This window comes from Lactuca virosa, chromosome 8 (assembly GCF_052849685.1).
Source record: "Lactuca virosa cultivar CGN04683 chromosome 8, Lactuca_virosa_CGN04683_v6, whole genome shotgun sequence".
In the NCBI taxonomy this organism is placed as follows: Eukaryota; Viridiplantae; Streptophyta; class Magnoliopsida; order Asterales; family Asteraceae; genus Lactuca; species Lactuca virosa.
The window spans coordinates 139,823,642-139,895,730 of NC_136433.1; the positions used below are offsets into that span (position 1 = coordinate 139,823,642).

General features: G+C 37.4%; 2 protein-coding genes across 2 annotated transcripts; both read right to left on the reverse strand.

The window, feature by feature from the left end:
- Positions 1-21,321: 21,321 nt before the first annotated feature.
- Positions 21,322-39,991, reverse strand: LOC145130888 (uncharacterized). The gene is made up of 26 exons (XM_079065642.1): positions 39,986-39,991; positions 39,613-39,852; positions 39,267-39,326; positions 39,066-39,158; positions 38,702-38,930; positions 38,461-38,567; positions 38,208-38,261; positions 38,004-38,104; positions 37,364-37,458; positions 37,218-37,238; positions 37,014-37,109; positions 36,817-36,937; positions 27,055-27,177; positions 26,743-26,930; positions 26,251-26,486; positions 26,064-26,165; positions 25,769-25,945; positions 25,501-25,689; positions 24,160-24,401; positions 23,896-24,042; positions 23,391-23,619; positions 23,092-23,214; positions 22,887-23,006; positions 22,065-22,241; positions 21,927-21,986; positions 21,322-21,837 (listed from the first exon to the last, which is right to left on the reverse strand). The coding sequence occupies exons 1-26, from the start codon at positions 39,989-39,991 to the stop codon at positions 21,763-21,765; spliced, it is 3,411 nt and encodes a 1,136-aa protein (XP_078921768.1). The 3' UTR covers positions 21,322-21,762.
- A 9,810-nt stretch (positions 39,992-49,801) lies between these two features.
- On the reverse strand, positions 49,802-52,340 carry LOC145130011 (serine/threonine-protein kinase STY13-like). Its single transcript, XM_079064860.1, has 3 exons — positions 52,092-52,340; positions 50,502-51,500; positions 49,802-50,406 (listed from the first exon to the last, which is right to left on the reverse strand). Exons 2-3 carry the CDS (start codon positions 51,401-51,403, stop codon positions 50,067-50,069), a joined length of 1,242 nt encoding a protein of 413 aa, XP_078920986.1. The 5' UTR covers positions 51,404-51,500; positions 52,092-52,340; the 3' UTR covers positions 49,802-50,066.
- Between the last annotated feature and the right edge of the window lie 19,749 nt (positions 52,341-72,089).

Consider the following 72,089-nt stretch of genomic DNA (forward strand, 5'->3'; position numbering starts at 1 on the left):
AACGATCCTATATCTGAAGCATATGGGACTCCATAAATAATGTCTTCACATAAAGGCATGATATCTTATCAGTCTCTTGCTATAATATTTCCATATATTGAATTTTCTATCTTGAATCATTTCAACACGATATTCATATATGTCCAAGGCTAAGTTTTATTAAAACTGCAATCTAAACTTTTAGATCTGAAATGAAGTATGAATGCCCTCTCCCCTAAAAATTCCTATAGCGAAACAATTCCCAAACTTTGCAATTTAAATTTTTCAAAGCTTTGTATCCTACAAACTATATTTCGAACTTGCAACACTTAGCATAACAGTTATGCTCCCACTAGCATAATAATTATGCTCCCACAAGCTTTGACATGTATCCAAAAAATCAACTGGACATCTAGAAATCAATACTTTTTGACTTTCTTACTAAAGTGCAGATTTCTGATACGTAATGCTTTAATAAGTCTTCAGGAGACTTCTTAAGCTCATACACCTTTCATTATGTAGTGTATGTATGTGTGTGTTTAAACCCTTTTAGAACTTATAGTTATAAGTCCCGAACGTTCAAATTATTTCTTGCCATTTCTCACAATTTGAACTATGAAAAGGGATGACGTAATCATATTGAGAATTTGAGAATGCAATTAACACAACCACTAACCAAAATGATATTTATTAAATCTCAAAAATCTACTAGCGAAAGTATTTCCTCATAATCATTTTCATGAATTTGAGCGAAACCTTTTTCCACCTAGATTTTATGGTGTATGTGTTCCCATCCATGTGAATCTATCATTACCAACCTACAATCGTAAGATAAGGTTGATGACAAATCCAAAATCAAATCTAGTTTTCCTTTCATGGACTGAACTTTGCTTATTCTTAATTTCTTGCCTTCTGGTAGCACAAGGGCCTACCAGTTCTTCCATGTTGCTAAGAAACTCATCCATATTGATCAACATACTTTCACTTATCAACGTGCTCTGCCTGTTACAGTCAAATGAGAACCATAGAACTCATAAGCATTGCCAATTTAATTGGAAGATGCACAGAAACAAGAATGTGTCAACTTAACACGATAGGTCATCGACCTCAGGTCGTGTGCTAGTGATAACTAAAAGTTTTATTCTTAATTGACTCCTAAAACTCTTCAAGATCAATAAGACTCCCACTTAATTCTTGACATATAAGTTTCTTTCTTCAAGGAACATTCCTTGAAGAACTAAAACAAATATTCAAAAGTTAGTGTGAATTCCCATCAACACTTTATGTAATTGGTTTTAGTTTATCCTTTGTTTTAACCAAAACATCACAAATACCAATTCCAAATGTGCTAGAGTAAGAAAACATTATTACTCCATATTTCATGAGGTGTTATAAACCTAATTAGTACGAAACAAACTTCAAGATACGATTTATAGTTACTAGAGTATCACTAAAATTTTAATTGAATACGAAGTATGACTCATCTCATGATTGAACCATTTCAAAAATATCCGAAGTATGACTCATCTCTTATTAGAGGATCAACTTGTGACATAGTACCATAATCATTAAGACGATCACAAAACACGATAATAAAGTACTCTCATTTCCTCTCAGATTGGAGAAAACTTTATCTTTCTGCCTAACAGATTCTCTTATTCCTTCTGCTACTCTTTGAACCTTTTCAAAGTGTCATAATTATGCTTAATCTTATAAACACAACCATGTTTATTGAAGCATCAGTAAACCATGATGAATAAAGTTATCATCCTTTGTGGCGGATCTGAATAGTCCACATTAATGTGTACTAGATCCTTTAGTCCTTTACTTGACTCACATAAACATGTGATCAACGAATTAGTCATAATCTTCCAATGATCAAGATTCTCATACATCACACTATTCAAATTGCATGACTCCAAGTTTCTGTCCAACTGAAACTTGGGTGATGAGAATTCCTTTTCACTTGGTTAATTATGACAATACCACAAACGACATAATTAAGAATCAAATCCACTTTTAAAATTTCTAATAATAGAAATATAACCACCAATTTACATAAATGCCATTTCAAGGAAATATAAAGTAAATAAATCAAAATTTCACTTTCATTGATAAAAAGCGGAAAAAATTGTCCTTACAATGCAAACATATGAAAACTATGTTTCTAGATATTTCCTAAGCAATCTATTAATCTATCATAACTACTAAACAACAGCTTCCAAAATCTAATCATCAAACCATGCGACCGAAATCCATCTCTCACGATCAGATTCAACTTACTCTTCTTAAGCTTCCTTCTTTCTCTTAGATCCTTCAAAACATCAAAATGTGACTACCACATCATGTATTAAGAATCTATGAATAGGAACTTAATAATGGATTTAGATAGTAGATGTACCTGAAGTAGAGTCACACGACTTGACTTTACTATCTTTAAGATCTTTCAGGTAGTTTGCGCAGCTTCGCATCCAATCCCCCCTTCAATTGGCAATAAAAACATATGGACCTTTCAGGAATAACACATGGGACTATCTCAGAACTAGCCTTTCTCTTTACCATATGGTCAAATGGTGTGACCTTGGCCGATCCCTTTCCATTGGGAAGAGAAACCTTTTCTGGACTACCAATGTTGCCATTGTCAATGTCCATGGAAATTTTGGAGACAGATCCTTCAAACATTTTTGCTTGACTTGTGCTCTTAAGCATTTCTACTTCAGCAGCAATCAACATATATGTTAGATCAATTAGGGTCACGTTGTGGTCCCTCATATAGTAGTATTTAATGAACTGACTATATGACTCAGTAAGCAAAAATAGAACCAAGTCAATGACTAGCTCCCTTGGGAAAACGACACCCAACATCCCCAATCTGTCCATGTGTGATTTCATTTTTAGAACATGCGCACACACAACCATTCCATATTGATGTTTGCATGACAACATGACTTGAGTAACTTCGTCTTTTTTAGCTTGAAGGAAACATGACTTGGGGAGAGTCACTAGAGGAGGTGGAGGAAGAGTTGGAGAAGCATGATTTCCAGTTCCACCATTGCTTGAAGAAGGGAACATTCTTTAACCTTGATCAACATGTGGAAGATCATCTTCAGATAGAGAAGGAAAATCATTTCCAGAAGGACAAAGAAGACCATTATTGTCTGAACTTGACATCTATAATAGGAGAAAAGAGAATTCAAGTTAGTTGATTTTAATCCTTAATTATTAACCCAAAAATTTAAATTAAGGCTAGGATCCATATTTTCGATTCGAACTTTGAAGAGGGATGCTGTAATCAAATTCGAATCTATTTTAGGTAGGTAAAACATTTACCAATTTCAATCTTATGAAACTCCTAGATCTTTTGAGATTCATTGAACTATTCAATGACATGTTTAATCTCGATTATGCACTCACTTTGTGACTGGGATGCCGAGGATCACAAACGAGATGTGAATAACCATGCAAATTAGTTTGCTACTGTAACAACGTAAATTTTCAAACCAAATTTTTCAAATTTAAAACACATTTTTCTCAATTCAAAACATCTCAAGTGTCATAATATCAAATTATCAAAACACATATCCAAAAACTGTATGTATAGCAAATCCAGGATCTTCTCAAAACATGACTCGAATCTCTGATGTGTGTACAATCAAGCCGGCGCCTTCCCGTGATCCTGAGAAGTACCTGAAACACATAACACATAACATGGTAAGCATATAGCTTAGTGAGTTCCCCAAAGTACCACTCATATCTCATCAGCCTCTCATGGCTATACTCAGGTAAGACCCTCTGGTCAAATGTCTCTTAGTGGGACCCTCTGGTCCCACAACTCAGATGGACCCTCCGATCCCTCAACCCAGCAACTCAATATAATACACAACATACATATCACAAAGACAAATAGCAGGATATCTCAATACACAGTATATGCACATAAGACCCTCTGGTCACACATAGGTTACCACTAAAGGTAAGTATAGTGAGAAGACTCACCTCGTAAGAACTCGAATAATCTCGAACTCGAATCACCGGTCTAGCCTCCGCCTAACACAACGATAATAATCCCTAATTAATAAGGCTCTCACCGTAGCTAAACTAACCCTTCTACAAACTCTAAGAAGGGCAAAAGACCATTTTACCCCTCTAATGCCTTAATAGTCCACAAATTTACCAAGCCCTAAAAGTCAACCAAAAGTCAATGGCAGGGAGTACGTTGCGCGTACCAACTCTCTAAGCTAGACGTACTCGGCTGCCATGCAGGCATCGGGGATGCTCGACCCCTACGCTGGGCGTACTGGAATTACGCCCAGCGTACGTTCCAGTTTCACCCTCCTCACTCATTTGGTCTTAATCAGTTAAGACCTTGGCTCATGTTACAGATCTGGACTCCTTAATCCATAAAGTTCGTGACTTTAAGCCTTTGCACGACTGGAAAGGTCACAAAAACACTCACTCTCTTTTCTCAACAAGCTCATAGCTCTTGCATGGCTTTATACCAACGACCAAGATTGGATTTTTATGTCATTACACCACAAAATACACTCAATGGGGGTGGATCATAGTCTCTGGAGTACAATATCACATAAAGTCTCCATCTTTTGGGACCAAACCCTAAAATACCCTAATATGATGCAAAACCAAAAGAATGAAAAAGCTTTGAGCTTTATAACTCAAAGTGAAGCTCCACACTCAGATAAGCTCAGATCCAAGGCCTGAAATCCCACTCCTTCTTCTTCAAGAATCCTTCTTCACTCCAAAGAAACTCAAGAATGCTCTCAAGGCTCTTAAATGCACTCACAAGCTCTAAGAATGAAAACTAGGGTTTAGGAGGGTTGGTGTTTGAGAATGGTGGCCAGGAATGAGGCCAGAATATCCTTTAAATAGGGGACTCACCCTAAATTAGGGTTTTCACTATGGGCCTAGTACGCCCAGCGTACCCTCTGGTACGCCCAGCGTACTAGGTGGCTTCCGCGTCAAATGCACGCATATGATTACGCTGAGTGTACACTCACGTACGCCCCGCGTACTCATCCACCACCTTTTCTCATAAAGGGACTAAAATGGCCAATTACTCAAATGATCAAGGGTTACGAAGTATACCTAGACTCGGGATGTTACAATTCTCCCCCACTAGGATCAGACTTCGCCCTCGAAGTCATGCTCTGAAAATAACTCGGGATATTGCTCTCGCATCTCTGACTCCCGCTCCCAAGTCAACTCGGACCCCTTCTAATGTTGCCACTAGACCTGAACCAGGGGCACATCCTTGTTCCTCAGAACCTTCACCTTCCAATCCAAAATAGAAATCGGTTTCTCAATATAATTTAGGCTCGCATCCACCTGAATGTCCTCTAATGGTACCACTGTCGTCTCATCGGCTACACACTTCCTCAACTGGGACACATGGAAGGTGTTATGAATCTGACTCAACTCTGCAGGTAGTTCCAACCGGTAAGCTACCTTTCCCACTTTGGCGGTCACCCTGAAAGGACCAATGTATCGGGTCCCCAGCTTGCCCCGTTTCCTGAACTGGACAACCCCCTTCCATGGGGATACCTTCAGTAGGACAAAATCTCCAACCTGGAACTCTAGCTCGGATCGTCTCCGATCTGCATAACTCTTCTGAAGACTCTGGGCCGTCAGTAATCGTTGTCTGACTTGCTGAATCTGCTCGGTCGTCTTGAGCACTATCTCAGTGCTTCCCATCACTCTCTGCCCCACCTCTCCCCAAAAGATGGGAGTTCGACATCTCCTTCCATAAAGAAGCTCGAAAGGAGGCACGCCAATACTGGAATGATGGCTGTTATTTTATGAAAACTCAGCGAAGGGCAAATAAGTGTCCCAACTTCTACCGAAGTCCATAACACATGCACGCAGCATGTCCTCGAGCGTCTGAATCGTCCGCTCACTCTGTCCATCTGTCTGAGGGTGGTAAGTTGTACTGAAGTGCAGTCGGGTACCCAGATCCTCAAGAAACTTCTTCCAGAACGTGGAAGTAAAATGCACATCCCGATCTGACACTATCGATGTCGGTACCCCATGTCATGCCACCACCTCTCGTACGTAGATCTCGGTCAACCTTTCTGCAGAAGAGCTCTCACTGATTGTAAGGAAGTAAGCACTCTTAGTCAACCGGTCTACAATCACCCAAATTGCGTCCACCCCACGTGCAGTTCTTGGTAACTTGGTGATAAAGTCCCTGGAAATCTGTTCCCACTTCCGCTGGGGAACCTCTAGCGGCTGCAGCTTGCCATAAGGACGCTGGTGCTCGGCCTTAACCCAGCGATAGGTCAAGCACCTCTCAACTACCCATGCCACATCTCTCTTCATACAGGGCCACCAATAATCTCTTTTCAGATCCAAATACATCTTCGTGGCTCCCGGGTGGATCGAGAATCTCGATCTATGTGTCTCCTCCAACAATACACGGCGAGCTCCACCTGTATAGGGCACCCAAATCCGTCCATGGAAAGTCATAAGACCACGATTGTCCATCACAAACTCAGAAACCTGCCCAATCACACGCTCTCTCTTGCGGTTCTCCGGTTTCACCGCCTCTCGGATGGTATCTAAGACCGGAGTCATCGCTGTCATCCTCATACACACATCCCGGATCAGAGCGCTCTCGGCTTTACGACTCAAGCCGTCGGCTACCACATTAGCCTTGCTAGGGTGATATAAGATCTCGCAGTCGTAGTCCTTCACTACATCCAACCATCTCCTCTACCTCATGTTCAGATTGGGCTGATCCATCAAGTACTTCAGACTCTTGTGGTCCATGTATATGGTGCATCGGACACCATACAGATAGTGGCGCCAAATCTTGAGGGCGAACACCACCGCCCCCAACTCCAGATTGTGGGTGGGATACCTCGTCTCATGAGGATTCAGCTGCCTCGATGCATATGCTATCACGTGCCCCCTCTCCATCAACACCGCGCCAATCCCAACTATAAAAGCATCACAATAAACCACAAAATCCTCCACTCCCTCGGGAAGGGCTAGCATCGGGGCTTCGCACAACCTCTGGCGAAGAGTCTCAAATGAGGCCTGTTGCTCGGGACCCCAAATAAAGGCAACACCCTTCCGAGTCAACCTGGTGAGAGGAACGGCAATCTTGGAGAAATCTCTGATGAACCTCCGATAATAGCCGGCTAAACCCAGAAAACTCCTGATCTCGGACGGCGATCTCGGTACCTCCCAACTCATAACTGCCTCAATCTTAGCTGGGTCAACCAATATCCCATTCTGATTAACGAGATGTCCCAGGACCTGGACCTCTCGTAACCAGATATCACACTTGGAGAATTTGGCATATAGCCTCTCCGATCTAAAAACTCCCAAAACCTCTCTAAGATGCTCCTCGTGCTGCTCCCTGGACCTCAAGTACACAAGAATATCTTCGATGAACACGATCACCGATCGATCCAACATGGGCCTGCACACCCGGTTAATGAGGTCCATGAATGTCGCCGGTGAGTTGGTGAGCCCGAAGGGCATCACCACAAACTCGTAGTGCCCATAATGAGTTCTAAAAGCCGTCTTCGGAATATCCTCCTCGCAAACCCTCCTCTGATGATATCTAGATCTCAAATCAATCTTGGTGAACCAAGATGCCCCCTGCAGCTGATCGAACAAATCGTCGATCCTCGGAAGTGGATAACGGTTTTTGACCGTCAACTTGTTCAGCTCTCGGTAATCAATGCACATCCGGTGTGAACCATCCTTTTTCTTGACAAAAAGGATCGGAGCTCCCCATGGTGAGCTACTCGGTCTGATGAACCCTTTCCCCAGCAGCTCCTGTAGCTGTGAGGATAACTCCTGCATCTCTAGCGGCGCAATGCGATAGGGTGCCTTAGCAATAGGCGCCGCACCCAGAATCAAATCAATTCGGAACTCCACCTGCCTCTCGGGAGTCACACCCAGAAAATCCTCGGGGAATACATCCAGAAACTCGCACACTATCGGAACCTCAGAGATAGAACTCGGGCTCCCTGCAGCAGCCCGCATATCCATCACGTGTGCCAGAAAACCCATACAACCCTGTTGTAAACTCTGTCTCGCTCTGACAGCAGAGCAGAAAGCTTATCCAGATCTAGTACCCTCGCCGTACACCGTAAGTACTCCCCCACTAGGGTCTCGTATAGTCATTAACTATCGCTCGCAGTCAATCACAGCTCCAAATCGACTCAATCAGTCCATGCCCACTATGACACAGACATCACCCATAGCGATCGGTACCAGTTCTATCGGAAATTTAACACCAAAAATCTCTAGAATACACTCACGGATCACGTCAGTAGCAAAAACCGCAAGCTCGTCGTCTATAGAAACCCTCAGAGGTCGACTCAACGCCTCACGTCGGATACTGATGTGACGACTAAAAGCTACAGACACAAAAGATCGACTCGCAACCGAGTCAAATAACACCACAGCAGGTACAGAACTCACAAGAAAAGTACCTATACACAACACAATATAAGCACAAAATATTTCAAAAGTATAATAATAAGAATACATACCGGCCACGACATCAGGTGCTGCGCGGACCTCCTCCGCTGTCAGCTGAAAGGCTCTTCCATGAACCCTCGGTGTCTCGACCTTCGCTGGCCGACTCTCAGTAGCACGCAAAGAAGCAGGTGCAGATCCCTGGGCTGATCCCTGCACGAGCTGAGGGCACTCGGCCTTCCGGTGGCCGGTCTGGTTGCAATGGAAGCAAACATAGAACCCCCTGGGGCAATCCTTCGCCATGTGCCCCTCCTTGCCACATTTGTAGCAAATCCCCGCACGGCACGCACCCTCGTGGCTCTTTCCGCACTTGCCACAAATGCAGCCCTTCTGACCCCCAGCTCTGGTATCAGCGGGCTTAGCCCGCTTCGTCGCCGGCTGCGACTGTACTGGTCTCTGGTCCCTACCCCGGGACTCCTCCTTCTCCCTGGTCTACAGCTCAAGCTCAATCTCCCTCCTCCTCGTATTGGCCTGAAGCTCGGCCAATGTCTTGTATGACGAGTTCGCCACGAACTCTCGTATATCCCTCCTCAGTATGCTCAAATATCGGCTCACACGTACCTGCTCAGTGGACACGTGCTCAGGGCAAAACATCGCCCTCTCGTGAAACATCCTCGAAATCTCAGTCACTGACTCTATCTTTTGCTTGAGAGACAGAAACTCCTATGCCAAACGTTCCCTCTCTACCAGGGGAACATACTCATCTCGGAACATCTGAACAAACCTCTCCCATGTCACTGCAGCATGATCTGTAGAGGTAAAGCTGGCTGTCACAAACTTCCACCAGTCCTTCGCTCCCAAGCGAAGCTGGTTCGGCGCAAACTGAACTCTCAATTCATTTGGGAATGAACATGTGTAAAACACCCCTCGATATCAGAGATCCATCTCATCGCAGCAATCGGATCCTGAGTCCCATCAAACTCTGTTGGCTTCGTGTTGCTAAACTCCCGGAACAACAACGAGTCACCTCCCTGTGGCCTAGCAGCGGCGACAGCTGCAGTGGCGGCAGCAGCAGCAGCCTCAGTGACAGCAGCATATCGCTCATCAAACGTAGCAATCAGGGTGGTCTTAATAGACCCAAACATCTCGGGAATCTCTGCTCGGATAGTTGCGGCCACCTCCTCATGAATCATCCTCCGAATCTCATCATCACTAGTCCCACTGCCTCTAGGGTTGTGGCGTGTCCCCACCACGATGCCTCTGAAACACAACACAAAATCATCAGAGACTCGCTCGAGCATACTCACACTCGATCCCTCATCCCTACTTGTTCCTTAGTTTCCTAAGGATTCTTACTTGGGTCGCATACATATTTTTTTGTTTTCAGTAGTACGGGCCCAATACTACCTTCCACACCCGACCTATAGTCACCCCAAGTCCTCCTAGGATTCTAATTCCCAAGTACTCTATCTCTCTTGAATATCAGACTACTCTCGTCTCAGAATTCTCTCTCCAAGTGTTCCTGCTCACTACTCTCATTAGCACCTACTCATAGCACATAACAGGTATCAACGACTCCTAAGCTAAGGCATCACAAATCAGGCAACCCTAGCCCTAATATATGAAATATCTAGCTCATTCTCTAGCATGCATCACTATCATTTCATAATTATCTCATAACACATTAAGTAAGGATGCTTTGGGAAATCACCGTTCCGGCTCTGGCTGATTGTACACACTGCTCCATCTCGATTTCTCTTTAACCTCTTTCTCTTTTTAGAAAAATTCAATTCTTTTGAAAATCTTTCTCAAATCCTCAGTTTGAGTCCAGACATACCCGAAGGTGCATCCGAATCCCTTAAACCAAGGCTCTGATACTAACTTGTAACAACGTAAATTTTCAAACCAAATTTTTAAAATTTAAAACACATTTTTCTCAATTCAAAACATCTTAAGTGTCATAATATCAAATTATCAAAACACATATCCAAAAACTGTATGTATAGCAAATCCAGGATCCTCTCAAAACATGACTCAAATCTCTGATGTGTGTACAATCAAGTCGGCGCCTTCCCGTGATCCTAAGAAGTACCTGAAACACATAACACATAACACGGTAAGCATATAGCTTAGTGAGTTCCCCTAAATACCACTCATATCTCATCAGCCTCTCATGGCTATACTCAGATAAGACCCTGTGGTCAAATGTGTCTCAGTGGGACCCTCTAGTCCCACAACTCAAATGGACCCTCTGGTCCCTCAACTCAGCAACTCAATATAATACACAGGATACATATCACAAAGACAAATATCAGGATATCTCAATACACATTATATGCACATAAGACCCTCTGGTCACACATAGGTTACCACTAAAGGTAAGTATAGTGAGAAGACTCGCCTCGTAAGAACTCGGATAATCTCGAACTCGAAACACCGGTCTAGCCTCCGCCTAACACAACGATAATAATCCCTATTTAATAAGGCTCTCACTGCAGCTAAACTAACCCTTCTACAAACTCTCAAAAAGGCAAAAGACCATTTTACCCCTCTATGGCCTTAATAGTCCACAAATTTACCAAACCCTAAAAGTCAACCAAAAGTCAACGGCAGGGAGTACGCTGCGCGTACCAACTTTCTACGCTGGGCGTACTCGGCTGCCATGTAGGCATCGGGGATGCTCGACCCCTACGCTGCACGTACTGGGATTACGCCCAACGTACGTCCCAGTTTCACCCTACTCACTCATTTGGTCTTAATCAGTTAAGACCTTGGCTCATATCACAGATCTGGACTCCCTATTAGCTCTTACTCCATAAAGTCAGTGACTTTAAGCCTTTGCATGGCTGGAAAGGTCACAACACACAAAAACACTCACTCTCTTTTCTCAACAAGCTCATAGCTCTTGCATGGCTTTATACCAACGACCAAGATTGGATTTTTATGTCATTACACCACAAAATACACTCAAAGGGGGTGGATCATAGTCTCTGGAGTACAATATCACATAAAGTCTCCATCTTTTGGGACCAAACCCTAAAATACCCTAATATGATGCAAAACCAAAAGAATGAAAAAGCTTTGAGCTTTATACCTCAAAGTGAAGCTCCACACTCAGATAAGCTCAGATCCAAGGCCTGAAATCTCACTCCTTCTTCTTCAAGACTCCTTCTTCACTCCAAAGAAACTCAAGAATGCTCTCAAGGCTCTCAAATGCACTCACAAGCTCTAAGAACAAAAACTAGGGTTTAGGAGGGTTGGTGTCTGAGAATGGTGGCCAGGAATGAGGCCATCATATCCTTTAAATAGGGGACTCACCCTAAATTAGGGTTTTCACTCTAGGCCTAGTACGCCCAGCGTACCCTCTGGTATGCCCAGCGTACTAGGTGGCTTCCGCGTCAAATGCACGCATATGAGTACGCTGAGCGTACACTCGCGTACGCCCCGCGTACTCATCCACCACCTTTTCTCATAAAGGGACTAAAATGGCCAATTACTCAAATGATCAAGGGTTACGAAGTATACCTGGACTCGGGATGTTACAGGTACTCCCGGTGTCATTTATCATTTAATCAATGTGTCGGTTAGCCACACACACTCCATTAATCAACGATAATTTACGAGACACCCATTGTCACCCTTTATTAGTCCATATTAGTGTGTCGGCTAACCACACACGCTCCACTAATGACTTATATAAAGTGCAATGTGAAATTTCATTGATTAGCATCAAATTCACATTTTTCCTAAAGTAACTAAGATTGTGAATTTAAAAAAAAATTATTTAGTTACTTTATAATTTCATTATACTTCTTAATGAGAATTAATTGTCCTATTAAACCCGTTCGACTAACGACCCTCCACCAATCAAGGGAGCGCTGGGTAAGAGTGGATACCCAATGGCGGTCATTTTATATGCCACTTCCTTAAACTCTCCTTATAGACCAACTTCGTAAATGGGGCGTACTAGCGGTTCAACTGACTTGTCTTATATATATATATATATATATATATATATATATATATATATATATATATATATATATATATATATATATATATATATATATATATATATATATATATATATATATATATATATATATATATATATATAGAGAGAGAGAGAGAGAGAGAGAGAGAGTCAAGATCAAATAAGAAGGAAAATTTTGGTAGGAAGGTAAAAAGTTTTTTTTCCTACATATTTTTTTAGCGAACAAACAAAATGAATCATTAGATGATTCATAAGAAAAAATTCCCAAAAAAACATCTTCATGATTCATTTTTAAGTAAATTAAGAAAAATTTCACTTTATGACAATTTTATTGAATAACAACAAAATCATTATATAAATGAATCATCAATATGTTTTTTTGAGAATTATTTTTTGTGAATCATGTTATTTTTGATTCATCTAGTGATTCATTTGTTTTGTTCGTGAAAAAAATATGTAGAAAAAAACTTTTTACCTTCCTACCAAAAAAAATTTCTTGCCGGATCTCTCTCTCTCTCTCTCTCTCTCTCTCTGTATATATATATATATATATATATATATATATATATATATATATATATATATATATATATATATATATATATATATATATATGATGTGCATAAACTAGACATGGATCTCTTTTGTTGTTGCATGTGATGATTTGTTTAAATGCAATGTTTTAAAAACCGGTTTGAACCGGTTGTTCGAACTGGGAACCAGTCAAGTGAGCGGTTCAACTAGTATTAGTTTTTTGCCTAATTTTGATCTGGAACGAACCGGCCGGTTTTTAGCTAGTATCAGTTTTTAGCTAGTATCAATTTTGATCTGGGATCTCTTTTGTTGTTGCATGTGATGATTTGTTTAAATGCAATGTTTTAAAAACCGGTTTGAACATGCTGGTCGAACTGGGATCAGTCAGGTGAGCGGTTCAACTAGTATCAGTTTTATGCCTAATTTTGATCTGGAACGAACCGTCCGGTTTTTAGCCAGTTGAACTAGTTAAATTGAATAAAAACACACAAAAATGAAGTGTTTTGTGTAACAAACTTTGGTGGTCTTTTCACATCTACTTAGACTTTTCTTAAATTGAATGAAAATACATTGGAAATGTTTTGATTCTTTGTGAAACGTGTGTATTCATCTAAAAGTATATTTTGTTTTGGAATTATACTTTATTTCTTTTTGTTTTACGTGTATTGATATAAAACGTACGGTTATATGTTTTCGTAATGTATTTGGAATGATCTACAACTTATTTTTATGTGCATTTTTAATGTTTGAACTTGATTTGTGTGTATTCTTAATGTTTGAATTTATATCGTCGGAAATAAGAAAAAAAAAAGTGAAAAATTTAGAAGCCCAGTTGAACCGACGGTCGAACCAATTGAACCAGAAACCGGTCACTATACCCGTTTAATTAAAAAACCGGTTTTTAAAACATTGGTTAAATGGTTGTAATAATTTATTTATTCATACGATATGTAATAATTATATAGATTGATTTTCATTTTGTTTATTTTTGTAAGTAATAGATTAGTTTTAGAAATAATTTATTTTTATAAAAATGTAAGAAGATGAAGATGAAGACCATTGTGGAAAATTAAATGTCAACCCATGATTTTATAAAAATTTTCTCAACTTTTATAAAATTATGTTGTTTTAGAGCTTGGATTTGTCAAAGCAAGTGGAATGATATATTGCAACAAGTTGAAGATTTAAAGGTTCCTTATGTCCCTGTAGAAATGGACTTGCTATTTTTTTGATGACTCATAAAAATGTCACTAGACTTGGTTGGTTTATGCACATATGTTTTTGCATGTGTGTGTTATTTAATTTTGTTGTTATAATTCTGTTATGGTTGATAAATTAGTTTTCAAATGATAAATAATATTTGAACATAAATAACATCACAAAGGAGTTTACATTTTAATGAAATTTACCTTTTAACATAAGATGGTAAAAATAGTTTTACAAATAAAACAATCTTTATTATTAAAACTATCTAACGGTAGCAAACCGTAAATTTCATCGAAAAAAATAACATAGAGTAAATTACATGAATGGTCCCTATGGTTTGGGGTACTTTGTGCGTTTGGTCCCCAACTTATTTTTTTAACTCGGAAGGTCCTTACTGTTTGTTTTTGTTACGCGCTTGGTCCATACTATTTGTTTTTGTTACGCACTTGGTCCATGTCTTACCTAAAAAGACTATTATTTAAATAAGAAAAAATGGTGGGGTAGGTAAGGTAAGGTGAGGGGTGGGGTTGGGGTGTGTTTATTTAAATAAATTAAAAAATCAAGGGCAAAATAGTCTTTTAGGTAAGACATGGACCAAGCGCGTAACAAAAACAAACAGTAGGGACCTTCCGAGTTAAAATAATAAGTAGGGACCAAACGCGCAAATTACCGTAAACCATAGGGACCATTCGTGTAATTTACTCAATAGTATAAGTTTAAAATTGAGATTATATAAACTTATCAAACTCCAAACCATATTTTATAAAATGAAGTTTTATTAAAAGATTTAAAATTTTTCTAAAGCTCTCAAACGGTAAAACTTAATACTAGTAATTAAATTTAAATTTTGATCGCGCCAATTATATAAAACGTGTTTTAAAAAAGCACAGTGTTAAAATTTGATTTTATATAAAATGTGATTCTTAAAAGTATACCATGACTTATTGGATGCATGTAATTATCATGATTTAATATGTTTTTTTTAAACTAGAATTATAAAAACATCAAAGACCCCTTAAAATCTCAAATCTATGCAATCCGCATTGAAAAACACTCGCACGTCACTTGTATGGTTCTTGTGGAATAAAGGGTCACCTAACCACTTGCATTCATCTTTTGATGGTCGAGGTAATTCTAGAGTTTCTAATGAGATAAAGGTCACTTAACTGCTAGCTATGTGCCGGTTTTACATGTTCTTCAAATTGGATTATTTGATCGGAAATCTTTGGTGATAAAGGCCACCTAAGAAAGAGAGATCTGAGGCATATATGGTATCAAACATGTCTATTAAACTTTGTTATTAGCGATCCCATAAAACTAGGAATTATATAAGGCGTGTTCGGCAAAATTAGCTGGTAGCGGATAGCTTGTAGCTGGTAGCTTGTAGCGTTTTGTTAAACGCTACATGAAGTAGCATTTGGATTTGGAGCGTTTTGTTTAAATTAAATGCTAGAAACTTGTAGTGCCGAACGGGGATTTCTGTTCAAAGCGAAGCGTTTTGTCAAACGCTAGAAGCTCTCAAACGCTCCGTGCCAAACATGCCCATAGTAGAATATAATTGATACCCGATATCTACCTGGTTTGATTCAAATGAATGGGATAAATGTCACTTAAATATCTATTTGTTTTGCAACTTGGATCCTAGACTTTGACAATTAATTTTTTCAAAAACTAAAAGGGTATTACTTATTAGAGATAAAATATTGAAAATACTAAATGAATTTTGTTAAAATTTCATAGATAAATAATCCATTCTTGTTACCATGAATCTTTATTTCTTTAATGATCTGAAAAACAATAACATTCAATAGATACGACTTCAATTAATGGGTTCATGTCTTGAGAGACCGGAAATTGTATATTCTTAAAGGACCTATTCCGAAACCACATGCTTTGCTTTGAGCAATAGACCTGAACATGATACCTGGTAAAGGCATCACTATGATGTTGAACATGCTTCTAACATCTTACTAGGAATAGTTTTTCCTGACTTCCAGGAAGTCTTGGATAATTTAAATATATATCTGATGATAAAACAGATTATGCAAATATTCCAACAATACAGTGATATTTTGTTTTAAGCTAGTTCAAACAATATAATATTGCACGGTAGAAAAGAGTCACCTTGTGTAATCTAAGAGGCCCATAGTATATGGAATGAATACATTTAGGCCTAAGAAATCCAGTAAGGCCCACAAGGATGTATCTTGTTATTTCTGTGAAGAAAGATGATATTGCAAGAGGAACTGCTCCTTTATCTGAAAAGAAAGTCTGGAGAGACTAGTACTTCAGGTATCTAGATAGAACTTATACTTTTGATATACTACTCAAGTACTTGGTACTTAAATGTTAATCTAATATTTGTAAATTGTTTGTACATATTCAAGAAGAGTAACCAGCTGAGTGCATGCAAGTTGGAACTTCACTCTTAGAGTTTAGTTTATAATTTATGCTTAGAACATAATGTACTTGTAATATAAAACAATATTTGTTTTGGAACAATGTATGTTTTAATTTACCCTGTATAAAAATATATTTCTTAGTTATTTTATTTAAATGAATGATTATTTACTTGATCGTTTTTTATAACAATAACATTCATATTCTGAAATGATTAACTTCTGTTTATGAGATTAAATCTCTTAATAGAATTATAAAGTAAATATCATAGCTTTCTAAATAACAAGTTCTATATGAAAACACTTTTGACTTAAACTTGTTTTAAATCAAACATATCTAAGACATTGTTATCTTTATTATATAAATGATATGTACATATTCCAACTTCAAGAAATGGATATTTGATGGAAAATAATGTAGTTTATTTGACATATTTGGATCTTATTTATATATATAAAAGATTCCTAATGATATTTTCACTAAATTGTAGAGAAAATAATTATTATGGAACTATTCATTGTGATGTATGGTTTTCTTTCTAATGAATGTCTAAGATTTGGCAAAAGATACCAAATCAGCTTTATTAACACATATAGTCGTTGTAACTATATTTTATATGTTAACACATAATTGTGAAACTTTTGTTGAAATTTTAAAATATAAAGTTGAGATAAAATCCAGTAATACCATCTAAAGCCTTAGTGATAATAAAAGGATGAATCAAACTTTACTTGATATAGTTTATTTTCTAATCGGTAGAAATTATCTTCCTTTATTGTTTTGGAATTATGGTTTAATCACTATCAATTTTACTTTGAATACAAACACCAACTAATAAGTAGATAAAACAATTTATAAGATTTAGTATGGAAAGGCTTCGTTCTTATCTTACTTAATGTTTTATGGATTTTAAGCATATGTTAGACTAAAGCTTCTAAACCCAAAATCTACTAATTACATATCTGTAGAATATTCTAAAAGAGCATTTAGATTATTATATACAAACCCACCAATAATAAGTTTACTTATTCCTCTGAAGCTGAGTCAGCAGAAAGCAAGCTTCTAATGACAAAACAAGTGGGAAGCACATGGAACTTGAAGCAACTCAAGAACCATAGCCCGATGTAGCAGAAGTTGGCACTAGTTTTAACAAGAAATTGTTAAATCTGAATAATAGTTATTCATAAACATTCATACAGAAAGGCTAAAAGGATTTAATTCATGTCTAATAATAAAGTATGGGCTTGATTAATCTTACTCCCTATAGAAAGGCTAAAAGGAATAAGTGATTCTTTTAGAAAAAGTACATACATAAACATTCATACATATTTAGCAAAACTTGTTGTAAAAGAATTTTCTCATACTCGTGTCATTGCCTATGGTCCTTATCATACTCATGACATTGACTATGATCAAACCTTTTCACAAGTAACTATGATTAGATCAACAAGGATGTTATTTACTATAACTACATATTCTTAATATTAGATATGACAAATAGATTAAAAAACCCGATTTTCTTAATAGACACCTACTTGAAGATGTTTATATAGCTTAGGCTGAAGGTTTTCTTAATCCTAGTTATCCTAACAAAATGTGTGAGCCCTTAAGATCCATTTGTGGATATAAAGAAAACATCTCAATGTTAGAATCCTTATTTTAATATATAAATACAAGGTGTGCTTTTATTCAAAATGAAGATAACATTTGTGTTTACTAAGAACTAGTGGGATGATGGTGATATTCCTAATCTTGTATGAGTGACACATACTTAATCATTTGAAATTACATTTCGACTATGCAAGTTCATTTCACTTTGACTCGAAAAGTGTTTCTAAAATGAAAGACTTAGGAAAGACAAGATACATTCTTGGAATGTAAAATATATAGAGATGGATGAAGATGAATTTTAAAGTTTTAAAGTTTCTATGCATAAATTGACGATAACTTGAAAGAGATCAAGATACAAGATTCCTTTGGAGGATTCTTGGCACTGTCACATGGCACCATTTTGAGCTAGCCTCAAAAGTACCTAACACATAGGTTTGAGATAAATGAAATGATTTATATTCAAATTGCATGGCAAATGAATCCATCATTTATGTCATATCATACACAAGACTGGGTATATGATTATGCTATGAACATATCATAAGATACCAATTGGATACATGGGTAAGTTAGTGGTTGACTTGAGAACATTTTGAAAGTACTTAAGAAGAACTAAGAGAATGTATATGAGATAATTAGTTTAGAATAAGATCTTTATGTAAAGAGATACACAAGATGCTAACTTTAAAACATATATGTATAACTATGAAATATAGTTGGATTATGACTTCATTATGGAATGAAGTGTAAGTTTAGCTGGAATGAGGTCCAATCAAAACAAAATTACACAGTATACTTAATAAGAATACACTTCTACTTAAAAAGTTGAAATCAAATATGATTGGGTGAACTAGATCATTAAAAAACTAGACGGAATCCTTCCATTCAGGGATAACCAAGAAATATTTTGTGACTTAAAGAGTATACTTAATCAAGCTAAGAGACTCTATGTCACATCAGAACATTAATTGTATTCTCCAAGATATTTAACTATACTTAGAGTAAATTCAAATATAGAGATGATAGTATTCACAGAATTCACACAAATTAAAAGTTAGTCATACCCATTAATAAAGTCCTTTTTTTTAAGCTAAGTGTGAATGGTCACACTTCGACTATATGACTTCATTATTCTAGAAATGGGATTTTGATATGAATTTAGTATTTGGATTTTGGAACATTAATACAACAACTGTTATATTTTTTTTGATATATTGGGATATGATCATCACATCAATACCTATTGTGTTCTATATTAACATGTTTAATCCATGAATAATCTCATTATTCTAAAAAGTTCATATTCGGTTATAATTATGGAAACAATTATGAATTAAGACTAATATGAATAGGATTAGTTGACTCTCACCATATGAAAGTATTCAAGTGGTTGTAACCAAGTTTCATAGGTACTTGTCAGAGAACTGCTACTGAATAGACCTGCATCAAGGTCACTTCATAGACCGCTGTTGTGAGTGATACTTGATTAAAAGGTACTATCTTTGTATCCTTAACACCTAAGATACATAGTGGGACTTAAATATAGGGAGTGTTGTGCTTAGATATGGTCAAATGTTGATCCTTAAACGGGTAGTTATAAAAGCATTTTTCAAGTATGGTATGAACTATGCAATAGACTTATGTAGTCAAGATGAGATTTGTTCATCTTATGTATTGTGAGTTAGACATCTAACACACGTTACCCAAAGTTGAACTACAAATGAGATTGATTGCGATCCAAGTCTCATGTTCAACAGGATGTCTGTAACACATGGATAATTAATCAACTTACCTTATGCATCAATTGAAGCTTTGAGCTTTTGGGAATTGAATGTTGATCAATGACATTCTTCGTTGTGTGTTATTGGGGGCAATGAAATGTTGCTAGACGTTCACCACTATCTATATCAATCTATGATGAGTCTTGTGCAAGTGGGAGATTGAAAATCGTTTATGCCCAAGAGTCATTATAAAATGATATTGTTAATGACATATGATCCCTATAGGGTCACACCTTATAGCAAGTTATTACTAATTGATTATTTATTAGTATGATTTGATTATTAATAAATATTATCAACGCTTGTATTTAACTGGAACACGTTATTTTATGAAAATATTATTTTCCAACATATTGAAAATTATTGTTTATAGGAAATAATAATAAAAGAGAACAAAACTAGCTAAATATCATAAGGTATGATTATTATTGCAGTGTAGAATATTTTGGTCACTTTGAGTAATCATTAAGTTGTCATCCAACTAGTTAGTTATGGGCAAAGTAATGAACAATTCAACCATGTCCCTTAGCCATGAAGAACCATGGGTTCTTACATGATGAAGGACACTTGATTTTGATTTGTTTATTGCCTTACACCATGCTTGTAAGAAAGCTGAATGCTCTCCTTATTTTATGTCTAGCTTTAGTACGTCAAGGGGCATAAAAGAAAGGCAGAGATAAGTTTTTGGGGGAGTTATTCATCAAATTTGGCTGCCATTTTCGTGGTTCCTCTCCCCCTTTCTCCCTCCTTTTGTTCTTGCAAAAAGTGTTAGAATTAAAGGCTCATATGTTGCTTCTCTTTAAGCATATTTTGGTATATGCCTTAAAACTTAAAAACAACATATATACAAGTGAAGACTAGCATCTTGAAATAGTTTTATTCTTGCTTTGGTGGATACATTATAAAGGATTTCTTCTTGGATTTGTAATGTCATCTTCATCAACTTCCTACTTGTCAAAGAAACCAAAGTCTTCCAAGGTTGTGAGCTTCATCTTTCCTTTGGTTATGTTTTAATCTTTCTAAGCTTTGCAAAATGTTCTATTGTTGGTTAAAATGGTTTTAGTTTATTCAAATTATAATATGCTTCCGTTAATTATATCAATTTTATCACTAAAATTATACTATTTTTGAATAAAAACCCAACAAAATGTGGTTTTCAAGATATGCACCAATTTCTTAACCAAATTAATATTCACATATCATAAAATCTCGGAGGAAGCTGCCATATACTTAAAAGAAATTGGTTCATGAAGTATCCAACATAAACATAGGTCGTTCTAAAGCATATTTAACAACTTTATTCTATTTATTCATCTTCAAATTCACTAACAATTGATTTTTCAAGATTATGTAGAGATGAGGTCTATTTATATACAGTAACAAAAAATAACAGATATTAAATCATCATAACCTATGTTAATCTCTCATTGATAAGGAGAAAGAAATAACCTAATGGCGGCTCACACCGAATCCGTCTTAGGCCTGTTATGGGGTAAATCACAGAACACCAACAATATCTTTGGACGAACCCTGACATTCCTTTGGGAGTTCTTCATGCCAACGGCTAGGCTCCCATTAAGGGGCCTCCCTTATAAGAAAAGATTTGTTGTAGCTAGAAACTCAGAAAAAAAAATGTGTGATAGCTCCACAATAATGGGTGCCAAGACATAGGTCTCCAGATAAAGGGAAGGAGGTCAAAGAAGTTGCCAAGTTGGCGACTCTTGACAAAAAATCCACTAACTGAAGCCCAAAGATGGATTCGCTTTATTGTTATTATATGGAGAACTGAAGAATAAATCATGAGCTTCAAGATTTGCTAAGGTAGAGAACAGGGACAAGTCCAGCTGTTTTCCCGTCCAAGCCAGGGCGTAATTTCTTCACCTGTAATATATTTGACAAATAAAATCATCAGCTAAAAAAATAGGCTGACTAGATAGAAATTAAGTAACATAAAATTGTAACATTCTTACATGAAACCATCCATCAACTTCATATTCAATTTCAAGCTCTTCTCCAGCAACCAGGCTCAACTGGTATCACAGAGAATTAAGGTCAAGCAGCTGTCCACATTGTAGAATAAAAAAGAACTCCACTGAAAGTCATCCTACCTCATCATCGCCACCAGGGGTAAAGTCGTAAAGTGCTGTTCCAAAGTCTATATTCCCAGAGGAGGATTGGTCATCATCATGGTAATTATACTCAATTTCAGTACCAGCTATTGGATTCTCAAATGAAGTGTGACTTTTGTGGAAAGGGGATGAGTATGGAGTTGGATCTTCTCTAACCTGAAAAAAAAAAAAAAAAGTGAATTAGTTTGCAATTGTAGACAGACGTGCTTCAAATTTACCGATTATAGCAACTTTTAACATGAAGAAAGTCAAGAAACCAGTAACTGGTTACCACTTGACCTTTTTGCTTACATGGCATCCAGCAAATGCAGATGTCAAGATATAAAGGCCAAATCAACATCCGATCATAGCCAATAAATGAACGAAAACTTATTGAAATGTAAGGATTCAACCCCTGTACCTCTCACATGAAAAGAAACTAGTATACCATTTAAACTACCTAGCATTTGTTTAGCTTTAATAAACCAGTAACTGTTAAACTTTTATGTTTGTTTGATTTATAATGTCAGTGTACTCTATAGTTGGTTTCATTTTATGTACTATTTCTTTTTCATAAAATTTAATGAACTTAATTAAACTTAAAAGATAACATGATAAAATGTACAAACACATGTTTTTTTCTTGTAACCATAATAGTATAAAGTAATGTTATTTATTTAAATAAGAAGATGTAGAGTTTTTGACCCATTATCTAAAGTTGAGCAATTGAATTATCAGTTTTTATGGATAAAAAATAAAGTATATTTCCCTTTTCGGTGCAAAAAGGTAAAGTACATTGCCATATTTCCATTGGTTACAAACCTTGGGTTGTGACTTTGAGCTAAATAATGATGGATAACTCATTCCACCAAATTGAGACGAAATGGATGTCTCAGCTGATCCTACTGAGTCTGGGGAAGAAGAGGTAGATGAATCATCATACTGCAGAAAGTGAAAATATGTTATGATTGTGTTAAGACAAGAAATGTTGGATAAACATGGGGCGACATGATGACAGGATTCTTACATCAAGTTCTGATGGTTCTAAAAGAGTTTTTGCCCACATATCATCATTTGAAGATCTGGCAAAAATATTCTCATCCTCAAAGTCAGGAGCATCAGTACCAGAGCCAGAAAGAAACTCATTGACCTATCAAACACAAGATCATGATATTGATCAGAAATAGAAAGCAAACATAGACGTTTTTGGATCGGGTAGAAAGCATGACAATTTTTTTTTTTGGACATGAAAGGTTTAAAATATTTTTAAGGGACCATATCTGTAAAAATCAATAGACCACAAGGATGAAAAATGTAGTATACTACCCTATTCATAGCAAGAGCATTGTTTCCCCACAAGCCATCATCATCAGCAAGTCCAGTTGCCCAAGCATTTACAAGATCATCATCAAAAGTTTCAGCCTCCAAAGATGGTGATGGTTTAGTTGCTTCATATATAAGTTCAGAAATTCCTGTGGCTACATGAACTGGATCACTCATGACACTGAATGCACTAATATCATGCTCATCACGATAGTTGTCAATAAGTTTGGCACTGTTGTATAGTGGTAAAATAATAAATTAGGTCATAACTCATAAGATATCTGAATTCATAAAGCGCACAAACATAGATCTGTAAAAGAGTCATACTATTACTTATAAATTTAGCTTCCATTTGAAAAGGGCAGGTTGAATGAGCAAGTGAATTTGATATATTTTTTAAAAAAACTAAAGGAAAATAGGCAAAAATATTTAATAAAAGAAGAAAAAAAAGAGCTCTATGGATGACTAAGCTCTCATCAAGGATGCATGCATGAAAAAATATTCTTACCTAATAGGCCCCAGAGGTAGGTATTTTGCTCGTGGAACATAACAAAATAATGAAACAAGATTGAGGAGCCTTTCATGAGTTTCATACAGCTTCCTAAGTTCTTCATCAGTCCACTCCTTTTTGGCATTGTCATGGTTACGCATATCTCTGGACACTCAAATACATAATAAGTCATTACACAAGGTAGATATATAACTGTCTTTGTTATTTTATTATCTTTAAGAAATTTGAAGAAAATTATAACAATGATAATTTGGTACCTACTTTATGAGTTCATCTTGTGCACTATACATTTCATCGAGGATTTTCAAAATTGGACTTAGCAAAGAGCCAAGACCAGTACCACTAGCTCCTTGATCTTCACCATTACTGATATGCATATCTGAAAACTTAGACTGGACACCACCTTGTGCTAAGCCATGTAGAAATTCGTATATCTGTAGCCTATATGGCTCACCTGATCGGATTGCCAGGGTGGCAAGAGCTTGAGCAGCAATGATACGTACCTGAGAATAAAATATATATATTAATCATGCATATAAAGACAATACTCAAATATATTAACAACCATGATCAATCATTTCAAACGCATAAGTTTGTCAAATCTCAAAATTATTCTTTCATATAAAAGAAAGACATGTCTAGAAGAACAAGCTTTCTATACAATGGAGGAGCTTTTTTTTTTTTTTTTATAGAATTTTCAGTTTTTTGGGGCCATCTTATCCCCAACTCAACAATCCAAAAACCTCATCATATCCCCCACAAGATCAGCTTAATTGTGATTGCCACCAATACTAATTTTATATCATGCTTATTTTTTTTATATAAATCAATATTCTTGAGATTACCTTGCTCCTCTTTCACACCACTATTTATTCTTAATTGTGGGTTGACGTTTCTTATGTAAGAGAAAAGAGATCATCACATTTGTTTTTCTTATGGTGGAGGTCATCAATGAAGGCTGTCTTCCCACCATCGGGATTTGGGTATTGTTGTTATAATTTTTTTATAATAAATTAAAAAATATACTATTATATATCTATTACTACCTCATCTTTTTATATATCTATTTCTAACAGATTTATATTTTTATTTTTATAAACTTAAGATTTTTTTTTTAAATTTAACTGTTACAACAAATTCTAGCTATGTATACTTTTATAGATGCTTTATGAAGTTAAAAACATACAAAAACCGGTAAAATTAAAAAGAAATTTGAAGAGTGCTTGCAAATTTGCATGCACTCTCTCAGCAAACAGTGGAAAAGCCAAAATGAAAAAGTTCTAAGAATGGTAAGTTAACATTTTCCAAAACTATAAAGAAAATGGAAAAAGAAAAAACACCCGTGTGAATGCTCTAATATTAATAGATTCCAATTTACGTTTTTCATAAGGTTTTTGGGTCAAATAAGTTTAGTAAAGTCGGATCTCTTATTATTAAGGTTTTTCATTTGAACAGCTTTTTCATTATGCTTGTGAAGTTACAAGCTTTACCAGAGGAGTTTGTTTTTATAACATTTCTTTATCTTTTATCCGCTTCGCTTATTAATTACAAACAAAAACTGTATAGAAATTTGAAATTTTGAATTCTCAACCATGAATGTACCTCCCAGCTGCCACTGAAAGCAATTCTTTGAAGTCGAGTCAATGCACTAGCTAGAGTTGGATTACGAGAACTAGCTGCTGCAACCATTTTATCTGCATCTAACATCATCAATGCAGTTCCAGGAGGAGTTTCTGATTCCCAAGCATACTCAGAAGCAGCATAATTTGCATTTTCTCCAACAAACCACACCTACAAGTGTTTTTAACCAGAATATGAATCACAAAATACTCCTTGACTTTCTTACTAATTAGTAATATTTGATTCTTACTGCTGCTTGGACTAATCTCTGTAAAGCCAAAGCTGATTTTGGATCAGATGCAGAAACTCTATCGATTGATGTAATCCCAGACATGGAGCCTGGTTGTGGCGGTGGCAGATCAAGAACTACTGTCACAGCTTCAAGAGCTGTATGTTTTCCCTTTGGACCAGCTCCAACAAGACATGTCTACAAGGAAATCACTATCAGATGTATATATAGCTAATAATATGATGATGATTAAGGGAATTTCATTTCAAATAACTACAAAAATAAGTCTTATCATAAAAAAAGAGGAAAACTCCACCTTCCATAAAAGTTGCAGCACATCAGCATCAATTTTTCCAGGGACTTTAGTAGCAAATACTCTTGCTAATTCAAGAAGGATAACTGCCATATCAGGAGTAGCCTATAAAGGGTAAAAAAAATAGAAATAGAAGGAGATTATATAACATTTGGAAAGAAATAGTTACAGCTTGTAATCAAATTGGTACCTTAAAACGAGCATGTAAAGTGAGCAAAATATCATTTAACAAAGTGGCTGACCAAGAAGGATCAGAAATCTCTGATGCAATCAATAACTTAAGTTCACTTGAAGATTCTTCAGGACTTTGCATCCATATCAGTGCCTTAATCACCATAGCACGTACATAAACACATTCACATGCAGCAGTGGTTCGGACAACCTCCATTAATGAAGCTAATAAACTCCCAATTGTGTCATCATCGTCTGCCATTCGACATAGAAGAAAAGAATCAGAGAACTCAAAGGTGTGAAAATGAATCACACATGATAAATTAAATGAACAGGTAAGAAATAAAGTCCATTGCCAATATTGGTATTTGGTAATGATAGTATAGTATGTTGCTGTGCTTTGCAATTTTCCCTTATTATTGTTGTGTGGAAGACCATACAACAGTTACATATTTGTCAAAATTATAAGACTCAATACGATAATAGAAAGATACCCATTGAGGAACATGACAATCACCTTCAGATTCAGAGGACCCATGATCCCAATCATTGCTTTTGGCAAATGTATTGACTAAATCTTCTTCAATATTCAGTAAGCCTAAAGCAAAAGCAGCTGCTCGACTTTTCCCCATTTCTTGAACGATTCGGGCAGCTGCATGCAATACAGGCCGACATGAACTACGAAAAGAAGTTTTCAACCTGAAAAGGCGACAAATATTTTATATCAAAAGCTTGTTTTATAAGAAACTTAACTGTATACACCAACTATGGATAGAAAATGTGGTAGTGAAATGAAATAAAAGTATCATGATAAACAGTGAACCTTTTCATGACTATTTTGATAAGGAGCTCTGGACATTTTTTGTTGTAAGATTTGTCACTTTTAACTGGTACATTGAGAACTACCCTGGTCAAATTGTACCATCCAAGAGCTCGCACTTCTGTCCTGTACTGGACAAATATTAGTCAAAAAATAGGATACATGGAAGCTTAAGTAAAATAGTTGATTGCATTAATAACAAAAAAAAAAAAAAATAATTATAAGCATACCAAAGTTGCCTAGATTGTGCTTGGATTTTTTTTTTTTTGGAAAAGAATATTAATTGTGATTGAAATTAAGAACTGATTACGAGAAGTCATTTAAACCACTCCAACGTTACACCCAACATTGATAGTACATGTTGACATAGTTACGGTTTCGGTTTTCCATTCGGGTCGGTTCTAAGGATTCAAATGCTCAGGTCGAGCCGGAAAAAAAGGACCTTATATAAACTAAAGTTTTTTATAAACTTTATAGCAATAAACATAGCAAAACCATAGTATAAAAAAAAGGCCCCTAATTAATGAATAACGAATTAGGCCACGAAAGAAATAATATATATAAAAAATGGGCCCCTAAAAAAATTAGGCCCAGCTACCCGCTTTGCCCCCCTTCAAAACTGGGTTTGGTAAGCATTCCATGTGTGATTTAAAAAAAAAAAAAAAAAACTAATCACTAAAAATGTCATATCACAAAATACCTTTTCAATTTTAATTAAGTAGCAAAATAACTTTTTTTAGCAAAATTCCTTTATAAGATGCCCCACTAGAAAAATCTTACAAGAAAATTTAGCAAATTTATTTATTTTACCAAAATGACATCCTTTTTTTAATGAAATGTCATATTTGGAAAGAAAAAAAAATCGTGAGATATGTTCTGTAAAATATTTTGTGATGACCACTGTAAAAGGAATTAGCTTCATTGCCAAGTCTTCAACTATTCTTCTTAATTTCGTTTGAATCTCTACTTCCTACTTGCAGTTCTGAGCTCATCCCCAATCTCGCTCCTAAAGCTTTGCTAAAAAGCAATACTCAACAAAATTCGCCAAACGGCTTTACCTAAGACTTTGCTCTGTGGTCGAAGCTTTGCACCAGCAACTTCGCTCGACACCTTGGATTTTGCTATATGAACTACTCCAAGAAAAGCTCAAAGGAGAAATCAAGCTCCACAAATCTAACACCAAGTATAGCCAAGAATAGCCAAACTTGAAGGTGAATGCGCTCAAAGAACCAGGAAAGATGGTACTATTACATCAAACTATCTTATGCTTACGAAGATGAACTACGTTGTATGGGCTATAAAATAGAGAGGATATGGAAGCACAAGAGGGTGGGATGAAATCCAAAACACTGAAGTGGAGGAACGGAAAGATCGGATGACTCTTGCGGCCATTTACCAAGCAAGTCCACAGGACATGCAACGTTAGCCAAGAAAGACACGACTAAAGAAGCATTATAAAACCTTAAGACGAACGATCGGCTAAAGGAGGCTAACGATCAAACCTTGAGACATGCTTTCGAGGTGATCCATATAAAATACGGTGAATCGATGAATGATTTTTCCATGAGATTGAATACTATTATGAATCGTATATGATTTGTTGGTGTAAAGAACAAGGAGATTACAGTGATGAAGTTTTTTCAAGCAGTCCTAATATGATTTTGCAAATCTTGACATCAATCAAACAATTTAGGGACTTAAAAAACATGACGGTGTAAGAAGTTGCGGGCGATGTTAAGACCAATGAAGAGAGACTTAAAGGTTATGGAGAACGAGGACCTTCTCTATTTGTTAGACATGTCAATTTGGCATCTTTATCTAAATAAACCAATGAGCGAGACTCATCAAATACTTCAAAGGGAAGATGAGCACATGAAGGTTGCGACCAGGGATGAAGCTGAGGTTGAGGCTGAGGCTGTGGCTGAGGCTGAGGCTGAGATCATGCATGTTGCCGAGAAGGTGGTTGTAAGTCCAATGCAAACTGGAATGAGAACAATCCTCCCCAAAGGGATAAATGTATCATAAAATGTTTTAATTGTGAAAATTTAGTCGTTATGCATCAGAGTTCCCGAACAAGAAATAATATGAGGCAAACCTCACTCAAACCAATGAAGAAGAGTGTGTTTGGATGATGGTGATCTCACATGAAGACAAACTAGGCAAGGTGTCGCTAAAATATAACATTGTGTTAATTTTCTTTCATAAAGAGAAAATCAATTCGAATTTGAGGTATGATATCTCGACAACAGTGCAAACAACCATATGCTTAAATATCGCTCAAAGTTCCATGAGCTAGATGAACACGTTAATGGTCATGCGAGATTAGAGATGGTTCGACCGACACTATTTTATAAAAAGGGTTGTTTTCATTTGATTGTAAAAATGGTGACCAAAGACTACAAAAGAGTATATTTCATTCGAAGTCGTAAAAAATATATTATTAGTCTTGGGCAAATCATGCAAGAGGGAGTTCGGTCATAGTGGACGTGTCATGTTTGATAGAAATAAAACTTAATTTTTAAGAGTCAAAAGATCCCCAAACTAGTTAAAACTCTTTTAAGGATCGGTAAATTGACTTGCCTTTCATCAATAAAAGATGAACCGGTTTGGATATGGCATTTTAGACGGGGTCATGTTAACTTCCCGCCATATATAGGTTTTCTAATAAAATATGGCATCTAAAGTCCCTAACATTTGACATCTAATCGAATATGTGAAGGGTGTGAACTTGCCAAACAAACCCGAATTCCATTTCCGGATCAAGCGGTTTTTCGAACTCAAAAACCTCTCGAACTTATTCATGCAGACTTATGTGGTCCAATTGCACCATGATCGATTAAAGAAGTAAGTATTTTTCTCCTTTTAGTAGAAGATTTTTGCTACGTGGAATTTTGGTGTGTTGTTAGCTATCCTTCTGGGACTTCGTCTAATGAACACTCAGGAAATCACGCTACATAAAATGAACAAACACTTGGTTAGAAATCCATACCGAAGAATAGACCCCGATATTGCTTTCTGATGCCTAAGTTAGATATTGCTTTGCACATTCTAGAAATATGTTGCTCGGAAATGCCTCTCTTTGAGAGATGGGATTACCTTTTTTATAGGTGAAGCCCAGTCCAGTCCAAAGCTTTCCCATTCGTGTCTCGCAATGATCCGTAGGTCACAAGGGTAGAACCCTTTAATAAAATAATCCTACCTTTTTCGTGTTTCCTGGGATGTTTTTTAGAAAATTTTATTCGGAAGATTCATCATGCAAATTATCGGCTTGGCCTAGTAAGTTGGTTTTCGGCCTGCATTGTGTGTTTGGGCTTTTCGTTTATTTTAGTTTCATCATTCGTCGGCCTGCTCCTGTATGGGTTGTTCCCCATAAACCATTACTGGATATGGGTTTTGTCCAAAAAGTTTCATGCCTCAAGTACTTTCAAACAGTTAAATTTGATGATTAAGAAATTAAGTTAAAAAAGAAAAACACTTCGAACGGAGCAAGGGGAGTTCACTTCAAAACAATTCACATCATTTTGTGAATAAAATGGTGTTAAAAAGTATCTTACAACACAACATTCGCCTAAAAAAGAGGAGTTGTAGAGAGGAACATCGAACCTAATGGACAAGGCAAGAAGCCTTCATAAAGGATGAAATATCCTAGGGGATTTTTAGAGTGAAGTTGTTAGATATATGGCTTACCTCCTTAACATTCACCAACAAAATCACTTTCCAACATCACACCATTTGAAGCTTGGTTTGGCAACAACTCTATACGTTTTTAGTTATGTTGTTTTTGCTAAACTTGTAGGTGGTCACTTAAAGACATTTAATGGTAGAAGCAAAAATATGGTATATTTTGGTGTGGAAGATGGAACGTGAAGCAACTGTTTATTTGATCCGCAAGACCAGAAGTTGTAGGTTTTTCGCGATATTGTTTTTAATGAAAAAGAATGTTAGAATTTGTACAAAGACAAGGAGGAAAGACAAAACGGTAGTTAAAAGCTATGTTGAGTCTACCTAGCCCAAAACCGCCCATACACCCCTGTTTCACACTCGTTTTCTTCAAGTTCAATACTCATGAAAAGCCCCTTAATTGAGGTTGGACCCAAGTGGTTCCGTTCGCTAGCCTAAATCTATGTCGATGCCAAAAGTGTAACCCTTGAACCAAAAGAATTAATGATGATTGCAACGGATCAATCTTTGAATTTTAAAATCATAACCTCTAAGACATGTTGGGAGGCTATGCAAGCGGAGTTGGATACAATCAATAAGAACAATACATGACAACATATCGATTTTCAACCAGGTCACAAAGCAATCATTTTGAAATGACACTAAATCACAAATGGGTTTCTACAAATCCAAGGAGTTGACTTTAATAAAGTTTTTCACTAGTAGTACGACTTAATTGTGAGGCTCATTCTTACCTTAACGGCTCAACATGGGTAAGTTGTCCACCATCTTGATGCCAAGTTGGATTTTCTTAGTAGAAATGTTGAGGAGGTATATATCAAGGAACAAATGAAGAAAGAATTTGAAATGAGTGACTTGGGACTCCTTTTTTGCTATCTTGGAATCGATTGTCGCAAATGAAGTTGGGTATAGCTTTGCGATAGAAAGCTTATATAAAGAAGGTTTTTGAACAACTTAACTTGAATGATTGCAACTTGGCAAAATCACCAATGGAACGAAGTTGGAGGTTAAGAAGGATGATGAATGTGAAAATTTTGATCCCATCGAATTTAGGTAAGCGGTGGGTTGCTTGAGTTACTTGACTCACTCTCGACCGAACTTGTCATTTTCGCTTGGAATTACAAGTCGTTTCATAGAGCAACCGACAACTTTGCATTTTCAAGTTGTAAAGCATATTTCACCATATGTAAAAGGAACCATTAACTATGGAAAGGGTTGTGAGATTGAAGATTTAGTTGGGTTAATTGATAGTGACCTTAGAAGTGATCTCGTTGGTAGCAAGGGTACAAGTTGGATGATTTCTAACTTGGAAGGAATACGGTCAAATGGTAAACTTAAACAAAAAAGACTGTTGTTTTTTTTCCACATGAGAAGCCGAGTACCCACGTAGGAGGCAAGTCAAGCCATTTGGCTTGGGAATCTCATGAAGAATCTAACGAGACATCATATCATGCAATAAGTCTGAAATTACCTTAATAAAGAATCTCGTATTTTATGGTCGAAGCAAACACACTGACATCCGCTTTCATTTCATACAAGAATGTGTCGAACATGGACAAATTGTAAAGGAATATGTAAATTCAAAGGATCAATGAGTACACATCTTTACTAAAATTGTGGCACATTTGAAGCACAATGAAATGTGAAACATGTCCGGCATAATGAATATCGAGCTTAGTTGGGTTTAAGAGGGAGAATGTGATGATTAAACCTAAATGTGACAACACCTTTCTTCTATATGTTTACAAGTCAGAAGGTTATACCTCTTTAGTATTTTAGGTCAGACTTTTCTTCTTTTGTGGGATTACACCCCATATCACTCCTACAGGCTACAATTAAGGTTACGAGTTTGGATATGTATGATTACATTTTTGCCATTCAATTTTGGTTGTTTCAAGCTTTTTTGATGTAGGCTAGAAGCTGGAAAACAGCAGCTAAGACCAAGGGGAGTGGTACAAGGTTTGGCCCCACTCTTTGCCACATAGGCAGGGGAACACCGCCCTCTATACGGTCTTGGGTGCGGTTTGACCCCCCCCCCCCCTATATATATATATATATATATATATATATATATATATATATATATATATATATATATATATATATATATATATATATATATATATATATCATGGTTGTAAAAATCGGTCTAGGCGGCCGATTAATCGGCGCCTAGGCGCTTGGCGGCCTCCAACCACCTACGAATAAGGGTTAGAAGGTAAAAAATTGGGCCTTGGTCAATATCGGTCAAAACCGATCCAATTCGGTCCAAATCAGACTAATTGGACCCAAAATCGGATCCAAAATCGGACCCAAAATTGGGCTTAAAAGAGACCGCTGCCCCAAAGCATAGTTGGATCTGAATTTCAGTGAGGCCTTCTACCTTTTTTATAGGAATGTTTGCCCTTGGTTTTTTATCCCACCAACGATGTGGGATACTCAATTGAAAAAACACAGTTTAATGGAGTTGAGAGCTGCTCAAACTCAAAATCAACAATTCATTCTTTCTTCCTCTTCTATTTTCTTATTCGTATGTTCAGAGGATGTTTGGGATTCTCGGTTTGATCGGAAAAGCCTACTCCAACGATTTCATATGCTTTTATTAAGATATTGGATTGTTTTTTTTTCTTTAATCCGGGATCAAACACAAGGCTGAAGAACAAGCATCGGAATTGAGACCTGCTCAAACTCAAAATAGTCGGAATCGAGAGCTGCTCGAAATCGACGGAGCCTCGCCCATCGCTTCATGTATCATCGCTTCATCGGAATTCGTCGATTGTTCGTCGATTTCACCTGCTCGACTCTCTCCCCCTCTCGTTAGCAATTGAATTAGACGAAGCGATTGTTAATTTGTTGTTCGTCGAAACACTGAGGAGCAATCAACTGCCATCACAATTTTGGTTGTTCTCGTTCTCAATCATCGTGACCAGTTGCCCCTGCCCCATCAAAGCACGAAACACGTAAACTAAAGGTGTTCTTTTACTCCTTGATCTTATTGTCTGAGTAACAATAACAGATTGTAGTTCAATAGCTTCCTTCTTCTCCTTCTTCTTGTTATATATTGGTTGTGAATTCGTGAATTTGTGATGTTAACTGCAAGTTTGGGTTTCATTCTATTTGGTTGTATACTGGAAATATGCAATTTTTTGTATACTGGAAATAAGAAATTGATTCTTGTGTGTTATATTTTGTGTTTATCAACATGCATACAATGTTCTCGATGAAATGCCTAATGTGGTTAAAATGTTGTTCTTTATTCCAGATGAACCTGATGAAATGTCTAATGTGGTTAGAGATGGAACCTTAAAGGTTAAATACCCAAATGGTGCTCCAATCATTGAAGATCATCCTGCATCAACATGCTTGATTGGTAGGCATATGGTCTTCTAACATAAGATAGTGATATAGATGTAACATGTATTTGAATTGGCTTTGTTTCATAAGAATACTAGAAAAAGAGTCACACCATGTATTTGTATTGTTCTTATTTACTTATATTCTTATGATTAATGTTATATTTATTAAATTTTTAATACTTTTTTTAATAATTAATGGTCCTCGATTAATCCCCGCCTAGCCGATTAATCCCTTGACCCCAGTCCACCGATTAGCCTACGTCGAGCGATTTCTACAACCTTGATATATATATATATATATATATATATATATATATATATATATATATATATATATATATATATATATATATATATATATTACTTCACCTATACATAACCCATCTTTTTTTATCAGACCTTACTCAAATTTCTTCATCTTTTACCATCTTTTTTCTTTAAAATTTTCAAGATGAATAACAATCTAAACAACCAAAAAACACCCACTAGAAACACCACAACCCCAAGATCTTCGTATGATCAACTGATTTATTCACTCCCATTTTATCATTATGACAGTATGCTACCTTATTATCCACAACAATTCTCACAACCACAATGACCAGCACAACCACTTCCACAAACATAACCACAACCGGACCCGGATTTTAATCCGTTTGATTTTTTATCTCACCGTGAGTTTGTTCAACAAACTCAATCATAACCACGAACACCCATTCCAGATTCCGAACCCGAATTCGTTCAAGAAACTCAACCCACTCGAGCACCAACTAAAAGAAAAGAAAAGGTGGAGGCTAAAGGATGGGAACTCAAAGAAGTGTTAGTATTGGCATAATCATGGATTGATATTTCAGAAGATTTGACGACAATAAAAAACTAAAAATATGACCATTTTTGGATCCGAGTTGGACATAGGTTCCACAAAGGAATGAACCATGAAGATTATCGTTCAAAACACAAGTGTACTCGAAATGGGGGAAGATGAACAAGGAAGTCATGTTGTTTAATAATTTGTATAACAACATGAAACGTCAATGGAAAAGCGGAGAAAGTGATGATGTGATTTTGCAGAAAGCGCTGAAAGTGTACCAAAAAGAAAACAAGAAGGCTTTCAAGTTTCTTGAAGTTTGGAATCTTGTGAAAGATAACAAAAAATGGAAAAACAGCAAAACATCCGATGAGCATATCGACAGTGGTTCAAAACGCTTAAGAACATCTGAATCCGACCACACTACATCTGATGCTCGTGTTGGTTTCGACCTCAACGATGATGATCCCGTTCAAGTTTCACCAACTTCCCGACCAATGGGAAAGGACAAAACAAAAAAGCAAAGGCAAAGGCAAAACATCAGATTCGGGTGAGTTGAAAGAAATGGGGGCTGATATGTTTGGCATCGCCACTCCCTTTGGCAGCATCCACTAATTCGGAACTTAATTTGAAAGCCATATTTCGACTCGGACGTTTTCGGGATGCCGCTAATAACCAACGAATGCAAAGTGTTTTTCCTTATGTGGATCCTATTTTAATGAGAACTTGATGAGTCAATCCACTTACACGTGTTGCTTTTACTGCTATACTCGGAGTTACTCCATGTATTGCCTGACGTAAAACAGATAATGGATTTGTTTCTGTCTTTTGTTGAATCTTTTTCACGGCACGATCGATAACTTGATAAGCCAATGATTTCTTTTTCTGAAACAGGGTATAAAAGATAAAATGGACAAAATTTTGCAACTTGTTTCTGAAAGAGAGCTTCAGAAACAAAGGGATAGTGACATGAGGATACTAACGATGGACACATCGCAAATGATCGGGGAGGAGCTTGAAATTGTTTTGGCGATGAAAGTCAGTCTCAAAAAACGTTATGCTAATAGGTCTTAAGATTTCTAGTTTTTTTTCTAAGTTTTTAATCGTTTGATGTGTGTGTGTGTGTGTTTTTAAGTTTGTAGGTTTTTTTTTTATTTCATGTTATTTTTTTTAATTTTAAGTAATGCAATGCAATATAATGTTTTTTTTTATTTTGAAGTAATGAAATTTTATGTTTTTTAATAAAAATGAAATTTTTTTAAAAAATCAAATTATTAAAAAAAAAAAGAAAAAAAAAAGTGTGGCACGACTCCTTGGTTGTGGTAAGGAACCACACTTTTGTGGCGCTTATGTAGCAGTGAAGGGAGTGTGGTTTCTGTGGCACCACTCTCTAGAACCTAATCTATTTTATCCTTATAATTTGTATTTCATTTACTAAGACAAAGCCTTCTTTGGGCCCGCTCTTCTGTCCCTGTTTCTTCTATTTTCCACAGCAGAAAAACACTTACTTTTGTGCACTAATTTCAGCCCCAAAGTAGTTATGTAGCATACCATCTGATCTATCCTATCTCCAACAAAACGAGTCCGAGATTACTGGAGTCGAGCTTTTAGCTCGGCTCACTTACAATGTAGAATATGAAAATTCCCTTTAGAGTATTATTTTGTTTCCAACTCAGCAATAATAATACAAAGAAAAAAAATTAGTACCACACCATCTTTTAAATCTGCTGTGCAATATTCATGTCAGCTTTTGATTATATTATAAATCAAAAAGAAATGCCACATTACCTTTTACTATGGAATTGAAGTGGACGCACAGTTGATCAAATGGCATACATGACTTAATAAATTCAGTTCATTGTTTGTGAAGATAATATTTAATTGTTATTTATGTGATTAGGTTGTAATTCATCTATTTACCTGTCTGCATTATCTGATTTTCCCAGTGCACAAGCGATGGCCTCAAAACAAACAGTGGCACTCCGATCAATAATGAGTTGATACAGCAAATCATTAAACTGAGATTTAATGTCTGCCCTTTCTGTAAAAAGAACATTCTACTGTTAGCTGTTTGCAGTGATATGAATGGAAGTAAGTAATCTAAGCAAAATACAGACCATTTAATGACTTGGCTCGAGATATTGTATGACATAACCTTGCCAGAGCAACCCTAGCAAGAACATCAGGAGAATGCAAAACATCGTGTAGAGCTCCTAAATTTATAATAAAGTTCAGAAGGAAAATAAAGGAAATTGTAAATATTTAAAAAAATAAAATAAAACGATAATGATGATAATGGAGAGAAGTATCAATATATATACCACCAGGTTGGACGAGCTTCCCTGCATTAGATGAATAAACAATGAAGCTTCAGAAACACAAGAATAAATCTACAGGTTACAATAGGAAACATTATTGGAGTGATCAAAATGAAGTTTTTAATGTATAATTCTATTTGTAATATTACCTAAAGCGATGGCAACAGCATAAGGATCTTTTGCAGCTAGCTCAGAAGTCAATTCCAATGCATGCCTAACAGCCACTGGATCAGCAAATGAAATTCTGCAGTAAATATGAAATCATGAAGTTAATTATTTTAATGGTGTTAGCAATACGGAAGTTGGTGTTTCTTAAAAGGTGTATTTTATTTTCATATATCAATTACATACCTATACTATAGAATCGCATGGCCCAATACTAAATTGACGAATTGCTTCGACATAGAATATAGAATTGCATGACCAAATACTAAATTGACAAATTGCCAAAAAAACATGTTGAGATTTGTTGGCTAATATCAAATGAGGATTTTGTCCTATACTGGTAGAGGGTAAGAAGGTGGAGTGGGCTCCATGCTACATTATTTTCACAAATTAGATATTTGTCACTGATGCTAACTATATTAGCAAAAACAATAGTATGACAAAAACATGATGTCAAGAACAATGAGGGTAGCAAGGCATGTATGAATGACAAAGTTGTATCACTCTCTTATCATTAATTGATATAAAAAAAAAACTATTTCTAAAAGCATAGGGCATCATTACTATTATCCTTGTAGCTATTTTAAAAATAAAACATTTCAAAACCAATAGTGACAAACCAACCCATGAACAGCACGATGTAGAAAAAGAGGATTTCCTGGATCCAGAGGAAGTCTTCGCAAGGCACTTAGAGCAGCATATTGCAGATTACTCCCAATTATAGACTGATCATTCAAGAAAGCAACATTTATTGTACTTTTATTTAACTATATATTATGAATGACAATAAATGCCCTAGCAATACAAACTACATTTTTTCACACTTACCTCCTTACTTGCCCCAAAGATGCCCTTCTTACGCATATCAGGTGCATCAGCAACCTGGTCAATACATGAAAATGTCAAAGAGGAAAAAAAAAAGAATGTGTCCGAAACATGCACTTTAAGTTTCCTAGAATATGAAGACATACATACATGAGAAATATTATGTGCCTTGCGAAACATGCACTTTAAGTTTCCTAGAATATTATGTCATGTGAAAACTAACAAGAATTAAAAAGAGAGATTGATATGGACAAACCTTGTCAAGAATACCGAAGACAATTTCATACAACTTGGACAAGATCACAGGATTAGTTGTAGGTGCATATGTAAGAGCTTTAACTACTTGCAATCTCCGTGAATGAACTTCAAAAAGATATTGCATTATCATCACTCAGAGATTGATGAAAGTATCTAGTTCTTTTTTAACAATTACACTTCAGATCAAAGAAATATTTAAAGGACTAGAAACTTGTGATTTGAACTAGGGAACTACTTACATTCAACATCATCATTTAGGGCTTCAGTAGCGAGCCGATCTATTATTCGAGGTACAACATCTGCTCGAGTAACACCACCAAGAGCATCAATGTCAGCTAAAGCATCCCAATTAGGTGTAGGAATCACACCACCTGAAGTTAGCCCTTGAGCACCACTATCTGACAATATTCTTGCCAAGTAATAATATACATAACGGAGAATAGTCCTATCCTTGCATTGTTGACCAAGCTACATATATAATCAAGTACCCATGAAGAAACAAGTATTAAACTTTCACTTGCTCACATTATAGTATAGATGATAGATCATGATTATAAACAAAGTGCATTTGAAATGAGAAAATAAATATATACAAATTCGCACCATGAGGAGAGAAGGTGCTAGAGATGGATCAACAGAGTTGTAGACTGCAAGTTTGGGGAAGACATGATACACTAACTGCCTTTGAGACTTTTTCTGTACAAAGTCAAAGAAACTGAAAAATTAGTAAGTGATTATATCCAATCAGATATGTAAAGAGGTGGAGCATGATTAAATGCAATGAATTTGGTTAAGGATTCATACTTGGTCTGATGTAGCAGCTAGCTCATGGATACTCCTTGCAAGTAGTGCATAAGAAACTGGCTGTATACAAGTAAATGTAAGAAAACATCAAAACTGGCTGTATACTCATGGATACTCTTTATTTAATCCAGTGAAATTTATGGATGATATGATATTTCTCATATGGGTAAGTTATAATAGCTATTATGATATGAGATTTAATTCCTACGAATAAATGAGTAACCATAGTGGAGAATTACTAACGTCGTTACAGTTTTTGCTAATAACTATCCACACACCTACATTGAATTGATATATAATTGTATTGTAGTTAAAGAAATCAAAAGAATATAATACAAAATTTTACCTTTTTCCCATCAGGAGCACGAACAGCAGTTTTACCAGAAGATACGGAAGCATTTTGAGTATGCGTCGAAGATCTCTTGGACTTCCGATCCCCCATCCTCACTGGTGTTGCCGATTTCTTAAAAGGGCTCCGAGGCGACTGAATCAACGGGGATGAAACTTGTGCCGTTTTGGAAGAAGATGGGGATGATGACTTCGGATCGGAGCTTATCAGATCGATCAAAACCTTCCCGGAGGAGTCCTGTAAAATGCAACTGAAAAATAAATTAAAATTATACAACTTCCCGATTAATTATTTTGATTTTGGGAACTAAAATAACTTTACATGAAATGATGAAAATGTCAAAAGGGTATCTTGGAAATAGAATCTTTACCGCCATGGAAGGGTGATGATTACGTAATATCTATAGTTTGCTTCGCGTAACAGTTGTAGATTGACGACGATGTTGTTCTCTTCTCTGTGCATGTGTATGTATGCAATATGGTTGGCACTCCACCTTCTGGGTACGGGTCGGGTTGAAGTGATGGGTAACCACATGTAAGGGGTGTTTGGGATTCCTTTTTTTCAAGGAAAAATCTTTTTTATAAAAGGACTTTTAGTAAAAGACCTTTTTGTTTAAAAAGTGTTTGGGATTTTTTTTTTTGCTTTTCCAGCCTCAAAAGTTCAAAAAGACAAAAAGTCACTGACGTGTGACTTTTGCAAATGCTAGTTTTTGTGTTTTGGTAAAAGTTGGTTTTAAAAAGATTTTTCCATTTACCAAACAACTTTTGGACTTTTCTAATTTTTTGGAAAAGTTAAAAGTCAAAAAGCTGATTTAAAAGGAAAAACAAACACCCTCGTATACTAATTTTAACAGGATTTTTTGTAGTTTTAAAGGAGATGCACAAATCTGTGGAAAATGAAACACATTTCTTTTGGTTTTATATTTTTAAAACTTGTTAAATTACTTTTAGTAAGTGAAATTGGTCTCAAAGGTCTTAAAGTCTTTAACAAAAAAAAATAGTTTTAGAAAGATTATAGAGAAGGGTTCACTAATTCAAATATCATACATAAGATAAGTAACAACTACATCACAGTAGCCTTCAATATCTCGTATCTTCTAATCCTCAATTGCTATCAAAACCTGAATACATGTTAAAAATAATAGATTACACATTAAAAATGTCAAGTGAGTAATATCGGGACTTCACCACGTTTATAGTTAAGGATTAACTCAATTTTTGGCCTATAGTGATTCCCTAAAATCTGTTTAAATTCAGAAATCATTTTAAAAATCTTTCTATAAAATATTTAAAGTTTTGAAACTCATTACTCATAGTTCTTCAATTCATTATATATATATATATATATATATATATATATATATATATATATATATATATATATATATATATATATATATATATATAAATGCAATGTAAATAGAAAAAATGCAATGCAATGTGGAACTATACCCATTCTCGTTCATCTCATAATCCTACTCATAGTTTCTTATTTCATTTTGATAGCATTGAAGACTATGACATAGTTAGCACATAGCACCCCATGTCACGACTTCTCTCGTTTCTCTTAGCCTCGTAAGGAGTACGAGTGAGCTATCAAATCATCGGTCTCGTACAAGAGGTAGGTAGCCTTATGTACAAGTGGACATGTCTAAAATATCACACTACTCATTGGTCTCTTAGTCTCGTTTGTCATGGACTTTGGAAGGACACACAAGCCATTCCCCATTCTTACATGAATTCATAAATATTCATGCTAAAAACTCTTTTCAAAACATCTTAACTCTTTAATCTTGTTAAACTCTTTTATGAAATCATTTTCACAAAATGCACAAGTATATGTATAACATCCCGATGAAGAGGTACTTCTAGTTTTGACCCTATAATTTTATTATAGTGCAATTTGGACCCTAAGTAAAAAAAGAGTGCAATGAAGGCCCTAGTGGCATTTTCGTAATTTGGGTGTTGGGGGAGTACGCCAAGCGTACGTGTGTACGCTGAGCGTACTTGGGCGCGCCCTAGTACGTTGGGCGTACATATGTACGTAGGGTGTACGTGCCAGGCATGCAAACCCTAATTTTTAGGGTTTGGCTCATATTTAAACCCCATTATGGCCTCATTTCCCCTCACTTCATCAACCTCCATCCTTTTAGAACGTTTTTGCAACCCTAATCCATCTTGTGATGCATTTCTAAGCTTGAGTGTGTGTGTGTGTGTGTGTGTTTTGTGCTTTTGAAGAAGAATGAAGGAAGGAGAGACCACCTTAGAGGAGTGAAGCTCTTTAGATCCAGGATCACACCGCCTTTTGGCACCATTTGGAGGTATAAAGTTCTGAACTTGATGAAGTTTCATTTAGATCTTGTGTTGGAATGATTTTTGGTCCTTTTTGTCCCAAATGTGGAGAATCATGAACATAGCATGTTCTTGACCCATTAAGTTGTCCTTTTAGACCTTTGGAAGGGTCTTGAGTCATAAAAATGGGTTCCAAATGGTTGGTTTTGCTCCATGCATCATTTAGAAGGTCTTAATGGATTAAGAAGTTGAGTTAAGCACTTAATGAACATGCAAAGTCATAAAGTTGGAAACTTTATGACTCTTGAGGGTATTTTAGCCATGGATCTGAGAGATGGACGTGAGAGCTTAAGCCATTAAGCTCTTAATGAGAATTTGGGAGTACTCCCCACGTACCTGGAGTACGCATCACTTACAAGGTCAACCACCCCGATGATGGTCAACGCTCGAGTACGCCCAGCGTACATTTGGAGTACCCCCCGCGTACGCACTCTGTGTTGACTCGGCAGGGTTGACTCAGTTGATTTGACCAATTTGACTTTGACTTTGACCAAGTTTGACTTAAGGGTATTTTGGGATTCTGCTTGAGATTGGTCATTTGGTTGGATAGGTGACAGTTAGAGATAAGATTAGGAGTCGAGACCTCATCAGCTTTTGTCCAGTCTATGAGGTGAGTGTTCCTCACTGTACTTACAGGTTGAAGGCACCAAGGCCAGCCCATTGGATTAGATATCATGTTATGTGATAGTATGTTATCGTGTTGTAGTGATATGTTAGATCGGTATCCTGGTATATAGGATGATGATATGCTTAGTGATCTGTAGATCTGCCTGATTGTCTGTTGAGTGGTTATATGTATACTTATCTGTTATGTATATGTCGACATGTTATGTGTGGTTGGGTTGATGCGGACCAATGTAGACTGAAGGCCAAGAGACCCAGGGCGGCCTGGATAGACTGAAGGCCTGAGAGACGTACCAGTCAGGCCGAAGACCCAGAGAACGGTCTAGATAGGCTGAAGGCCCAGTGAGGCGGTTCAGTTATGTTGAAGGTTCTGTGAGCGATCCAGATAGACTATAGGCCGGCGCGGCGTTCCAGACAGGCTGAAGGCTTTGTATACATGTTGTTAGTTATTATGTCTGTGTGGTGGTACTTTAGGGGAACTCACTAAACGTTGGCTTACAGTTTTGGGTTATGGTTTCAAGTACTTCAGATGGTCGCGGGAAGGTGAAGGCGTGACCATACACATCCTCTTGTTTATGGCTTATGATTTTGGGAGACTCTGATACTTGGAAAATATTTTGAAAACCACGATTTGTAAACAATTTATGATTTTGGGTTGATTTTAAAAGTTTAAATTTCTTGTGATTTTTATGGATGTTACAAGTTGGTATCATAGCCTTGGTTTGAGAGAATTGGAGGAACACTTGTGTGAATCCAGTCTCAAACTAAGGAAAAGGTTTTAAAAATGATTTTCAAATTGTTTTCAAAATAACCAAAGAGGATGCGATGTGTACGATCAGTCGGTGCTAGTAAGTAGACCCCAAATTACCACACTGTTATGTGATATTGTGATATGTTAGAACAACATGCTAGTGATAGGCTAGGTATCTTCTGGAATTGCATGATAGAACTGCATGATTATATGATGCTTGATAGCCTAAGGTTCTTCCTTATATGAAATTGACATCATTGTTGTAGTTTCTTAGTGTATGCATCAAAATTGTACATAACTAAGATTTTTATAGCTTGAGAATGTTTGATTTAGCCTTATTTCATGTTCCTTGATTGGTTGTGGGCTTAGGGTAGAATCAAGTATTCGACTGTCTATCGGATCCAATGTTATGTATAGTTAGCATACACGAGTGTTGCAGGGTTGGTGGAAATTTCATGGATGAGTTGTGTGGGGTCAACCGACTAGTCGCGTAATGTTTAGCCTTCCTCTAGGAAGTGAGGATAGAGTGTATGCGTATGCTAGTGTGTATTGTTAGGTTTGTTGTGATGATCCTCTGAGACAAATACGGGTAGGTGTGGAAGGCAGTATTGGCTCGTACTATTGGAAGCATAGGACCCGTACGCGTAGCAGGGAAGTCATAACCCCTAGGGTTTTGTTTGGGAAGTGGTCCCCATGGTGTTATATGTGTTTTATCTGATATCTCCCTGGTTTATTTTCAGTATGGTGGTTACGAGGCGATTTGAGACGGGATCTGGATCAGGAGTCGGGACAGGTGACCAGGATAGGCCGGGATTGACTAAGGATCGAGTTAGGGGGATCATTCGGGAGGAGGCTGTTTCCATTTTCCTCGGGAATGATCTCCCTAACCGGATCCTCGGTAAATCCCGACCCATCCAGGCCACCTGTCTCGACTCCTGATTCGGATCCCGACTCAAATCACCTCGTAACCACCATACTGAAAATAAACCAGGGAGATATCAGATAAACGCATATCATACTGTGGGAACCAACTCCCAAAAAAACCCTAGGAGTTGTGACTTCCCTGCTACGTGTACGGGTCCTGTGCTTCCGGTAGTATAGGCCCATATTACATTCCACACCTACCTGTATTTGTCTCAGAAGATCATCACAACAACCCTAACAATACTCACTAGAATGCGCATACACCCTATTCTCACTTCCTAGAGGAAGGCTAGACATTACACAACTGGTCGGCTGACCCCACATAACTCATCCTTGAAACTTCCACCAACCCTGCAGCACTCGTGTATGCTAATCATACATAACACTAGATCCTATAGATAGTCGAATACTTGATTCTACCTTAAGCCCACAACCAGACAAGGAACAGCAAATAAGGCTAAATCAAACATTCTCAGGCTATAAAATCTTAGTTATGTATAATTTTGATGCATACACTAAGCAACTACAGTAATGATGTCAATTTCATATAAGGAAAACCCTAGGCTATCAGGCATCATATAATAAGGCAATTCTATCATGCAATTCTTGAAGATACCTAGCCTATTACTAGCATGTTGTTCTAACATATCACAATATCAAATAACGGTGTGGTAATTTGGGGTTTACTTACTGGGTCCGACTGATCGTCCACATCGCATCCTCTCTTGATTATTATGAAAACAATTTTGAAATTCATTTTTAAAACCTCTTCATCTCCTTAGTTTGAGACTGGATTCACACGGGTGTTCCTGAAATTCACTCAAACCAAGGCTTTGATACCAACTTGTAGCATCCCAAAAATCACAACAAATTTAAACTTTTAAAAACAACCCATAGTCATAAAATGTTTACAAAATCATTGTTTCCAAATTGTTTATCCATATCAGAGTATCCCAAAATCATAAAGCCATAAACAGAGGATGTGTACGGTCACGACTTCGCCTTCCCACGATCATCAGTAGTACATGAAACAACAACTAAAAACCGTAAGCCAAATCTTAGTGAGTTCCCCCAAAGTACCACCACATACAACATATCAAACAACAACATGCATAACCGAGCCTTCAGCATGACTGGACCGCCTCGTAGGGCCTACAGCCTATCCGGACCGCTCGTTGGGCCTTCGGCCTGACTGGACCGCCTCGCAGGGCCCATAGTCTATCCGGACCGCCTTGGGTATCTTGGTCTTCAGCATAAAGCAGGAATGCCTCAACCCAACCAACCACAACATGTCAACATACACATATCAGATAAACATATAACCAGGCATTAGACAAACAAGAAGATTTACAGATCACTACCACATGCTAACATCCTATATACAAGGATACCGATCTGACAGATCTATACAACATAATAACTTACTATCATATAACAGGATATCCAATCCACTGGGTCGGCCTTGGTGCCTTCGACCCGTAAGTAAAGTGAGGAAGACTCACCTCACAGTCTGAACAATAGTTGATGAGGTCCTGACTCCGAATTTCAGCTCTAACTGACACTTATTCATCCAAATAACCAATTCTCAAACACCATTCAAAATACCCAAAATACCCCTTGGTCAAAGTCAAAGTCAAACTGGTCAAAGTCAACTGAGTCAACCCAGCCGAGTCAACATAAAGTGCGTACGCGGGGCGTACTCCAAATGTACGTTGGGCGTACTCAATCATTGACCACCATCGGGGTGGTTGATCACGTACCCGCTGCGTACTCAGATTACGCAGGGCGTACACCCAGTCTTCCCAAAACTCATTAAGAGATTAATGCCTTAAGCTCTTGCGTCCAATTTTCAGATCCAAGACCAAATCATCCTCAAGAGTCATAAAGTTTCCAGCTTTATGACTTTGCATGTCCATTAAGTGCTTAACTCAACATCTTAATACATTAAGTCCTTCTAAAGAATGCATGGAGCAAAACCACCCATTAAGATCCCATTTTTATGACTCAAGACCCTTCCAAAGGTCTGAAAAGACGACTTATTGGGTCAAGAACATGCTATGCTTATGAAACACCACATTTGGGACAAAAAGAACCTAAAACCAAGCCCAAAACAAGATCTAAATGAAACTTCACCAAGTTCAAAACTTTATACCTCCAAGTGATGCCAAATGAGGGTGTGTTTCTGGATCTAAAGTGCTTCACTCCTTCAAGATGGTCTCTACTCCCTTCCTTCTTCTTCAAAGGCACAAAACACACACACACAAGCTTAGAAATGCATTACAATGTGGATTAGGGTTGCAAGGTCGTTTGAAAGGGTGGAGACTAATGGAAGGAGCCAAGGTTGGGAGTTAATGATGAATAAATAGGGTCCAAACCCTAAAGATTAGAGTTTGGGACTTCATCGCTTACGCCCTGCGTACACAAAAGTGTATGCCCAACGTACGTGGCTCTGCCCCAAAAATCTAATAGTGGCACAAACATCCCCTCCCATCCACAAGTCTTACATTACAAAGACCAAAATGCAATAAATCTCAATATATAAGGGTCAAAGATGAAGTACCTCAAGACACGATGTTACAACATTAGTTATGATATATTTGTTAACATTTGATTTTTCTGCTAAGATTTATGAACCTTCAACATATATTTTTTCATTTTAATTTATAAAATGTTTCTTGAAATCTACATTAGTTATAATACTTTTTGTTAACATTTGATTTTTCTGTTTGGAAGATTTATGAACCTTCAACATACAATTTTTTTTCATTTTAATATTCCATTATCACTGTCAACATCTAAGTTTATGGTAAAATGAAGACTGTTTAATAAAAATAATAAAAGTTCGACCCCATTATGACTGACCATTTATGCGCAAATTACTTTGAGGAAAAAATGTATAGTTCTTAACATGTCATTACCTTAAAGACATTAGTTGATTATTGTAATCTTAAATGGAAAAAAAAAACAAGTACATAGACTAAAAGTGTTAGATTTCTTGAAATCTACATTAATTAGAATATTTCTTTGAACTTTGATTTTTCCGCTTGGAAGATTTATGAACATCGTCATATAATATTTATTTTATTTTAATATTTTGCTGTCAATTAAGATCAACATCTAAGTTTATGGTAAAATAAACACTAATTAGTAAAAGAGATAAAATTTAAACTACACTACGGCAACTATTTATGCTTAAACTGCTTTGACGAAAAATATATAGTTCTTAACAAACCATTACCTTAAAGACATTTAAATAACTTTGATGAAAAATATATAATTTTACCAACTCATTACTTTAAATACATTAGATGATTATTGTAATCTTAAATAGAAAAAAAAAAGTATATGGACTAAAAGTTTTTAACTATACTATAAATGCAGAGGATAGAGTAATTAATTTGTTGAATTTATGAATTTCAAAAATATTCAAATATCACATATATTTTGGAGACCATATACTCATATTTTTAGAAACCCTGCATTCCAATATTTGAAATATGTTTTTTATAGCACTTTTACCGCAAATAAAGGTTCAAATTTATATTAAATAATCAATACAATTTTTTCACCATCTAATGTGTAATTTAAGATATTTGTTCACATACTTAAACGACTCGCAAATAAGTATAGATTTATAGTATTAGTATAATGTACGTGAAATGTATTTACTTAACTAGAAATGTAATTAAGGTTTTGACCTGACTAACCCGATTTCATGTACCCATATTTTTAATTGTTGATAATAACTATTTTAAATAGATAATTAGACAATTGCGCAACGCACGGGATTACGCCTAGTATAGTGTATACACACAGTCACAATGTTTGGTAACTAATTTTACGATCTCTTTAATTTTTTGTAGTGGATCATTAATAGAAAAATAGATTACTAAAAGGTTATCATTATTAATTGTTTAATCCAATTTTTTTGTACTGGGCCGGCTTGTGTGCATGTAATGGATAGTATTAGTGAGTTTGCAGCATGTTCTATTTAATAATATCTTTTAAATATGACACCATTTGTACTGACCATGTCCCCTTAATGGTTCCTTTTTTAAATTACTGCAAATCAACCATTATTTTGTCATCTTAATGGTATTAACAGACATGAAATAAAGTACATTGCTATATTTTCTCAAAATAACACTTTTAATGGTCATTATTTGAATTTTCGCAAAACAAATGAAAATACATTCTTGTATTCTGCAATAACAGCCTTTTGAGTGCAAATGGTGAAAATTAATATTAGTTTAAACATTATCGGTAAAGACTTGGTGATGGCTTTTTTTTATGTAAAATGAATGTTTGTAAAAAGGATGACCATTATAAGTCTAGACAAACCGAGTATTTGTCAACTTGAACTCTTGGATTGGTGTTTACTTATTAGTCATACGAACCTTTGTACCTGTAGATTTATATATTAGTCAGTTTGATAACCTTACCTAGGTATGTAGATTTATATATGGATTTTTTGTTGATATGTTATTTTTCAAAATTTGTGGTTTGGTTTTTAACTTTAGGTAAAACTCCCTTCATTCATCCATCATACTTTGTTCTCACAAGGCACATATGATTTTTAATGGTTTTGCAGCCATAATGCATATTTTTTATGGCAAGAAACGATTTGTTGAATTAAAGCAAGAAGCTTCACCTTGTAAGGATAAAGGCAATAACCACACAAGTCTAACCAAAGTTGATTTTGAGTTTGTGAAGCCTATATTAAAGGGAGTATTTAGTTTGATTGTTAGAAAAGTAAAAACGAATGGTTGGAACTTCAAAGAAAAGTTTGAGTAACCTTGGTTTAATTTGTATGAAACTTTTTCTATTAAAAAGGATTTTGTTGGTACTTAAGAGTAGTCCCACATGTAAGTAAGGGATTTTGTTGTCCAGGTATGGCAATGGTTAAAGTCATTTCATTCATTTTTATGTTGCAAGTAAGAATTTGATTATATATTAAGTTATTATTCTTCAGAAAAAAAAAATATTTTTTTTTAATTTGTTAACCGTATAATACACGGGTTATAACCGAATTAATTTTATAAATACATACATAATGAAATTGTATCATGTCAATGATCACTATCTGCAACCAAATAAATAAAATTTAATATTTGGTTTAACGTGCCTATGTTTTTTTTTTTAAGTTACATAAATAGTCTCTGTATAATAATAAAATTACATAAATAATTGGTATGTTATTAAATATTTGTAGATCAAATTACAAAAATGGTCCCAATGTAATAGCATTACAAAATTCATGTATAATAGTAAAATTACAGAAAAAAACCTTTATGTATTAGTGTAAAAGAAAATTACCTATAGTCCGTATACAGTAGTAAAATAAAATTATAGAAAATTGTCTACATACCCTTACATTTTACACGAAATAGCTTTTTTATATTAATATATCCAGTCAAAAATATTAGATTAATAAAACTCACTGTAACGCAGGAACAATCACCACTCATCATTATTGGATGGGAGGCAAATCTCCACCCCTTTTTCTAGATTTTCCTACTCTTATACACAACCTTGATGATATGTAAATACAAAAGCTCTATTAATGCAACATATGTTAATGAGTAGCAAATATCCATGAACAAAACAAAGTAGGACAAGCAGTTTCTGAGGTATAAATACATCAAATCTCTCCTCCATTACCATTACTACTAAAATTCAGCAACACAATCCATAAAATCAAAAATAAAATCCAACAAAACAAGTAGTAGGTAGTAGTCCTTGATATCATAATTATAACTTTTTTTTTCTTTCTCCCTTTCTGTTTCTTGCCTGTTTTTCCTTCAATCAGTAGTCATCGGCTGACTCATGCAACACCGGAATCGAGCTTTCCGGACTGTAGTCATGATTTCGGTTTCCGCATGTTCAAGCATTCTGACAACTTCCGTGAACGCAGGTCTGGAATCAGGGTTTCCGTCCCAGCAACGTGTCATGATTTCGGTCAGCACGGGCAGGCAGTCGTGCGGGATTGTCGGGCGGACACCTTTGTTGACAACCGCAAATGCCGCCTGGACAGCTGTCATGTTTTGGAATGGAAGCATTCCGGTTATGAGTTCCCAAAGAACAATTCCAAAGCTGTAGACATCCACTTTTTGTGTGTAGGGCCTGTGCTGTATCATTTCCCTGAAACACCAACCAACTTTTAGAGTCCTCAACACAGAAAAAAAAACAAGGGCAAAATTGTCATTTTTATTAGAATGATATAGCAAAAAACTTACGGAGCCATCCAACGGTAGGTCCCAGTCTCGGGTGTCATTCCTTCAGTCTGCACTTCAATTCTAGCAACTCCAAAGTCAGCAATCTTGATTGACTTATCAGCAGAAATCAAAAGATTATCAGATTTCAAATCCCTATGAATCAATCCAAATCCATGAACATATTCCATTCCTCTTGCAACATCAAGAGCCTGTTTAACAGCTAACTTCAAAGGCACTGATCTATTCTGTCTCTTAGCTAAAAACTGCCTTACAGAACCTCCTTTAGCATATTCAGTCACAATACACCACACCATAGGCTTCCTACATGCACCAATAAATCTCACTATATTTGGATGTTTCAACCTTGCAAGCATCATAACCTCTTGCTGAAACTGTTGCTCCATAAGTTGTCCTCTCTCCAAATCATTCTCTGGTTTCTCCAAAAGCTTAATAGCAACATCTTCACCATTGTAAGTGCCTTTATAAAGCTTCCCAAATGCACCCTGTGCGAAAGCGGGTCCCATGCTGAGTTTCCTCAAATCAATAGTCCACTCGTCAAAATTCTCAAGGCCTTCTGTTGGGAAACGGGTGTCTAATAAAGCTCTAGCAAGAGCATCATCACTTAAGCCTTGATGGACTCTTCCTCTGTTGACACTAAGGGCATCAGTGTAATTATTTTTGACACGCTTTAGACCTTGGTGGTTTAAGATGCGAGTGTGTGAGTCGTTTGACCCGACACTACTGTTGTCAAGTGACATGGCAATGGACCCACCTGTGTTGCTCATTTGTAAACTATTGAAACTGTCGATTGACATGTTGGAACCTTCACCGAGCTTATGGTAGAATACTTGTGAAAGGTCAACAAAGTTATCATTTCCATGATTCACACCCATCATACCTGCAAATTTTGGATCCTCCAACATTTTTTTGATAAAGTAGAACCACCTTCAAAGTTTAAACGCTTCTTACTTGTTCATTGATGGTGATTGAGCTGTCAAGACTCAAACCCCCAAACCAAACCTGCATCAATATCCAAAATCACTTAAGAAATCAGTTTCGGACTACCCTTTCTACAAGTTCCCAGATCACGAAATATCAGTTCATATGAAAAATTCGGAGTTCTGGCTCTGATTAAGTCATTCATATGGACAAAATGCGTTTTTAAGATGGCTGATATAGCTGATAAGTCGTTCATAAACAGACAATGATATTTTTCCTAGCTGAAATGGCTGAAAAATCATTAGGATGATTCAAATCAAAAATATTAGATGAAACAAAAGACGTTAAACCCTAATTGTCAATTCCAACAAACCCTAACCCTTAATCCCCAAAATAGTTCATCTCCTCACAGGTCCATCACTACATCAAGCAACTCCAGAAAACACCTTAATCAACAAAATGAGTAACCAAAATTGAATTCGCCCCCAAGACGACCTAACAAGAGACCGAATACTTGGAACAGCTCAAAAACTCATGAAAATCTGTAAACTTTGACAGTCAAATTAAAAATGTAACTTTTTAAGTAGTAAAGCTTAAACTCCGAATTCAAAAGTGATCCGTGGACAAGAGAGCACATATTACGAAAAAAAAAAAGAAGCCAGAAGAACTTACAGATGATCACGAGTTTGGTTTGTTTTCTTCTTTATCACTTGGCGACTGCGATATTGATTACAAGGCTGTACAGAGACGATTAGGGAAAAAGTAGAGATTATTGTGAGATCAAATATCGTTATTCGTATAGTTGCTGTTGTCGGGTTCGACGCCGACGAAAACACGGTGAGAGCCTAGCTAGAAAGAGAATGTGATGAGAGAGAGAGAGAGAGAGAGAGAAGACGAGTAAAGAAAGAAAAACGAAGAACTAGTCTTCTCTCAGTTTTATGCATATTTTATATATGAATTTCTTTCCTAATTGTTAGTTTTAGGAAAAAAAAAAAGATAAAACACAATAATAACGAAAGGAAATGTTAAAAATACGTTAAATTTAAAAAAAAAAAATTTATTTTCTTGCGATTGTCTAGATTACTTTCATATATTGGACTATTTTTCAATTTTTTTTAAAAGAATGTTTTATTCTGGTTTAATTTTTGTTTTTTTTAAAGGAATATCTTAATTTATGTCTAAAATGTTCATTTTAAAATATTTAATGTTGTATTTTTAAATAAATATCTAATTTTATACACTAATATATTATAGTATGTAGTTCACATGTTTGGTTAAGTTTTTGTTTGATTTAAGTAAAAAACGACTTTTTTTTAAATACGAAATTATTCATCGGATTTCGTACTTTTTCTTAAAATTCCGGAGTTTTTTTTCTTCCAAAATTCTAAATGTTAGTCCAAAATCCGAAACTAAAATTCGAAATGCACTTTTTTGTCTGAATTTTTTTTTATTTTTTGGTGTGGAATGTTTATTTCGGAAAAAGTAAATTTTTTGGGTTATATTTTTCAAATAAATATTAAATTATGGTTAGATTACTTATCATTATTGTTTCTTTTAAATTCGAAAACCTATATTTTAATTTGTTTAATATTATTTATTTTTCTGCACTTAATTTTAGTTTATGCTATTGTTAATTGTAATGACATTTCTTTTTATAATGTGAGATTCATATGAGACTGTGATATGTAATTATTTGGTGATATTATATATTGGGGGTCAAAAATAAAAGAAAAAAAATAATCTAAAATGTAGGGACTTTTATTCTGTTTTGTATCATCATCAAAATATTAGTAAATTGAAGAAATTGTCCATATGATATACCGAGTCTTCGGATATAGTCCAAGTATTGGAAAATTGATGTCAATCATTCTCATGGTTTCAAAATCGAGTACATTTGGTCCCTGTCCTAGTTATCATCAATTATTCAATTATTCTCTGTTAGAAAACCCTCATGTGACCTGCACACGAGGGCAAACCTGTCTTTTCACCTATCTCCTAACAACTCTAATTTAAACACAAAATTAAGACATATCTTCCACACTCATATTGTTTTCTTCATCAATCGCTTCTTTGCACAAATTAACAACTTCTCTTCACAAATTAACAACAATTCATCAACTCTTGCTTGTGGAATGGCTACAACGTGGACGAACCTTAACCCAAACCCAGGTAGTCAATTATGGAGGTGCCAAAGGTTTGGATTAAGATATTGTGGGCCAAGATCAAGCTTGAATGTGAATCGGTTATCTTAATTTGTTACATGTCTGGTCTTTTGAGTTTCATTTTGGGGTTACGATCATTTGTATTTTATTTATAAATTTCCTTGAAATGGTCAATTGTAACTATGCCCTAACCTGGGCTACAAACTACTCCCAAGACATAGTCTCCAATCCCGAAAGCGCAACAGATCGCACAATCAATCCCCAACAACTCCTTGTCGCCCGATGCAAGAGATCCAATGCGAACCGAACCTTAGCTACTAAGGGGTAGGGACTAGTGCATAAAATACTTTCCATCCCCTTAGTCCAACGTGAACTCAAATCCACGGGCATTCCTTCCACTAATTGGCCCACCACCAGAGCCGAGACCAAACCATCGTCCTTCCCCATGCGTGCTCATCCTCATCCTGCAAAGCAGCTATTCCCACGGTCCAAGCATAACCAGAATTCTCCTTCCCATAAGCTTCTTAGATTCTCCAAGACTCTCACCGATTTGAGTATGGATCATGTGCTTTCAGTAGTACGGGTCCAATACTACCTTCCACACCTATCCATATTTTCCTCAGTAATCCTCACGAATCCTCTAAGTCAACTACTCCACTGATGCACCAAATGTCTGCTAAACAGCAGCACGATACCCACCGAAGCAACTACTAGGCTCTCCTAGGTTCCCAACCTCACCTTACCATTAGTTGCTGAAGAACTCCCCATGATGCCAACCATCCACCTCCTGGATATCGTTATATCTACTGACTCCCATCATTCAAGAGTTCCACAAAGCACAAAGCAAGCAGCATTCGTGCAGTAACTCTCTAACCCATGAAACTATCATAGAACATTCAGCCCACATACCACAACTCATGCTATCCACATACTGTTGGGTTTTGAGCATCCTAACACTCCTATGGTGTACATGCAACCCTATAAACTTTGGATCTATGTTTTCTCTATTATATATGCAAATATTAACTATTCCAAGGTTTCATCCTAACTAGCATATTATGAAGCACATATACTACAAAGTTCTAGTTAGATGACATACCTTTTGATGTAGCTTGATGTCTTCAAGCTTTAAGAGCTTAGCCCCAGTAGTGTGGAAGCCTCAAATGGAATCACAAATCACCAAAACACCTTGGAAGAACTTGAGAGAATATGTATGCACACTAAAATCAGCCCACTCTTATTTTCACACACTTGTGCCAATTTTGTGAGCCAAGGACCCCTTTATATATTATGGAGGATTAGGGTTACATCCATGTAAACCCTAATACCCATGACCTTTCATTTACATAGGATCCATGGGTTAAAAGCTCCATGGACCATCCATGAAAGCTTAGCCCAACCTAAATGAACTTGGCCCATTCCATATATATAAGAGTCCATATTTAATTAGTTCTTTTTGATCACTTAATTAATTCTAAATTAATTCTTGATCAATACTAATTAAATAATATGATTCCATATTAATATATTAGAACTTATAATATATTAATATAAATCATAAATATACTATTCTCAAAAGACTATCCATATAAATTGTGCCGGTGAAGTGCAATCCAAATGGACCATGCCGAGTCGGGTCAACTCACTGTCGGCTGCATTAGGCTTGCAAATTATATACATAACAGGATCTAATAGACTGTCGAATAATAGACTCTATCCTAGGACCACAACCAGACAAGGAACAGGAAATAAGGCCAAATCAATTATTCTAAGGCTATAAGATCCTAACCGTATATAATTTTTAAAGCATACACTTAGCAATTACTAATACCAATAGTCATTCCCATTCCAGCATAGCATTTCGTATCCCCAAGGCTACAAGCATCACATATCAGGCCAATCTATCGCTGACTAATCAACACTAGCATGCAAGTCTACCATCTCATACAACATATATACAAAGGCATCTCTCATAGCCCTAACTAGAATACGATTCACAGATTCATAAATCAAGTTATAACAGATAACATATATGAGTATTCTGGGGAGAACTTACTTGAGCTCGGCTGATTGCATGCACCACACCCTTTTCTTATCTTAGAAAGTTTCTTTTCTCAAAATATTTTTCTTTTGAAAACTTTACCAAGTCCTCAGTTTGAGCTCAGACACACCCGAGAGTATGTCCGAATCCCTCAAACCAAGACTCCGATACCAACTTGTAACGACCCAAAAATCAAGGGTAAAAATTTCATTTTTATTATAGTTAAACACAAATATCATTTAATCAAAACATTCCAAAAACATTGCTAATTTAAAAACATTTATCAGAGTTCATCCCAAAATCACATATTGCGGAAAACACGGGTGTGTGCGCTGCGATCAAACCGGGTCCTTCCTTTCCAAACTAGGGATGAGATTTAGAACTGGAAAACCGGACCGGAACCGGAACCGTTAGAACCGGAATATATAGAACCGGTTCCGGTTCCGGGTTTAAAAATTAGCTTTATGCGGGTTCCTGGTAATCCAGGTTTGGGTCCATCAGGTCCGGGTAAACCGGGTCTGTGTGTGCTGCGATCAAACCGGGCCCTTCCTTTCCAAACTAGGGATGAGATTTAGAACTAGAAAACCGGACCGGAACCGGAACCGTTAGAACCGGTTCCGGTTCCGGGTTTAAAAATTGGCTTTATGCGGGTTCCGGGTAATCCGGGTTTGGGTCCATCGGGTCCGGGTAAACCGGGTCTAAAAACCGGAACCGGTGTTAGGAGCCGGAACCACTTTTAGGGCCGGAACCGGTTTTTGTGAAACGTTTAAAAGATGCATATCTCATTTGATTCAATTCCGATTGACATGCGGTTTTTTCCAAAGTGTAGTTTAGAGTTTGTACATGATTTTAGACTATAAATTTACCATTTTCAGTTATATATTCATTGACTTACAGTCCCCAAAGTCGAGATATCAAAGCTGAAAGTTTTTAGTTTTTCAGTTTTTTTGTATTCTGTGAAAGTTTTAAAACATGCATATCTAATTCGTTTGAAGTCGGATTGACATGTGGTTTTTTCCAACTTGTAGTTTACAGTTTGTACATGAGTTTAGACTATAATTTTTTCATTTTTGGTTTAATATTCAATGATTTACAGTCCCCTAAAGTCGGGATATCAAAACTAAAAATTTTCAACTTTTCAGCTATTTGTTTTTGTACTTTGTATTCTGTGAAAATGTTAACACATGCATATCTCATTCGTTTAATTTCGGATTGACATGCGATTTTTTCCAGAGTGTATTTTAGAGTTTGTACATGATTTTAGACTATAATTTTGTCAATTTGGTTTCATATTTAATGAGTTACAGTCCCCCAAAGTCGGGATATCAATATGAAAATTTTCAAAGTTCAACCCACTAAATAGTAAGTAATTACCAAAGAATTCCGGTTTTTCCGGGTTTTCCGGTTCTAAACCCACTTTATCCGGTTCTAACCTACCCACTTTGATGTTTCCGGGTTTTCTGGTTCTAGACCCACTTTACCCGGTACCGTACCCGAACCGAACAGGAACCGGTTCCTATATACCGGCCCGGTTTCCGGTTTTACAAAATCCCGTTAACCGGTTCCGGGTTTTACGGGTCCGGGTCCATCCGGTCCGGGTTTGGACCCACTTTCATCCCTATTCCAAACTGATGATACCTGAAACCATAAACAAAACTGTAAGCACGAAGCTTAGTGAGTTCCCCATAACATACCCCACATAATCGACATAATCACATAAACCATATCAATCACATAAGCCATGCATATAACATATTGGATGTCGTAGACTCCTTCCACGGTCTTATTCCAGGATGTCGTGGGTTCCCCCCCCCCCCCCCCCCGAGTCTTATACCTATGTGTCATGGGCTCCCTTCATGGTCTTTACTTAGAATGCCATGGGCTCCCCCCCATGGTCTGATATCCACCACGGGCTCCCCCTGGGGTCTTCCATGCAAGTATCACAAAGACAACTAACATATCACATATCACATAAACAACTAGTATACCACATATCACATAAACAACTAGTATACCACATATAAACATATGGGGATGTCGTGGAATCCCTCCAGGATCTTACTCCAGGATGTCGTGGGCTCCCCCAGGGTCCTATACCTATGTGTCATGGGCTCCCCCATGGTCTTTACCTGGAATGCCATGGGCTCCCCCCATCGTCTGATATCCAACTGCCACGGGATCCCCCCCGGGGTCTTCCATGTCTAACCAATAAGGTACTAGCACATTGACATATATACATACTAGGCATATCCATAATGATTCCACAATAATCATCACAACTAACTGAATGGGTCGGCCTTGGTGCCTTCGACCCATTGGTATGGTGAGGAGACTCACCTCACACCGCTGAAGTCCCGCGAATAAATCCCTGATTGCTGGCTGACCGATCCCCATACCGTCAATCATCAAGACAAAACCCAATTAACCATTTGGGTTTCAATGCATAACCATAAATCCACACTTGGGGTAAATGGACCATTTTACCCCTAACCTAGATTGGTTCAAAACCAAGGCCCAAACTCACACTCTTAAAGCCCAAAAGCCAAATAATTAACTAAGGCCCAACATATGTCCCAATTTTCCAAATTGGGCCCAAACCTCTACATGGTCTTACCTTAAGACCCAACCATTTATTCTAGTCCAAACACTTGGCATTTCGATGGTCCAATATCTCATAATCATCAAGGCCTAATTATGGCCCACTTATGGTCCAATTTTCCAAATTGGGACCAAGCCTTTCCAATGGGCCTTATACTAAAGCCTAATAATTTCTTTAGTCCATAAACCTATTCCCAATTGGCCCACGAAGGCCCACAACAACTTAGTCCAAGAAATGGCCCAACAAGAACCCAAACCTAATTAGGGGTTTTCACATAAAATGACGATTAGGGTTACGTGTTCTTACTTAACCCATTAAGGACTTAATCCATTAAGTCCATCACCCTACTAGGCCAAACATACAATGTAATCGGGCATAAGTCATAACATCAATCCAATGGTCCAAAACACGGGTCTCGACAATTCCAAACTAACATATCCAAAATTAGGGTTTTCTAAACCCTAATTAGGGTTTCCAACCCAATCACAAGAAAATTAGTCCAATGGTCAAGTTTTTAGGTCAATTAGAGTTTCACTAAGCCGGACACCACCCACTGCCGCCTCGGGCGGTGGTGGTTGACGGTGGTTCACGGCGGCAGCCACCCGCACATGGTGGCAGCTCGAGGAATAATCTCAAAAACCGAAAACGCACACAAGATGTACATCAATAACGCACACACCCAATCACACACACAGCCACCTCCTTACGGTGGCTGGTGGCGGCAAAAGAAGAAAACTTGGCGGCAACCACCATGGTTGGCTGCCATGGTGGTTCGCCTCACCTCCGGCCGACATAACAATTCTTCCACACGTTTCACGGGTTCCAACAGCAACACACGCATGCACACGACACATAACCACCATTCTCAGCCACCACAAGGCGGCTGACGACACCGGAAACACAGAAACGACGACAAAAGGCCATAGGCGACCACAACCGACATACCTTTCGCTCACGACCCTCATAACGACGAACACAACTCTAATAATCGGTCTCGGTGGTTCATCCGGCTTCCCACGACGTCTCCGACAGCAAGCGTTGTTGTGGTGGCGCTCAACGACGAGGTAGCAGGCGGAAAGGGTGGCGGTTGGGCTTGGTGATGCAAGCGGCGACTGAGGAGACTCACCATGGTGGCGGCTGATGAAAGAGATACGCTAGGGTTAGGGTTCCCTGATGATATATCTTGAAACGGGAAGGGAAGGGAGCATCGGGTCTAAAAACCGTGTTCCTTTCAAACATTATTCAATATTTTTCAAGTTTAGCCCTCCTCCACCATATTCTTTTCAAAACAAATCCATAAATTACAATTCAGCCCTCAACATTCAAAAATCTTTTCAATTTAAGTCCAATATTTATCAAGCCCCCCGACTTCTGAAAATCTTTTCAAAACCAATCTGGAACTTACACTTTTAACCCCCAAAATCCAAATTATATCATTTAACTGTAACATCCCGAGATTTTGCAGGTATTTCCGAATCCTCTCTTCTATTATTATTTTGTCATTTGTAGTCCTTGGGGTTAGAAGAGTCGACCCATGAGGATCCTAAGGGATAAAGTTGCAACTTTGAGAACAAGACTAGTACACTAAGCGTACATAAGGTACGCCAAGCGTACTAGGCGCGCCTTAGTACGTTGGACGTACACTTGTGTACGCTAAGTGTACTCGTGTCAGATGCAAACCCTAATATTTAGGGTTTGAGTGCTATATAAACATCCATATGAGCTCATAACCCTCCCTTACCTCAGCCTCCATAGTTTTGAGCCGTTTTCCCCAAACCCTAATCCTTTCCTTGAGTGTGTAAGCTTATAGAGTGTGTTTTGAGTAGTTGGAGAAAAAGGTGTTGCATCAAGAAGTTGGAGAAGGAGAACAAGCTTGTAGATCCGAAGTTGTTTTGTGCCCTAGAAGCTCCAGAAGGTAAAAAGCTTCAAACCTTATGCTTGTATGATATAGATCTTGCCATGCTAGCTTTATGGAACCATTTCTTGTCCCAAAGTTCCCAAGTAGGTGCATGATATGATTTGGACGAAATAAGTTGTCTTTTCAGACCTTAGAGAGGGTCCTAAGTGATAAACATGATGTCCCAATGGCTTAAGATGTCCCATGCATGTAGTAGAAAGGTCTTAATGGATTAAGACCATGCATTAAGAGCTTTATGTATGTCCAAAGTCTTAAAGTTCGAGACTTTATGGTTCTAAGACACTTTTGGTCGATGGATCTGGAATTCGGGCTTAAGTGCTTGAGCCACTATGCACTTATTAGGGTTTTGGTGAAACCTTACGTACGCCCCGCATAATTTCTGTATGCCCAGTGTACAGAGTCAACCACCCCAATGGTGGTCAACGCAAGGCAGAGTACGCCCAGCATACGACCCCTGTTGGGCTTTTGCGATTTGGGCTTTGGGATTGGGCCGCCTTTGGACTCGTTGGACTTGGGCCTTGATGGGCTCTCTGGATAAAGAGTATTTTGGGCTAGTTTTGGTAGTGAATCTTTAAATGAGGCCCAATTAGGGAGTTGGGTCCAATTTGGAAAATTGGGCCAATGATGGGCCTTGTATATGTGGACTTGTGGATCATGGATTTGGCATTGGGCCTAGGCCCAAATTAGAGAAAAGGAAAAATGGACTATGATTAGTGTTGGAACCTGAAAGTGAACCTCTAGCAATCCTAACTCCTTATGACGAAGTGGGTGAATTCCAAAATGAAGAGTTGTCCGGAACCTGTCCGGACCAAATAAGAAGGAAAGAAGAATGAAGGCATTCCGGAGCTGATCCTCATGTCCGGAATGCATGCTGATCCGGATCCAACTTTCATCTTCGGAATAATACTTGTCTGGAATGAAGTCATTTTGTCCTTTGTTTATTTATTACTTTTGTCTTGTATTTGATGTTACGTTTCATAGGACTTAGTCTAAAGTTGTATTAGGACAATCAGAATGTCAGACTTATGTCTTTTGTCCGGTCTTATGTAAACTCTTGTGATAATTCGCTGTAACTTTCACTCCTATAAATGGGAGCATTCAATACTAGTCAACTACGAATCTTTTACTCACTTTTTAGCATTTACTCCAAGCATATTCAAAACATTCTTCTTGCTCTTCATTTATTAGCTTTATCCTGATCTTTTACTATTGTTCTTCATTTAATGGCTTGATTGTTTGTTGAACATTTTATCTAAGACTTGACTGGTCTTTCCAGCCTTGACTTGAACATCTATTAGTAAGCAGACATTGATCTTAAGCATTCATTCAAGGTTTGAGTTTTCAAACCTTGTCCCTGCGCATCGATCTTGTTTTCACAATTGGTATCAGAGCTGAAGTGGTTGTCCTTTGAATCCATAAACATCAGATTATAGTTGGTTTGAAATTACCTTGGTGTTTCAACCATTTCTGTGTCAAGGATAAAAGTTCTTCTATATACCACTTTAGCTTGAAGATATCTTAACTTCAATGGCTGCTTCTAATTCTCAACAAATGATTTCAATGCAAATCGCAAATAGTGTGGGTGGCCCTACACGTGCCCCATTACTAGTTGTGGAATAATATGATCACTGGAAAGTTAGAATGGAAAGATTTCTAATTGCCAAAGATAAAGGTGAAGAAATATAGAGATCTGTCACTGAAGGTCCACATGTTCCTGTAAGAACAATTGTAAGAGATGCAGCTGCTCAGCTCATGCGTGAAGATGAAACTCGCCCAGCTCCTCTAACTGTTGATGATATCGAGAAGTTGCACGCTGATCAAGTTGCTTTCTCTGAAATGGTGTTTGGTGTTCCTCCCTCACTCTTCGAGCATATCAAGCTGTGCAAATCTGCCAAAGAGATATGTGACACTCTTCAGGACCAAATTGAAGGTTCCGAAAACATGAAGGACAAGAGCCTCACCTCAGTTGTCAATGACTTCGACACCTTCACTACCACTCCAGGTGAATCTGTGGCATCTGCTTCCAGTCGTTACCGAATCGTTGTCAACAACATGACTGCTCATGGGATTGTTAGAACTCCTTTGGAGTACAATCTCAAGTTTATCAACAGTCTCGGGAAAGGATGGGGAAATGTAAAATCTTGTCCCCAAAGAAATGGTTCCTTGAAAGAGTTAAAGCTCTATCAACTTTTTGATGAACTTCAAGGACATGAGTCAAATGTTGCTCAAAACATAAGGGAACTCTCCGGAGGTCCTCTTGCCCTTGTAAGTTACTTTGAACCAACCATTCCGAACTCATCTACCTCGGATCCCTTCACACCTATTGTTCCACTAGTTCAAACATCCGCACCTACCTTACCCACACAAACCTTAACGGTTGATGAATTTGAAGCCATGAACTCTGAACTCCTTTTTCAACAGGAGTTCGCCCTACTCTCAATGAAGTACAAACGTCCATTAAACTCCTCTTACAAACCATACCAAAACCGATTCAATGCTCCTCACCATAACAATCCTCAACCTCACTTTGCTCCGGAACCTAAACCAACCTCCGAAAATCCTCCAACATATAAACCAAACATCACTAAACCAAACACTGCTCCGGAACCCTCTCAGAATTCCAAATCGGACAAACCAAAAATTGTGTGTCATAAGTGTGGACATGCAAACCATTTTGCCAAAGATTGCCTGGCTGATGCTCCATAAAAACCAAAAGTCAAGGATTCAGCCTACTATGTCCGAAGAGCACAAGAAATGGATGAAAGTGAGAAAACATTTGTTACAACGGTTTCTAGAGATGTTGAAGGATATTGGTCATCCGGAGATGATGATGACATGGTAACTGGAAGAAAAATGTGTTTGATGGCAAGACAAGCAGTTGAATGTGATGTAGGATACTGGTCTTCTGGTTCCGAAGATGATGATGATATCACTGAACCTCACCACTGCTACATGGCCACCAACGATCCACCTGGCCGAAGCATCGTTCAACAGGTAAAATCTATGATCTCTGATAATAATTTTGATTTATCTATTTGTGAACCTTATCTGACCCAAATCCAAACAGATATGAACACCATTTATAAAGCCTATGAGTCTGCCATAGAAGCCAGTGAGAAGAAGGATTGTGAACTAAATCGTCTTAGGTTACGTTTTGAGGATAAAAAATTGAAAATAGAGTCTTTAGAGCAAGAGCTTGTAATGTCAAACGATGAATGTATCATTTTGAAAGATAAATGTGAAATCACTTATTCTGAACGTAATGTTTTAATTGCTGATAACAAACGCCTCAATGCAAAAATAGATGCTCTACATAACTCTGTTGACATGCTTGAAGTGGACATTCGGATGACACATAACTTTCGTCATCCATGGTCTAAAGCACCCGGTCTCGGAAGCGAGTTTCCAAAACCAGTTGTCAGTCCCTTGAAGGAATTACAACATTTGACATTTATGGGAGAGGTTCTGAACATCAAACATTCGGACACCCCTGTCTCTCCCTTGTCACCCCTTCCGGAGACTACAGACCATTTTGAGTCCCTAATTCCTGAGTTCAAACCAATTGTTGTCACATGTCCTGATTCCACACCTCTTCCGCCTCTGACAAACCTGGACCTTAATCGGACCACGGATTTTCATCAGAGTCTTACAAATTGTGTAGACTATGTTCCGAAAAGTAATCACGTGAACAATTGTGTGATTGAAGAAATTGATCCGGTGACAACTGAACCCACTGCCTCTGAGGTTGTATGGGCATCCTTAGATGATAAAGTTGAAGTCTCAAGCTGTGTGTTCTCTGATTCTTGTGAATCGGATTCCTTAATTATCTCAAAAACTAGATTGGTTCCCATTACTCCTGAGTTTAAGAATCCATCCGTAGGACAAACCTCAAAATCCTCATTTCATCCTAAGAGAAAACAATGCTGAATAGGAAAGATATTGTAGACCCCAAAGTAGAAGCTCGAAATGCTCATAAAAAGGAAGTTAAGACTAGACAAAATTCTAGGTTCCTTGCTAACTCTAAATCAAGTTCATCCCGGATTTCTCATGTCTCCACTCATAGTCAAAACTCCTTTGTTCCCACTAAGATTCTCAAAACACCTTCCGAACCTCTTGATCATGTAGAATCTAAGAAAGTCGTCAGCTCATCTCAGTCTCAAACTCATGTAGCGACCAAATCCGTCCGAAATACTCCAATAGAATCTCGAAATGCATCATCTGTTCTTATTGCAAAATCTGATGGCACAATTTTTAAACCAAATCTTTCAAAAACCAATGTGTCATCAAGAAAATCCTCAAATGAAAAGAAAACATCCTTCAAATCTTCGAAGAAAAATTGTGTGTGGAAAGTCAAAACTCCCCTTGTTGAAACAACAATTCCGAAGGAAACCAACAATACCAACCCTCCGGAAGTCCAAAATCTGAAGAAAGTAATTCGGAACATTCAAGTCATTGAATATGACTACTGGATAAATGAAAAGACATTAGCATTCTGTCTGTTTCCAAGAAATTCCAGAAATATCACCCAGAAACACAAAGTTGTTCCTAAGTCACAATCAAAGTCGAAAGCCCATGCCTATGTCCCAAAGTCTAATTCGGAGACTAAAAACTCCATCACTCACTAATTTTGCAGGCACTTTGTGCTTCGGAGCAAGAAACAATATGGTATATTGATAGTGCTGGCTCCATGAACATGACGGGGCAGAAAGATTTTCTGCGAGATTTAAAGCTTTCTCCAAATGCTGGTTACGTGACGTATGGCAACAACTCCAACTCTCAAATCCGTGGTTATGGAACTCTCACCAACGAAAACTTCTCTATTTCACACGTGGCTTATGTTGCTGATCTAAAACATAATTTGATAAGTGTTGCTCAGCTCACTGACTCAAATCGACGTGTTGAATTTTGCAAAAAGTACAGCTATGTAATGATCGAAGACCGCAAAGAGTGTTTAATCAAGTCGCTTCGTAACAAGAACATGTACCCGCTCGACATCAACATGATTATTGGCAAACCGCAACTCTGTCTTCTCTCCAAAGCTGTTCCTGACGTAAGTTGGTTATGGCACCGAAGGCTCGCTCATCTAAACTTTCGGTATATGAATGATCTTGTATCCGGCGAAATGGTAAGAGGTTTACCTCTTCTCAAATGCGAAAATGATCATTTGTGTGCTGCTTGTGAGTGTGGTAAGCAATCAAAGAAGGGTCATCCTGTTATCATCGAAAAGTCCATTTCGGAACCATTGGAGCTTATACACATTGATCTCTATGGACCATCCACTGTAGAAAGTCTTCATCATAAGAAATACATTCTTGTGATTGTTGATGATTTTACAAGGTTCACTTGGGTCTTCTTCCTAAGGCTGAAATCCGAAACAACCTTAGAGCTCATAAATTTCATCAAAGGAATAGAAGTTCTCACAAAACTCCCAGTTAGAAGAATCCGGAGTGATAATGGTTCAGAATTCACTAATTCCACCATTGAGAACTTTCTCACAGACAAAGGAATCGACCACAACTTCTCCGCTCCTTATACTCCACAACAGAACGGTGTAGTCGAAAGACGCAATAGAACTCTCGTTGAAGCTGCTCGATCCATGTTGAATTTCACAAATCTACCACTCTACCTCTGGGCTGAAGCCGTAGCTACTGCTTGCTTCACTCAAAATCGGAGTATCATCAATCGACGTCTCAACATGACACCGTACGAAGCAATGAATGGTCGGAAGCCAACTATCTCGTTTCTACATGTCTTCGGATGCAGGTGCTTCATCAAGAACAACAACCGTGATCAGCTAACCAAGTTTCAACCCAAAGCTGATGAAGCCATTTTCCTTGGGTACTCTTCAAAATCGAAAGCTTATAGAGTTCTTAACCGGAGAACTCGTGTTCTGGAAGAAATCTTCGACATTACCTTCGATGACAACTTCATTTGGAATTCTGGCCCTACTCACATTACAACTCACATTATGGAGTCCGATGCTCATCCGCGAGGATGTCCGAACCCTTAGATAATTCTTGAAGTTGACTTTGAAACTCTGTTTGGTCCTTCCGAAACCGCTCTTGATTCGGAATCTAGATCAAGACCTCCTCTCATTCCAATCCCATCTTCGGAAGTTCCACTCTCTCGTAATGTCTCCGGTCCGATCCCAAGTCTCTCTCCATTTGATTCTACTCCATTTCAACCTTCTCAGGTTGAGGGGGAGAATAATGCCAATCCCTCTCTTGAATCAAATGTGAATGGCTTCCAAGATGCAGCTGCTGAGTTTGATGACTCCAATCCGCTCAACAATGATGAAAATGAACAATTCTTTGAGTTCCCTTCTGATGATGACGTCAACCTCTCTGGTTCAGAAGTTCAGGGGGAGCATCATCCCAACATTCAAACCATTCAGGGGGAGCAAATCAATTCCACCGTTGATATCGGTTCGACGGCTGCACATGAACTCCCACGATTACATGTTTGGACGAAGGATCATCCTCCGAACCAAGTAATCGGTAAGCCCAATGCTGGTATACAGACTCGGTCTGCTATAAATATTCAAAACGAATGTCATTTCTCAGCATTCATATCCATGGTTGAACCTAAATCCATCAAGGAAGCATTGGAGCATGCTGACTGGATTACATCCATGCAAGACGAACTGGCAGAATTTGACCGGAATGAAGTTTGGACTCTTGTTCCTCCTCCCCAGAATCATCCCATTGTTGGTACAAGATGGGTATTCCGAAACAAGCTTGATGATGCAGGAGTAATCATCCGAAATAAGGCAAGACTGGTGGCTAAAGGATTTACTCAAATAGAAGGGCTCGACTACGACGAAACTTTTGCCCCTGTTGCTCGTCTTGAAGCCATCAAAATATTTCTTGCTTATGCAGCTCATAAAGGCTTCAAAGTTTACAAAATGGATGTTAAGAGTGCATTTCTTAACGGTGAACTTGACACTGAAGTGTAACTTCAGTAGCCCCCGGATTCATTAATCTTTCCTTTCCGAATTATTGTTATAAACTCCGGAAGGCTGTCTACGGACTCAAGCAAGCTCCTCGGGCATGGTACGAGAGCCTCACTGATTTTCTCAAACGCTCCGGTTTTCAAAGAGGAATTTTAGATCCCACTTTATTCCGAAGATCAAATGGAAAGCATCTAATGTTGGTACAAATTTATGTGGACGACATCATTTTTGGATCTACGGATTCATCCATGGTTGCTGATTTTGCTAAACTTATTGTCAATCGATTCCAAATGAGCATGAATCGGGAGTTAAGCTTCTTTCTTGGCCTCCAAGTCAAACAGACTAACAGAGGAATCTTCATTCACCAAGAAAAGTACATTTCGGAACTCCTCAAGAAATACTCAATGGAAATCTGTGCCTCTGCCAAGGTACCAATGGGCTTCGGACACAAGATTTTTGCCGACCCTTACGATGTTCCTGTTAATGAAAAGAAATATCGCGGAATGATTGGATCTTTACTCTATCTCACAGCAAGTCGTCCGGATATCATGTTCTCAACATGTCTATGTGCCAGATTTCAAGTCAATCCAAAGATGTCTCATCTTTTGGCTGTGAAACAAATCTTTTGATATCTTAAAGGCACAAAATGTCTCGGATTGTGGTACCCAGCAAATGAGAGCTTCCTTCTTTAAGCCTACTCAGATTCAAACTATGGTGGTCTTCAACTCGATAGGAAAAGCACTTCAGGTGGTTGTCAATTCTTAGGTGGTCGATTGGTCAGTTGGTCGTCCAAGAAACAGAACTGCATTGCACTCTCTACAGCCAGAGCTGAATACATTACTGCTGCCAGCTATACATCTCAGGTTCTGTGGATGAAATCTCAACTCTTGGATTATTGTTACCGTTTTCAATGCATTCCTATCTATTGTGATTCTCAAAGTGCTATTGCGATTTCTCACAATCCAATTCAGCACTCCATGACTAAGCACATTGACATACGATACCATTTCATAAAAGATCATGTTTTAAATGGTAACATTGAACTCATTTTTGTTCCATCTGACGATGAGATTGCTGATGTCTTTACCAAGGCATTAGACGAAACCAAATTTAACGGTTTTCTGAACAAGATGGGTATGATGATACCAGATCCTCAGTTCTTTCAAGAGACTTGTTCTCTCTGATAGACATATTTTGAAAGAAAATTAGTTCCGATCTTCTTTTTCGGAACTACTTTCTCTCTGAATACATAGGATCATTTTACTTATCTTTATCTCTGACCTTCACTTGAGTTTGTTAATCTGTACAGTTCACCTTGTTTGTTTGTCATTTATAATCCACCTTGTCTTGATGATCGGAATCGAACTCCAGAATTCCTCTCCTGAATTTTCAAATATGCTCCGGAATTTCAAATATGCTCCGGAATTTCAAAAGTGCTCCGGAATTTTCAAATGTGCTCCGAAAATTTCAAATATGCTCTGGAATTTCAAAAATGCTCTGGAATTTTCAAATATGCTCCGGAATTTCAAAAGTGCTCCGGAATTTTAAAATGTGCTCCGGAATTTCAAAAAGTGCACCGGAATTTTCAAATTGCTCCGGAATTTCAAAATTGGCTCCGGACCCCTTTTCAAATAAGTATGCTCTGGAACACAACTCTTACCCTCCGGATCATACACTGTCCGGAACAACTCATCCGGAATACCAAAAGGTAATAAGGTGAAACGGTTTTTTTTCAACGGTTACTTTTCAGGAAGATCTTTATCCGATCCTCCTCGATTTGCGTGACATGATTGCACGCCCCCTAAACTAGACATCGAATTGACGGTTGAAATTCTCCATTTTTAGCCCCAAATTACATTGCCCTTTCACCTCACCTGTCAAATCTCGTTCCCAAACATTAAATGCGACCCATTTGTTCTCGGATCCTAATCATTTTTTTTGACCCGACCCATTTACCTTACATATAAATACCCCTTCAAAACCCCTTTTATCTCTTTACGCTCTCTAAACCCTCAAATCTCCTAAATTCTCTCACTGTTCTTCGTGTTCTTCAAGAACTCATAACCTGCAACAATGGCGTCCTCTCCAGAACACACTCAAACTGCCCCAACTCCAAAGAAGTCGATTGCTAGAAAGAAATCCTCCAAAGGATCTAAAGGTTCCTCTTCCTCCGCCGATCCAGAACCATTCTTGAGAGACACTACACAACTCTTTTCTCTCAACCCACTGGATTACGATGAATTGATAAGAGTTATGATCAAGTTCATTGCAAACCACCCCATCTCCATTCCTCTTACTAAAATCCCTGAACCGCCACTTCCCATTCATCACATTCATCGAACCTTCACCAGCATTCAACTTGACAATGGTGCTCTAATGATACAAATCCTTGGTGAAAGAACAATTCCAATCTATAAATCGACCTTTCTCAAGGCGATTGGTGTTAAGGCTAACCCCAGGGGTTTCAAAATTGTTGAGCCAACGTCTGAAGAGTTTCAGACGTTTCTGAACTACATTGGATATTCTCAAGACTACAGAGGAAAATATTTCAAGAAGACTGCAGTGTCCGGACTATGGATTGTCTTGATGCATTTCATCCTCAGAGGACTGTCCGGAAAGCATGGAGGAACGGAAATCTTAAGAAAGGACTGGCTCAATGTCGTATTCAACATCTACTCCGGACGAGAAAATGTTGTTGATCTTCCGGAGGTCTTGTGGCAAGACTTCTGGAAGTTTGCTACCAAGAGGAAGCCTAATGAAATTTAAAGCCCTAGGTTCTGGGCTCTGACAATCGAACAAGTCTTCAAGGAGCTTTCGGAACCGCTTCCTGTTAACACCATCCCTCCGGAGGTATGTGTCATGTTTAAACTTGTAAAATCTTAAAGGATTCCGGACCAATCTTCTTTTGGTCCGGTCAGACGACTTCCGGACCACATGTTGGCCCTAATTCCTTCCGAGTCCCCTTATTTGAAACATCATTTAGAGACTTCGGTTGTGTTCGACCCAACCCAACCTGCCCCTGTCTCTGTTGAGCCCATCTCGGAAGAGGCCACTCCAACTGCGTCCGGACCCAAAATCAAGAAACCAGCCAAACGAAAGGCTTCTCCTACCAAGCCTAAGGCCAAAAAGAAAACCAAAGTCAGTGCCCCCTTCTCAACAGGAGGGCACCCATGACATTCCGGCTGGTTTTGGCCTTCCATACACCCTCCTACCCACTCATCCGAGGCACACCTCGATGTTTCAAAAACACACGCACACACTCACGGGGAGTCACCATATAATCCACCCTCACCCTCCAAAAAGGGTGATGCCGGTGTTGAACATAGTTCCTTGCAGCCCCCTGGAACACACCCACACGTCACTTTTGATGATCCCATTATCTCTTCTACACGCACACACTCCGGAACCACTGTTCCAGACCCCAAGCTGTCCGGAGATGGAGTAGTCCCTCCTCCGTCGGAAGCCTCAACTGGTCTGATACCCGGAAGGCGTACAGGACGACCAGGTGTTAAGGGTCCCCTATGGGAAGATTTTGTGAACAGGGCTGCATCTAAACGTCCGGATCTCACCAGAGCTCAGGTGGAGTCCACGTTTATTTCCATGAGGAACAGGGCCATCCAAAGCAATCTGCCCTATGTTCCTCCCACTGACGATGATGTTATCAATGAACTCACCTCGGAACTGCCCCCGATCACCACTCATCAAAGTATTTTTGTCACACCCCCAAACCAGAACGGCGGAATCGTTCGAGGGCGGATGACTTCATGTAGTATCGTAACAGTTGAATACATAGTAAAGAAAGTAAATCAACCATCATATATATAATTTAAAAGTTACATCGTTGAATGATACTTGTTTCAAAACAAATTACAATATGATGACAAAATGAGTTTTAAACTGACGCCTTAACGTCACTTCTCCAAAAGCTGAAGTTTACCTGTATTACTGAATCCCTGAGAAATACAAGTAGATTTGAAAGAGTAGATCAGCATTTAAGCTGGTGAGTTCATAAGTATTTAATGTTAATGTTTGTATAAATCTGAATGAAATTGTTTGTACATGTTTGAAAAACTCCTAGAAAATCCCATATTTCCTACTAGCATAAAAGTAGTCTTCTACCAAGACCCGACTGATTTGAATGTTTGCTTTTAGAAATCCAATGTTTTTCCATAAATATGTGGTAGTTTAAAAGTTCCAAAACTGAAATGCAAAAGTATTTTTCATGCCTAGAATAGTAGATTTATGTATGTATAAAATCACTAAGGCATTTGATAACCCCATAAATCAACGTGTTTTTAATACTCCATGTGAGTTTTATAACCATGCTATTGACCCAGACTGCCCGTAACAACGTTCTTCAGGCGTTGGAATGTTATGACGATTGTCACCCCAGACTTGCCGGTCTAACTGTAGCTAGCAGTTTAGGTGCGGGATTGTCAATCCCGTATAGATCTATACACAAGAATCACGCTCTCCCTACAAGAGATTATGGTATATAATACAGGACTTTAACTGCATACTTGAAAGTACGTGAAGTTGAATGTCTCACAAAACTTAGTATCAAATAGATTTACGTATGAAAAGTCCATTTGTTCTTGTATATGAAAGTATTTCCTTGATATAGTATTTATAGTATGTAAAATCTCATGAATATCTAGTAAACTATACCTATTATTGTTTTTCCAAAAGTGTGATTCGTTTGTATGATAAACCCTAGTGTAGTGTCGACTTTGTATGTAAAGTATAACATTTGTAATAACAATATTGAACTTTCATACTCATAATATAAATAAAGTGTCTCATATTTACATAACAACATGTTTCATTCCAAAAAGGACAAAGTGTTATCGTGATATATTGTATGAGAACGTTTTCGTATGATAGTTATAAATCACATGTGATTGATTATAACAAAAAGTATAACAAAAGATTTATGTTATTCACACGAGGGTAATCGTGTGTTTACTTGTATTCCCCCCTTAAAAGTGTATAAAAGCA

What these genes read in the sequence shown, in the direction of transcription:
- LOC145130888 (XM_079065642.1), bottom strand. An exon ending in TCTTCGGTATTCTTGACAAG is followed by an intron (nt 38,262 to 38,460) that starts GTTTGTCCATAT and finishes TGTATTGACCAG; the next exon opens with GTTGCTGATGCACCTGATAT. An exon ending in CTTTCAGTGGCAGCTGGGAG is followed by an intron (nt 24,402 to 25,500) that starts GTACATTCATGG and finishes TTTTATTCTCAG; the next exon opens with GTACGTATCATTGCTGCTCA.
- LOC145130011 (XM_079064860.1), bottom strand. Translation starts at nt 51,403, where the DNA reads ATGTTGGAGGATCCAAAATTTGCAGGTATGATGGGTGTGAATCATGGA. An exon ending in ACCTACCGTTGGATGGCTCC is followed by an intron (nt 50,407 to 50,501) that starts GTAAGTTTTTTG and finishes TTGGTGTTTCAG; the next exon opens with GGAAATGATACAGCACAGGC.